This window comes from Epinephelus fuscoguttatus, linkage group LG20, assembly GCF_011397635.1.
Source record: "Epinephelus fuscoguttatus linkage group LG20, E.fuscoguttatus.final_Chr_v1".
Classification (NCBI taxonomy): domain Eukaryota; kingdom Metazoa; phylum Chordata; class Actinopteri; order Perciformes; family Serranidae; genus Epinephelus; species Epinephelus fuscoguttatus.
The window spans coordinates 28,219,916-28,280,863 of record NC_064771.1 but is presented as its reverse complement, the minus strand read 5'-3'; the positions used below and the strand labels follow the sequence as shown (position 1 = coordinate 28,280,863).

Below are 60,948 nucleotides of genomic sequence, written 5' to 3'. Positions count from 1 at the left end.
CTGTTACAATCAGGGTTTCCTTATTGGTAAATGTAATGCCCGGTAATTAAATAATTAGCAACAAATATCGACCGATTCCATTTGATCGGAGCATCCTTTCATTCACAACAGGAAATGAGCACATACAGGCATCCTGTGTGGTTCAGATGCACACCAGGCGACTGACTGGCCTGTATTTGCATGATCCGCACCTCTATCTACTGGATATATTTGTGTGTACATGTGTATTTTTGCCTGTGGATTTACTGTGTGTGTGTATCATTTATGTGTTTGTGCTCAAAAAAGCCCTGCAACATTTGCAGTTTTAGCTGCTGCATCATGAAGTGAAAGCTTCTTCATGCATCTGTGTGTGTGTGTGTGTGTGTGTGTGTGTGTGTGTGTGTGTGTGTAACTCGGAATAAAGCAGCTCGGACATGGCATGACAAATAAAGTGAATAGTTAAAAATAAGAAAACAAGAATAAATAAATTTGAAAAAAAAACAACAGTGGGCATTACATCCATCGCTAACTTTCATCACCTTCTACAAGCACACAAAGGCAGCAACAAACAAGCAAATAGGCTAGATAGACAAACAGCAGCGTTGAATCGACACCGTAACCTACGTCATAGCCTAATGTGCACCTAATCTGAAATGTAACCCAACGTCACAGCGACGCAGACCTCCTGTAAGCTGAAACCATTTCCCTCAGTGGAAACAAAGCTTTTATCTACTTAAATTTCACAGATAAGAAACAATAAATTGTGAAGACAATAAAGCCTCCACAAAAATAGCATTTTAAGTCTTGTGTGTGATTTATCCTGGCTTCATATGAGCAGAGGTAATCTCTGCTCCTTGCTAAGCTAATTTATACAATGTAAAATGCCATAGGCTTGTGCTAATATCGTTAGCATGTTATATATGCTTGGATAACGTGTTTAGTATAAGACAGTTGTTTTGTCAGTGAACCTTGTGAGTTGTAATGGAGCCAAATTTTGTAACATTACCTTTGTTAAATGTTGCTGTTGTCCCTGGCTTCATATGAGTAGAGGAAAAGTCCGCTAGCCGCTAGGCTAATTTATACAATGTAAAATGCCATAGGCTTGTGCTAAAAACATTAGCATGTTGCCACATCGGGTGGCACAGTCAGCACACCAGCCTCTGCCCCTCAGCCCTCCACCTCCTCCTCTGGAGGAGACGGAGAAGCCGAGAGGGTCTCCTCGAGCTTCTCAAGGAGCAGACGAACAAGGAGGAGGAGAGGGAGAGGGCAGGTGCCCAGCAGGCCGACAGACTGTTGAACATTTTCGAAAAACTTGTCAGTAAGTTTTAATAAAGATGTGAATTTCGTTATAACGGCATCAGTATATTTACAATAAAACAAAAACAGTCATATACAATTATTAACAGTCAACAAGTCATGTAAATCAGCCAGAAGAAAATAACAACAAATGAACATCTATCTATCCATCCATCCATCCATCCATCTATAATCCATCTATCCACATATCTATCATGAACATGTCAGATGTAGTCATGTTCATTCAGGCATGCAGGCAGTTGCTGGGGAGCAGACAGCTGTGCAGCGAGCCTTCCTCGGACACCATTCCCTGACAGCTCCCTGGCATCTATCTATGTGCTTGTGTGAGTGCGTTCTTACTTGCTACAGGCATGGCGGTATGGCGTCATGATGGCCACAGGATGCTGCCGGCACGGGTATCCTCCATCTCCCAGCAGAAAGTGCCCAGCTGGTGGATACAGGGCCTGCTTATACATGGGCGATCTCCGGTGGACCAGCGCATCATGCACAGACCCTAGATTGCCAATGTAAACATCTAGGAAGGCACCTTTGGCATCACAGATGCCCTGCAGCACAGTGGGGGAAAAGCTTTCCGTTTATGTCGCGTGATCATTTCCTCCACAACATTGTGGACAATTCTGCAGACGGTGGAGAATGGCATCCCAAAGATGTCTGCTGTTTCCCTGTAACAGGCACCACAGGCAAGCCAGTAAACTGTCACCAGCACCTCCACCTCATGGCTCCATCCATGGGCCTTCTCCCTGGGCAGCATCTGGATGAGCATGTTGATGCTCTCCCTGGACAGCCTGAAGGATGGTTTCAGGTCAGCCCCAGAGAAGAATGCGGCAATGACAGGCACATCTTCATGCAATTATGCATATTGCCGCATGGGACTTTGGCCCTGTTCCTGTTTTTGAAAATAAAAAAATGAAAAACATGAATCTCTTTTTAGAATTGTTGTAACATTGTTAATTTAATTGTAATTGGTGTATGTATTCTCTTGCTCATTTGTGTTATTTTTACCATTCAATAATGATTTTAATTTAAGAATTTATTGTAAATTATTTACTGTATTTAAACATTAATTGTATTTATTGTAGTTTTTATTCAACAGCATTTTAAATATTGATTATCTGACATGAACTGTATACCTGAAGTGTGGCTGAATAAAGTTTTCCTCTGAACATCTGACCTGTTTGATCCCATTTATATCGGTGAGGACAGACTAAATGACAAACTGCTGTCAGTGTAATCCAGTACAGTTCAACAGCACCACAATCTACAGCTCAACACTTCAATATAATGTTAGACTGAATATTAAACTGCTTTTGTTTTTGTGTATCAAGTAAACTGTCAAGTCTCCATAAAAATGCAGACAGCATAATGATGAGACAAATGCAGTGATGGACAATAACTAAGTATATTTACTCAAGTAGCTACTGTACTTAAGTACAAATTTGATGTACTTGTACTTTGGGTATTTCCATTTTGTGCTACTTTATACTTAGAGGGAAATACTGTACATTCTACTCAAGCTACATTTATTTGATAGCTATAGTTACTTTTCAGATAGTTTGTTTTATATGTTGTAAGTTTCATATTTACAAGTTGCTGTGTGTTGTTATACATTAGACTAGTACAACAGTGAAAGGTGTTAAAATTAGTTCTACCATGACAACATTTAAATGCTGCTTACATGTAGCCTACGTGTAAATTGATCAAACAATACTCAACACATATTCATGTTTGATGGTTACAACACTTAAAATTGGGTCACTATGCACAATGAGTACTTTTAGCTTTTCATTTTAAGCAGGCCTACATTTTGCTGACAATACCCAGATACTTTTACTCAAGTCAGATTTGCGGCACTTTTACTTGTGACTGAGTTTTTGTTCTTTGTTGTGATATTACTACTTTTTCAGGGTACTTTGTTCACAACTGGACAAACATCAAACAATAGAGACTTGCAAGCATCGCACGTCTCATCCTCCGCCTCATTCTCTGCTGTCTTTCTGGGACCTGCCTCCTCAGCTGGGCAGCCTCCTCCTCAGCCTGCAGGTACAGAAATCCTGCTGCAATAACTGCACCACGATGCCTTCTCCGATCCATGTCAGTTATTGATTTTTGATTTCCAACTCGCCAATGCTCACGATCACAATAACCACCAACTCTCCACAAACTTTTCCCCCCACACCTGAGTTTGATTACACATGATCAAAAGCCAGCTGGGGGGAAAAGGTTTTATAAGACATTTTATGAAATATATTTTGGCTATTTATGTGTTTTTGTATGTCAGTTATATATGTCGAAACGTTAAAAACATATACATATTAATTTCTTACAATGACAATGAAAAGACGCAGGGCTGGGCTGTGTTTTATTCTAAATGCATGGATACAACACAGCACAACAGCCAAGGCGAGCCGAGGTGGTGGCATCATAAAGTTTGCTGCTGTTCCAAAAGCAGAAATGACTACTCCCTTCCTCCCGTTATTGGGAAGTCCAGACTCTCGCGTGAACTTGACAAGTTCACAAGTCCGAACTGCTGAACATGAGTATTGAGAAACGCGTACTGTCTGTGAATGCTGTGATTTTTTCTTGTGTTTGAAGAAAGACAGAAACCTCCGCCGCCAACTAGTGTTTTGGAGGTGTAACTGCAGAGTGACACAGACACACCACCACACAAGGCTACAGTGTAGGGTCTGCTGCACAAGTATAAACCAAGCTTAAGACGATTAAAGAAAATCCCCGCAATATTGAAGATGACAGTGTAGGTCCAATGTACTTAAGGTAAGGGTCCCAGACTTTATAAAAAGCCTCTACTGGGGAGAGAAGCACATATAGCATCCTTGCTCCAAAAGAGCAAAATATTTTTCCTGGCAGCAAAAGTCAAGAGATTTAAGAGACTCTTATGTTTGATATTTGTAATATGACAATCTGAGAGACCAAATAAGAGGCACATAGAGTCTAATTCTATTTTACCACCAAAAATAACACACCGTCCATCCACAATACCAGACCAGTAGCTTTGCGGTCAGACAATACAACCCGACCACACATACCAACAGTATGGACAAGCAATTATCACTCATGTGTAATGTCTGTAGCTGTAGCCCTGAACTGAAAACTTTAGGAGCACAAGCAGAAAATTTAAGGGCACACCTTAAATCCTCCTGCAACACAATTATTCACATTTTTGGCCATTTTAACTGTATCAAAAACTATATGTAGTCTACTATATATTAACATTGGACTGTTTTAATTATTGAAGTATTAAACATCAGAGAGACTCGTGTTCAGTGGGATGTGAGGATTGTTAAAATAACATCTGTACAGATGTGAAGCCCTGACTGTATCGGACTGATCTTTAATTAAAGCTGTTGTCTTGTTTTTGTTTCCTCTGAAAATATTCACCTTATAGTCAGACACTATTTATTTAGCTGTGTAGTTGAGGGGTCAGGTCTGCTCTGCAGCAGCAAACTGATATGATGCTGATTTAATGGAAGTTCATGTAAAATGGAGGTTGAACAATGAACATAAATTACAGTTAAGTTACTGTTTATTTTTTTGTGCATTTAAAACTCAAGTTTTCTCAAAACTATAGAAAACTCTTCACAACCCTGAAAATAATATATAGTCTAATATGTAAATATAAGCACACTGGAAGTCAATATTTTTTACACTAACATATCTGAAACTTTTTTCTGCTTTATTTCAATTGACCTGAAAAGCTGCAGCCACCTAAAATGGGTTGTTATTATTATATCTAATAAATAAATGATTTGACAAATGCTCACGATAGCCTGTTTATTGCAACTGTATAGAATAATTAAATTAAATAAAACTATTTCAGAACTTTAACTAAGCCACTGCATTTGCAGAAAGTCTGTAACATACTTATAAAGGCTAAGTGATTCAGGTGTGTGCCTCCCTGGGGTGCAGACAGCCGCAGTGTGACAGCAGTGATTAAGTTGCATTTAAAAAAGGCTGAATGCCATCACATATGGAGTGAAGCACAATATTTCGTTAGATAAAAACATGTTGTGGATTTTGGAAATGATTACATGTATTTTTCCCCCTCAAATTAATTTTAAATTTCTGACTTAAAAATGCTCTTGGGTGAGAGGAAATGTCTGGCGTCCTCCATCAGCTGTGCCGGTGACACAGCGCTGCTAGCTTAAAAATAACGTTACATGTTAAATTTATAGATGCAGCAGCTAAATCTGTTGATGGAAAAATTATTTTTTTCAGCGGGTATCTTAGTCGCAAGAAGACTGCGTTAGCAAAGTAGTTTTGTGTTTATGTATAGGGTATTTATTTAGTTTGGGAAACCCGACGATCTCTGTAAAGTATTAAGTTAATGTTGGCTAGCGGACTAGAAAACGGGTCCGTTGCTAGGTCGTTACTAAGGTTCCACCTACTTGCTGGACTAGTCAACTAGCGTTCATTACAGACAGGAGTCTACTGACGTGACTGATTATTGTCCAGTTATTAGTCAGACCCTATGTATTTCCATGGAAATGGAAACAACAGTCGCAAAAAGTCCCTCAACATGAATATGTTTTGATTGTATTTTTATTTTGTTGGTAATGTGATGTGTAGCGCCACAAAAGACATTAAAGCACACCCCCAAGTCATAGACATATATACATAGACGCCGCATTGACTGCCGCTGCCTATTGGAGCCGACGTCCTCGCCGGCCGCCATCTTGGATGGGTCTCGCTTCGCCTCCACAGTGCATTCACTTCTATTGAGGAAGGAGCTGTATGCACAAGTAAAATAGAATAACTCACTGAATTTTCAACTGATTTTCACGCAGTTTGGTTTGTTACAAATGGCACACATGTAGTTATGATACAGGATGCTTTCGTACATTAAAAATGCGGGATTTCATGCTTTAATACTTTCTGCAGATAGCAACAGCATGTTATTTAGGTCACAACACAGTGCTTTTATTCACCTCAACCCCAGACTGGGATATGTATATATATATATATATATATATATATATATATATATATATATATACATATCAGAATCAGAATCAGAAATACTTTATTGATCCCCGAGGGGAAATTGTTTATGTTACAGGTGCTCCTTGCAAGAGAGGAAAGATACATGAAAATATAAGAAATTGAAACAATAGTATTAACAAATATAGAGTTAAATAAACAGGAATTATTAACAAACATAAACTTAAATAAATATATATATATACATATATATATATTGTAAACTGAACAAGATTATTTACACAAACAAAATATATACAGTCAGGGTGAATGGGGTTATTGCACAAGTTAGATTAAATTATTGCAGTGGGTGAAATAGTCTCAGGGCCACTCAGAGGGAGGAGTTGTACAGTTTGATGGCCACAGGCAGGAATGATTTCCTGTGGCGCTCAGTGGTACATCTTGGTGGTATGAGTCTCCCACTGAAAGTACTCCTGTGCCTGACCAGCACATGGTGGAGTGGGTGTGAGACATTGTCCAAGATAGTTCGTAGCTTAGACAGCATCCTCCTCTCTGACACCACCATCAGAGAGTCACATTCCATTCCCACGACGTCACTGGCCTTGCGGATCAGTTTGTTGAGTCTGTTGGCGTCCGCCACCCTCAGCCTGCTGCCCCAGCACACAACAGCATAGAGGATAGCACTGGCCACCACAGACTCATAGAAAATCCTGAGCATAGTCCAGCAGATGTTGAAGGACCTCAGTCGCCTCAGAAAATAGAGACGGCTCTGGCCCTTCCTGTAGAGAGCGTTAGTGTTCTTAACCCAGTCCAGTTTATTGTCAATGTGTACCCCCAGGTACTTATAGTCCTCTACAATGTCCACACTGACCCCCTCGATGGAAACAGGGGTCACCGGTGTCTTGGTCCTCCTCAGATCCACCGCCAGTTCCTTTGTCTTTGCCATGTTGAGCTGCAGATGGTTCTGCTCACACCATGTGACAAAGTTATCCACAACAGCCCTGTACTCATCCTCATCACCCTTGGTGATACATCCAACTATAGCAGAGTCATCAGAAAACTTCTGAAGATGGCAGGTCTCAGTGCGATAGCTGAAGTCCGTGGTGTAGAGGGTGAAGAGGGAGGGAGAGAGGACAGTCCCCTGTGGGGTATTGCTGACCACTCTGTCTGACACACAGCGTTGCAAGTGCACATACTGTGGTCTGCCAGTCAAGTAGTCTACAATCCAGGACACCAGGGGGGCATCCACCTGCATTGCTGTCAGCTTGTCACCCAGTAGAGCTGGACGTATGGTGTTGATGATGGTACGAACTGGAGGGGGTCCAAAAGTGGCTTGACCATGGGCCTGAGCTGCTCCAAGACGAGTCTCTCCAGGGTCTTCATGATGTGGGAGGTCAATGCCATGGGTCTGTAGTCCTTGGAGCCACTGGGACGCTGTGATTGGACCCTACAACATAGCGACGTCGTTGATTCAACCCAGGACCATAAATCAGGCTGTAGGGTACGGGGCTACGCAGAAGGCTCCCCGTAGCCCCCGGTGTAGCCTGACGTGCACCTCCCCAAAAATGTAACTACACGTCGAGGTGACGCAGACCCAGCGCAGACCGGCAGGGCTGTGATTGGTTTGCTTGGTAGCAATGCATTTCCGGTTCCGTATTTCCAGATTGCGCCATCCCCGCCATGTTTAAAGATCTTCTGTTGTGATGTAGATGTTGCAGTATTAAGGCTCATTATAAATATGCCATTATGCTCAACGTTCAATACGGATACGGATACGGCCGGAGCCGTCTGTCCATGCTCCGCGTTCATTTCTCTGTGACCAGAAAAGCCGGAAGCTAAACAAAGAATCAACTAGAGACGACGACACCCACTCAGGAAAGGAACGCAGCCTCCTACCGCTCTGGTGGTGAATTGCACCGCGATGAAACGGAGTGACGGAGAAGTTCGAAGGGTTCACGATGGCGTCACGGCAACAACGTAGCGACGTCGTTGAGTCAACGCAGGACCATAAATCAGGCTTTACATTATTGGGGAGGTGCACGTCAGGCTACGCTGGGGGCTACGGCAAGCCTTCTGCGTAGCCCCGTACCCTACGATGTAGCAATGTCGATGATTCAACCCAGGACCATAAATCAGGCTTCACCTGCCTCTGCCCCCCTCTTATCCATTAGCCTACATTCAAACTGCTAAAACGAAACCTCTCAACACTGAGTAAATTGTTTAAATTAAAACAAAAAAAAATGACTGAGAGGTTTCAAATTTACACCAAGATATTTTTTTATTCATGGATTTTTACAGCGCTCAGTGGTCTCAGCAGTGACCCGGATATTTGTTCACAGGTGTTACGCCGTCTTCTGTTACCCGTTAGATTCTGTGAATGAATAGGAATTATGACCTTTCCGGGCCTCTGTTATATCACATACTTGGCACGAATGATGTTCAAAGCATATTTAGACTTTTTTGATAACTGTACACAACCTCCTGAAACCTGAGCCTTTGTTAATTCGCATTTTTAATTTGAGATCAGTAGAACCTGATGAGTATAAAATTCCCCATGTCTTCAAACTCTGTCACTGCTCTGAGACAGCAAGGGAGGCGGAACTTCCCCTAAAATTTCATAGAAGAAATGGTCAAATATGCACTATTGAATTTACATTAACATAAGAATTTACATTGCATTAAACGTGCGCTAGGTTACATTTAACATCATGACTATGATGTTCAAACTTCAGCTGTTTATCACCAGTTTTCAAACGCGACCTTCCTGTCCTACATTCTCGTGTCAGCACGGTGGACGCAGAGCCTCCAAGCATTCCTATGAGACAGTGCTGAGCAGGTTTTTTTCATGCAGCAAAGCGAGACGGTCATTGGATGAATGCGACAAAATCATCACTTCCAGGCTCAGCTTCCCTGGGACCTAATGGAGCGGTAGACAGGAGAGGACACTCGGTGCTTCACATTTCGAGCTCAGTCCTATGTGGATATTTGCGAGTGGAGTCTTCTGACAGAGTGCCGTCCGGAGTTCTTATTTCCATAAGTGATATAGCTCATTTTCACCATTTATACAACCCATCTGAAAATCTTTGAGGTGTGTTTTGCTGTGGCTCTGTGGCATGAGTGTGGTTGAAAAACGGCTTCAATTAAATGCTCCTTTTATAAGTTACTGCCTCGCTACAATACAACAAATTTTATGATGTAAACTTAAAGTGAGCTCCCCCTGTTTGAAAGACCAGCACCCGCCATTGCTTTAAACGAGTACTTTCTTTTAACAGGATCTTAGTTTGTTACCATTGCTAAAATTGGTTAAAGAAAAAAAAATTCTGGGTTATATCAAGTTACAAAGGTTATTAATCATAAATAAACAAGTTTCAACCATAAAATGTGATCCGGTTTTGAGCCTTGTCCACGTTTGTGTCGGGATCAGCTGCAGACTGACTTGGCAGAGATGGCTGCCATCTTGTTTTTACAGTGATTAGAGTATCGTGCTCTTACTGCCACTAGATGGCACAAGAAAGTGTCCACGAACATGGACAAGGTCTAAGTTAAGCAGAATGGAGTACAAGGGCCAGTAAACCCAAAATGTGATGTCCTCGTATGAGGGTAGCCTACAGGATCTTCAGAGATTTGATCCAGAAAGAGTTAAACACAAACATTAACGTATAGATCTGTCTGTAGAGCACTAATTTAGCACGTAAATTGCTTACCATAAAGACTGGAAACAGAGGGAAACAGCTAGCCTGGCTCTGTCCCATGGTAACAAAATCCTCCAAACCTTACCAGCATGTCTGAAACACACTACTTCACAAATTATGTCTCAGAAAACTGGATGCAAAAACAGCAATTCACCATTTTTCAGGGTTACTAATGAGGTGGGGGTTTTGTTTTGTTTTGTTTGTTTGTTTTTGGACAGAGCCAGGCTAGCTGTTGCCTGTTTTTTTATCTTTGTGCTAAGCTAAAGCTAAGTGTTGTGTGCCTCCTGTAAACTGAATTTAAAGGTCCAGTGTGTTGGATTTAGGAGGAAATAATGGCTCATTTATAAATGCTGCATGTGCACAAAACAACGCCGGAAAAAGGCACTGGCCACTTCCCACGTAAAAGTTGCGACATAGTATTTGACCCATGCTTACGAACATTTTGTAGACAGGAAATTAGGAATGCAGGTGGTGAGGTGGAAGCCTGATTGTAGAAACTGTCAAATTTGTCCACACGTACATTTTTAGGGTGGATCCACACATTGTTTTATAAATGTTTGTCTTGGAGAGGAAGAGACCTCCGCAGATAATATGGCTCCTGGTAAAATTCTCCTGAACAATGAACACCGAAGGAATTCTAACCAGGAGAATTTCAGCCGGTTGCAATCTGCAAACCTCACCACTGGATGCCACTTAATTCCCCTAAAATCCTACAAACTTATAAGTTATCAAACACAATTTCTGTTAAGATATTTGATTTGCATGTTTATAATTTTGTTCTCTATTTTAGAGCTTAAACCACAAACACACCTACATTTACAACAAATGTATATAAAATGAAATTCTCCTGCAATGCAAGAGTCCAGCCTCATCTGTTAATTGGTCTCTCAAAGTCACTCAAAGCCAGCTCACTAGGTTTAGAGATGTATCCATTTATTGCCATTAATGTCACATTTTCATTAGCTAATATGTCTTGATGAAATAAATAAGTGAGTAAGATAAGGAAAAAAGAACAGGTGTTTTACTGTTCTCTTACTTTGCAGTTGTAACTCTAATAGGTCAGCAGGTGGTGCTGTTTCATTCAATAACTTTCAGGGAAATCTACCGCGCTCAGTTAGGGTGTGTTCACATTTAGTCCTTTTTAAATGAACCTAACATAGTCCTCTTAAAGTTTACCAAAAAGTGGACCAACAGAGAAGGGACTCAGTTATTTTTGTCTTCACATTGTCAGTTCATTTCAATTTGTTTATGGATTATTATTGAATATTTATGGTATACTATGTTTGATGAGTTTAACAAAGCATTCTATTTATCTGAACACAGGTTAAGAGATAGCTAAATTTATTTCAGTTGATCCTGAGGGGGAAATAATGTCTGTGCTAAAGTTCATGGCAATCTGTTCAGTATTTGTTGAGACATTTAAATCAAAACCATAGATGTTAAACTGCTGATCAAAGTCATGAGGTTTCATCATCTGGGAACCATGAATGTCTGAGTTTATGGTATTCACACTATCTAAAACCAGTTTCACTTTTGAATTAAAAGGCAGGACTGACAAATTTATTTCACAAACATTAAACGCAGTACAAGTGTTGTTTACAGGGTCTTCGTCAGATTACCCAGTGTCATACAAGGTTATTGTGATAACCACGGGATGTGCTGTCTCTTGAGCTTGAAACAGACCATAAACCAACAGATCAACACCAACTGCATTCTATTAAAATGAAAAACACGACAACATGAAACCATCCTATGAAGGACATATTTTTGCTTCTTTCTGTTTGTGTATGATGATATCAGTGATGGTGCCTGGAGGCAGGAGATCAATAAAAGTTAAATTGATTCAAAGACGATCTGTGACCAGTGATCAAATGCTGTTGAAGCGAACTGCCTTGAAGTAAAAGTCATTGTTAACCCTAACCTTAACCCTAACCCAAAACTAGAAATACCACCACCCTTGAATGCCTCAACCAACAAGTTGCAGAAAAAAAAACAATAGTCTCAGACCTCAGATGTTATACGTGGAATCAGCTGGAGCCACTCTTCTCCGATTAACAACGGCACCATTGTTGCCTTCACTCCCCAAATCTTTTCTCGCTCCTCTTTCAGCTCTTGGTATTTTTCCAGCTTCTTGTGTTCCTTCTTCCTGATGTTGCTGTCGCTCTGGATAGGTACATCTAACACCACTGTAGAGCCGCTGCTCCTTCACGTCAAAAGGGGTCAGTTGAGGTGGTTTAGGCATATAACCAGGATGCCTCCTAGGTGCCATCCACTGGAGGTGTTTCAGGCATGTCCCACTGGTAGGAGGCCCCGGGGTAGACCCAGAACACGCTGGAGGGATTATATCTCATCTGGCCTGGGAACACCTTGGGGTCCCCCAGGAGGAGCTGGAAAGCGTTGCTGGGGAGAGGGACGTCTGGGGTGCTTTGCTTGACCTGCTGCCCCCGCAACCCAGCCCCAGATAAGCGGAAGAAAATGGATGGATGGATGGATGATTGCCTTATGGCCTCCTCAAGGTTCCCATTTGCCAGTGGGACCCCAAGACCCCCTCAGTTCTGAACATATAGATATACATATCTTTTTTTTTTTCTTCTTATTTTATCAGTCGGCCTGCACCATATTTTATTACAGTGCAACATACCATGGCCAAATGAAACCTAATTGTCCAGCTCCTTAATTTCATAGATAATAACATTGGATATTTTAATAATACACTGATACATTTAACTGTTATACTGTTTTCCAGCTCTAGTCAATCAATTTTAAGTGATAACAGTTGTAAAGTTTTCTGTTTCTACTTAATATTAAAACTAATTACAAACAACTACTAATATTAATATTAACATCACGGTTCAGTTTCCAGTGCTGTTACACTTTGTCTACAGAGAGGTGTTAGATGTATTTTGTCCACCACATTTATATCAGTGAGAGTCAAATGAATATTAGAATATATAGGAAAGTCTTCCTAAGGTGTAGAATCGTCAGTCACATACTGTCTCACATGGTTTGGGTAAACTGATCTAGATTCTTGATGCCATCCTCAGTGTATCAGTATCAGTGTTACAGTACAGTATCAGTTGTTATCGGCTTTTCTGTCCCTTTTTCTGAGTCCGGTCCTTGATAGAGCCTCAATATTTTGCTGTCATGTAGTTTTTTCCACGTCTTCATCTCCAGGATATAGTCGTGATTGGCGTAGAAAACGACACGAGTTTTAATATTTTTCTGAAAGTAGTAGTTATTGTATTTCTTGTAGTCCTCAGTCATGAATCCATATGCACTCACCTGAAAACAACAAAACAGAGAACAGGGACAACTGAGAATAACTCACACCAAGACACGATTTGTTGAAAGAAAAGTTTGGCATCTTATAGAAATGTGCTTGTTCAATTTTATGCTGAGAGTTAGACGAGAACATCAGTCTCATCTTACAAAATATCACGTGGTGGACACGAAATGTTTTAAAATTAAATTTTAGCAACATGAAAACTATGCCGATGCTAAGTCGACAATCACAGTTTCAAAAACCCTGTGGTTAACGGTAGATAACAATCACAGTTAGGTTAGGGGTAGGAAAGATTGCGTTTTTGATCAAAATAACTAAGACGTAATTGAGGTAAACTTACCTACTTTGTGTCACTAGGTAAAGTACCTGTGTAAAGCTCTTTGTGTAGTTAGGTAAAGTAGATCACGTCACTATGTCTACTTTTGCTTTTACATGGGACACAAACAGTGATCTCCTGGTTGAAAGTCCGTGTTTGTGTGACCAATCCACCACACCGTCTGCCCCATGATCAGGGACTTTTTCACTCTTCATACCAATTTATGTGTCCACCGAGACAAAAGATCTTCACTGACTTTACATTGGATTTGTTTTTGTGTTGCCAGCATGTAATTTCAACACATTCTGTGCCCACCGCCACGTAATACGCTGCAGATTTCATGTCTGAGACCACGCTGATACTGAATGCATCATGTTTATGGAGGCATGAACTACAGCATAGAAGACATGTGGAGAAGTTTAAGTAATATTAACTCACAGTGTCACAGGTTTGCAGAGCCAGGAAGACAGTGAATGCCCCATTGGTTGGTCTGACTATTGCCCAGTGTGAACTATTCAGATGACGAGACTTTAAGAACCTGTGGGTAATAAACAGTGTCATATGAACTTATATATCAACAGTAAGTCTTTCACATATAAGATGAGACAAACAACAACTTCCAAAGTGACCATTAAGTTAAAACAGCTTTATTTAAGGAAGTGCTTTTAGTTTGAGATTCCCTGTCGACTCTTGATTATGTTTATTTTATATTATTATCTGTTGCTTTTATTATAATTATTTGTAATGTTAGCAAATGCTTTATTTATTGTTCATTGTTATTTTTGTTTTCTTGACGTTCTTAACCTGGAAGTCAGAGTTGCTCTGGTTCCCTCAACAAAATGCCAACTGGATTTTTTCATTTGGTTTTGGATTATTACAGAAAATAAGCTCTTTACCAAACAAAAGTTGATGATACTTTTGCTCAGCGGGATAATCTCCACAATTTAACACCACTCATGATTTTCGAAGCATGAACGCAATTACCAGAAGTAAAAAACTAACTTTGGGCTACAAATGAACTACACTACTGTTGCATGACTTCAGCATCACTACCACTAAGTGTTCATGTTCAGTATGATGGTATTTAATGTCCTGGTCCCCCGGCAACCTCTGTAGTTTCATAGGAGACACTTATAGCAACCTTCCCTTTTTTAAGACACGTTAAATCTTCAAAATTCACATGTGGGGTATTCACTGTCATATTTTTTGTCGTAGAACAAATGGTGAAAATGTCGTAAACTGTGTTAACTACAGACCTTATATCAGGCATCTAACCAAGAACCATTCAAAAAAACTTGTTGACTTTAACTCGAGACAAGGGAATCAGAAGTGCAAAACTGCTAATTCCCATGTTTAAGGGACTCAATCCTGGGTTTTGTCAGAATGGTAATCCCAGATTTGGGAAAACTCACGAGAAATTTCATGCTTCATTTTAACTCAAACCGTCATCTTTCCCTAGCCAAGCATGTTTTGGTGCTAACCCTATCCAAACCTTAACCACAGCGTGGCCATGTCATAAAACATTGAGACAAGAACATTTTGCAGCGGCTTGTGAAATCTAGTATTTCCATCAAGCCACGACCTCATTCCTGCAGCACTTTATTATTTTTAATGCTGTTTTGTGAAGCACTTTGGGCTGCACCTCCACATGAAAATGTGACATACATAAAGTTATTTCAGAGGTACTCAGATCTTGTAACTAAGTAAAAGTATCAATAAAACAGTGTGGAAACACTTACTTCAAAATTGTACTCAAGTGCAGCACATGACTAAATGTACGTAGTTACATTCCACCACTGGTTATTATCATTGTTATTATGAATCATAAAGAGTGAAAGAGCTGGGTAGGATTGTGAGAGGACCTGTTTTTGATGTATCTGAGGAAATCCTGGTGCAGAACATAGAAGCGGGACTCGTTGTACTGCCCAGAGTAGTATGTCCTTGGCCTGTGGGGTTAAAATAAGACAGTCAATGGGGATAATGAAAGAATGTTGCAAAGCTGTTTTTTTTTTTTATTTCCTGTCTGTACGGTGCAGATAATACGTTCAGCTGGAGCTTCAACCAAAATCATACATTATAAGAGTTTCCCTTCTAATAGGATTAAACTGCCTGAAGTTTTGTGACGTCCTGTCTGAGCCACAAAGGGGCATATAGTGAATGTTTAATATGACTTGTAACCTCCACAAAATGTATGTGATGCCCTTTTTCATTATTTTAGTAACTCATGAGTCAGATTTGATTAAAGTCTAACTGTCTCCATAAACATGGTGACCTGACGACACATTTCCAGGCCCAATCTGATATGTTCCAGCACTGGATATACTGTGTATGTGTTTTAGTGTTTGGGTGTACATGTTACCTTCTACTAATAATATGTAGAGATGTTGATACTCACCTCTTGTTTTTATATGAGCTATTAGCATTAATTTCTCTTCTCAGAAGACCACCGAGCCAATTGTAATCCCTCATCGCCTCAGGTATCATCACGTATTTTATACCCTGCCAAAAGGAAGAGGATGACAGGTGAGTGTGTATGTGTGGGGTATAAATTACAAATTACAATATTACACATTACATTCGAGCTTTAATACCTCATCATGAGGGGCAGCTTTGTATCCGAACTTCCTGAATATTATTGGCGAAGATCTGATGGAGTGTGCTGTGTGAACATACACAGAAGTTCTGTTTCCTACGTCCTCCTCGTAACCTTCGGTGACTGCACCGTTCACCCTGCGGCACACACAGATCCAAATGTGAGAATGAGCTTTATAGATTTTCATTAGCAGAAACTAATTTATATGGAACTCACAAAGAATCTGAATTATTTTATAAACAAACTTGATTGCGGTTGTCAGTAGCTCTCAGTTTACTTGCATGCACAAGGCAAATAGGTAAATTCAACGTGACATATAAATCTGTGTAATACAAAGATGTAAATGTACAATCACTGTGGTATCAAGGGCTGTTAAACAAAACAGAAGGCCTACAGGAAGAGACTGTTACCTACTTGTTTTAGCTGACAGTGATCTGCCTGCCAGACGAGAAAGGTCACATTTTTTTGGGAGGACTGAGCAGAAGGATTCGTGATGATTTTTTTTTGTAATTTAAAGGTAGGATCTGGAGGATTTTCAAACAAAACAAAATATAGACATATAACAAATGAAATCCTACTTAATCATCCCCTATGGGCTTCTACTCATGTGTGGTGGTGACTCTGTTTGCAGAGCTCCTGCCCTTTAACTGTATTTTAATGTTTTTGTGAGCTCAGACTTTTGGGCGGAGATTTGCCCAGCCAATGAGAGAGCACAGGTGCCGTGCCCGAGCGTGTCCGAGCATGCACCAGCGCGAGCCTTGTCTGAACCTTCTGTGAAGCCTTCTTCCATACCTCGGGGCTCCGTACACCTGGGAGAGTTGAGCCTGATAGGAGGGGCCAAATTTGAATGTGTGTTTACAAAAAGCAACTGGAAATTCCTCCAGACCCTACCTTTAAATGGAATGAACAGGCTGGGCACAGACTACCTATGCAGATATCCTACATTTGAATACTGAGTTATGATGAGGCTGAAAGAGGTGAGCAGGCAACAGAATAGTCACTGTGCGAGTTAAACAACATCAAATGCCAAAACACATACCCGTGTCATGAGAGGTTGTATCTGTGTTTGTGTTAAACATGACCTTTACCTCTCATTTTATGACAGTATGCAGTGCCAGATACCACAGTTAGAGAGGATTAAGCAGAGGTCAGACAAGGCATTGCATTGTAAGCCACAAGAAAGTCTTAAGTATTTGCAGTCAAGTCCCAAGTTGGGTCCCAAGTCAAGACTGATCTTTGAGTTTGATTCTGAAACAAGTCACCAAATGTAATGCCTTTTTAACATTCATTCATTCATTCAGTCAGTCATTTCTGTAACTGCTTATCCTGTTAGGGGTCGCGGGGGGGCTGGAGCCTATCCCAGCTGACATTGGGCAAGAGGCAGGGTTCACCCTGGACAGGTCACCAGACTATCACAGGGCTGACATATAGAGACAGACAACCATTCACACTCACATTCACACCTACGGACAATTTAGAGTCACCAGTTAACCTGCATGTCTTTGGACTGTGGGAGGAAGCTGGAGCACCTGGAGAAAACCCACACTGACACAGGGAGAACATGCAAACTCTGCACAGAAGGGCTCCCCCACCCTGGGTTTGATCCCCCCACCCTGGGTTCGAACCAGGAACACTCTGGCTGTGAGGTGACAATGCTAACCTCTGAACCACCGTGCCGCCTCAATATTAAATTATTTCATCTAATTTATATTATTCTATTCTTTGTAAATAATGTGGCATCCCCCTTGCAACATATCATCATGCATGTTTCATTTTACCGTCTTGCCATTCTATTGGATTGTTTTGCTGTGTCTCAAATCGTGTACTTCTGTACTTACACTTAATATTATTATTATTACACAATATTTTGAGTGCATAAGTGCATTCACACTGAGAAGTATGGAAAAATGCAGTGCACTATGAGTACCCGGATGGTGCACTCAAAACAGTCAAGAAGTTGAGTGTGGAACTATGGACACTTCTCGCCCTCAATGGTCGCCATCTTGGCTACGTAGTGGAAGGGGAGGGACCACTTTTCAAACTGGAAATGGCGGTTGAGAACTGTGCGACTGTGAATGTCACTGCATTGTACAAATGTAAGTTATAGGCTATATGTGTTTTTTGCACTAAGCACTATACTGTTGTCGGATATAAGCCGGCAATATGTTTATTGGACTAATTTAGCAGTCTGTAATGATTTGGTATCGAGAATGATAACATGAATGCTAATGCTAGTTTGCTAACTAGCTAATTTGCGGTTGTCACTTCTGGTAAGTGCACAACGGCCATGTTTGGTTTGAGACAACACCACCCTGTCGAAATCCGCGCACTACACCATTAAGTACATAGTGCACATAGTATACTACCTATATTGGAAGTGTACTAACGGAAGTATGTGATTTGAGATAGCATTTTTGTCTTTGCTGTGCCATCCTGAAATTGTCGTCCCACTGCCTGATTGCATGTGAACGCAGCATTGTAGGTGCTGGTGGGTGGACTCTGTTACCTTTGGACAAAGCCAGACTAGCTGTTTACTCTATTTCCAGGTTTCATGCTAAGCTAAGCTGACTAGCTGCTGGCGTTAGCTTTATATATTAAGCATACAGAAATGAGAGTGGCATCAATTTTCTTAACAAACTCCCGGCAACAAAGTGTTTAAATGTAAAATGTATAAATTCTTTAGCTCCACTTAACTGGCAGGGGCAATATGGGCACAAATAATATCCAATATCCAACAACTAATTGTTCTTATAAGTTTAATTCAAAAAAGCTTGGAGGACTTGTCAAAGTGGAGGTTGATATAAATAAAAAGGAAAATCCTTGTGCAGACTGGAAGAAAGTTTTCAGCAAGAAACCACAACTACTGCCAAATAAGGCTCTAGAGTACAGAGTGTTGACTTGTGTGGGTAAATCATTTTGTATATTGGCATTAAATCATTATTGAATTTTTATCATTGTTAAGTTTTTCCTCTGAGAACAGCAGGGCAGGAAAGCAAAGTTTTTTTTACCTACTGTCACAGCAGAAAAATAAGTTAAACATCCTGGAGTCGCCTCCTTGTTGACCCATGCTGAACAAACTCATTGCTGCCACCCATGATCTTATCATCCGAACACCTCGACATTCATGTTTGATACTCTTGGCGGCTTGAGTATTTTTTTTTTTAGTCAGTTGAAATAAAGTTTTTAAATGGACTCTATAGCAAAATGTGTCATTCCAGTGCACTCACAGGATAATAGAGTAAACTGACTAATTTAAAATAACTGATAAATATTTAAGCAAACAGTAGAAGAAGATGTGAGGCCTTGTGACCGACTGTTGGCGGGTTGTATATCCAGGATGGTTTTGATGTACACCCTAACGTATAGTTGATGTACCCACAGATCATGTCCTTAAACATTATTAAATATTACCTTAGGAATTATAGGCAATGCTAGCGCTCCTTATATCCGCCACCTCTGACAGGTGTTAAGTAAAGACATTTTAACTGACACACAGATTTATGATCTTCTCCATGAATTACTTGTCAAGTTGTTTTGAAACCTTATTGCCCGTAAGATTGGGCCCCACCACGTCTCTTTCTTACCGGAAAACATAGTCGTGAGCATCGATCTCTTTCCCCATCTTGGAGCCGTTGAGGATCCCCCCAGTGCCCACCACAGCACAGCGCACACACCCGCCGCTGCCTGGCTTTGGAAGGAGCAGTGGCTCTTTTGGCTTTGGGATCAACTTCACAACACTCATCACCTCTGCAGAAACAAAAAACATACATCCATAATGTGTTCCAAAATGCAGAACAGTTCATACAAGAACATTTTCTGCAAGCAGAACTCACTAGCATATTGCTAATGGCGTAGGCGGTTGCTATTGTGTGATTATTGAAGCAGCTAGAATTAATATTTTCATAGTAACAGTGGATTAAATTGGAAATGTGAAAGTGGTCGATCAAAGTGACAAACCTCCAGAGAATTATCACCTCAGTCTGCAGCTCCCCTCGACTTTACAGAGTTTTAGAGTTTCTGTTTATTGTTCAGCTGCCCGACCACAGCTCTACTGTTTGGGTTCACTTTCATGGTGTATTCGGCCGCAGCAGGCAACTGTTTTTGTAAGAAAACTATAAAAAAAAAAAATCTACTGTACACTTCCTGCTCAGCAGCTAATGGCAGTTAGCAACTAGCTGGTGGACATAGTGGAGCATTTATCAGCTAAAGGTATTTTTCTCAGGAGCTGGTGGAGACCAAAACCAGAGCTAAAAGAGAGTCAATATCAGACTGAATTTCATCAGGCAGCTCCAAACAGGACTCCAAATACATGCTAATGTTGCTCCATGGCTGCTGGATGTGCACATAAGCAAATTTTGCTAATATGTAGCTATAACGACTTTATGAGGGGGTGATGTCATAATGTTGTATTTTCAGTTTGTTCAGAAATGGAAGCAAAAAATATTATATCAAAGTGCCTCAGTGCAAAATTCAGAGATCATGAGTTTTCTGCACCTGGTTCTCAACATGGCGGTAGCTGAGTTGGCAGCTAACAGTGATAACTCCATAAACAGCACTAAACACGGCAACAAAACTGACAGAGCTAACAGTGTTAACCAGAGGAGAACCAGAGGGTGGGCGCGACACTTCAGCACCACCACCGTCCCAATATCGGTGGTAACCACCAAAGTGCAAAGAAGCAGCCATAAGCTGGCCAGTGGGATACACACATGCACTCATGCTCACATAGCTGGACAGGTTTACAACAACAATGAGGAAATTCAGATACAGCGGTGGAAAGAAGTTTTTGGACACCCCATGCACTTGTGAAATATTGCATTAAGAATCACTCTTAGGTCTTCAAGTGCAATTTCTTTTAGTACAGTCACAGCCAAAATACTAAATAAATCCCAAAAAAGCCATTAAAAACTTAAAATTGATTGGTTCCATAAAAATACATAAGAAATTTTGAGTATTGGGTCATTTTGGTACCAGTGATGAAGGTCGTTCTTTTTATTAAAAGACACAATTTTTGTTGCCAAGCTTCGTGTCTACATAAAGCCAGCACATTTGAAAGTTCTTCAGACACAAAAATGGCTAAAACAAGGAACCTAACGCAGGAAACACGCCTGAAGATAAAGATTCTCAGCCAGGAAGGGTACAGCTGCCGCCAGATAGCCAGGAAGTGCAGATGCAGTCCTTCAGCAGTTGGATACACTCTGCAGAAATACAGACAAACCAACAGCTTGGAAGACAAACCAAGATCTGGGCGTCCAAGGGTTTCTTCAGCAAGAAATGACCGCATCCTGATCCGAATGTGCAGGCAAAACCGCCGAATGACATCACAGGAGCTTCAGCAGCAGTGGTCAAACCAAACTGGTGTCCAGTGTTCCACCCGCACAGTACGTGGCCGAGCTTTTAGATCATGGCTTAAGGTCCTACAAGGCTATCAAGAAGCCCCTGATCAATGAGAGACAGAGGTTAGCCCGGCGTCGTTGGGCCCAGGCACACAAGAACTGGACAGCCAGGAATTGGAAGAAGATTTTGTGGTCAGATGAGTCCAGTTTCCAGCTTTATCTTCCTCCTCCTACTAATGTGAGTGCAGAAGGCCAGGCGAGCATTATCTCCAGCATGGACAGTACCTACGGTCAAGCATGGTGGAGGCAGGATCATGGTTTGGGGATGCATGAGTGCTGCTAGTGTTGGTCATCTCACTGTCTGTGATGGCACATTGAACTCTACCAAGTATTGTACCATTCTCGAAACCCACATGCTCCCTTCTGCGTGTGCACTGTTCCGTCGAGGTAAAAACTGGATGTTTCAACAAGATAATGCCCCTTGCCACATCCAAGGCCAGTAGAACTTGGCTGCAGGAGCACAGTATCCAGGTCTTAGAGTGGCCAGCTCAATCCCGGACATGAGCCCCATTGAAAATCTGTGGTGGATTATCGAAAGGTCTGTTTCAAAGCATAAACCAAAGAATTTAGAAGAATTAAAAGCAGTAATTCAAGAAGAATGGGACAAGATTACCCCTCAACAGTGTGAAAGGCTCGTGGGGAACATGCCAGCCAGGATTAGAGCGCTACTACGTGCCAATGGCAGGACTACTAAATATTAATTTGATGATGTGATGGTTTATTTATTTTTTGTTCAGTTTTGAACACATTCTCTGTTATTTGTTGACTTTGATACCGACAATGTTGAGAACTGACATATTGAAACTGTCAAGAATTTAGTTTTGTTAGTTTTTCTTGTAAACAATAAACAAAAAAATATAATTTGTATTTGTTTGTATCTGTCTAATGCAGCCACACCTTTTGAAACACAAAAAAGATTTTTCCACAAATATTTCATGATAATATTTGAGATTGTGTAAAATTTTAAGGGTGTCCGAAAACTTTTTTCCACCACTGTACACAGATGTTGTGACTTCATTCTCTGCTCAGGATGGCATTACCCCACTTCAGCTTTGCAAAGCAAATAGTTTGCTGCTACATCAGTCCACACAGACCATTCATCAATGCAGTCAGTTAGAAAATCAGTGAGTGACACATCAGATTACAATCAAACAGTATGTAGAACAGCAATAATTGTGCATATGGGCTGGATCTGTCATTGTCATGGAACTCGTCCAGGAAAGAAAATGCTCTTGGCAACACCTTCGCAATAGCTTGAAAAGAAATAACTTTGCATCATAAGACCATGCCAATTTCCTAACCACACAGTAATTATAAAAAACAGGTTTTACATACTTGGTGCCTGTGTCACACAGACACACAGAAACACCTACCGTCATAGGGAAACTGCATAAACCCAAAGGGATTGTTAAAATGTGAAAGCCGGTTCCACTCGCTCATGTTGATGTTGTCCTTGTGCAGAAACACACGTATGTTGGGAAGGAAAGCCTTTTTGAAGCTCTCGTCCTCAGAGTTTCGCAGAGACTCAGCACATGTCTGAAAATGTAGGATAATAGATTGAATTAAGACAGAGGGCTCTAGTTTCCCGGTGCAGCGCAGGGTGGCGCAGGGTGGCGAACCCCGCGCAGAGCTATTTTCGAGCAGTGCAACCCAAGGCGCGCTCAGTTTGGTAGTTTGGCAGACCGAGGTGCGCTGAGATGGGTTTGACAGCGCAGCAAGTTCACTGATTGGCACGTTTGGCTTGCGTAATGGAAACCCAACTTGATTTGATTAACACAGCTGCAAACTAATGAGTTCACATTCCTCTCAGCCAATCATAAACAGCCACAGCATCAGATAGAGAGTATATATTCAGCATCTGCCATCTTAGAAAAGTCAAAAGAAAAGAAACAGAGTGAGACTGCGAGAGAGAAAGAGATAGCGCACACGCGCACAAGAGAAACGCAACATTGATTTACAATTGTGGTGACCTCCTCCCAGGCTACCTTTGCATCATCGGCCCGTGGAGGTCTGCTCACAGTGTCCGAATATACGGAACTGCGAGCAGACCTCCACGGGCTGATGATGCAACTGACCTCCTGGACCAAAACATCAGGTTCCTCCTGGGAGAAGTTTGGCCGTCTGACGCTGCTGCTCTCTTCTGCCATGGCGAATTGAGTAAACTCTCATTACGCCTTCACGCGGCGCATTTAAGGGCGAGGAGAGGGGCTCATTTGATTGGTGTGATGTGTGTAAAACCCACTCCACGCCTTCTCTCCTCCCTCTTTCCGACTTGCGCAGGTAGGAGGGACGGAGGTGGGAAAGAGGAGTAGCTGCGCCAGCGCGCACAGTGTGCCAAACTTGCAAAATCCGCCTGGCCACCCCCAGTTGGTGAAGCGCAGGTGCGCTGCGCCCCGCCTTGCCCAGTCTGTGAAACTAGAGCCCATAAAGTTAAAAATAACATAGACACTTTAATTTGCACTGTGTTCATGGCGATTTAATGAAGCCCCCGCTCACAGCTGAAGAAACAGCAGACATGAAGCCAAACAGGAAGCTCCAACAAAAAAAAGTCTGATTAACAGCAGTAATAGCTTTAACGGAAAAATCAAACTGAAAATCCATGCAGGCCAAACCAGAGACACACAGCTGAACATGTGGCTGTGCAGATTACCCACTCCCACAAAGGTAATGCATCTAGAATTATTATACTGTCTTGTCTTGTCATAGCATACTTACCCAGGGTCTGGGTGGCGCATCCTGGTTATAAACATCATCAAAATCCCACTGAGGAGCCTTCTTGAAGGAACTTCTGTAGAGGATAGGCATGGGAGTCTCAGCCACAGCAGCATGTGTAAACACAACAGGTGGTGGAGTCAGGTCTCCCATTTCATCCTGGAGGTCATACGTTTCCTCATTTCCTTGTCCCTCTATGAAGAAAGTCCTCAAGCTGATGTGGAAATTTGACAAACACAAAAAGAAAGATGCAACAATAGAATAGAAGATATGTTTTTATGCAACTTAAATGCAAAAGCTATTTCTGGAAATATTCTGAACCACATTTCCTGAAGACAGTTTCACAGGATTAGCAACTAGAAAATATTAGAAAAGTTCCTTTCTTTCCTCTCAAGTCTTTCTACAACCCCAATTCCAAAAACACTGGGACACTGTGTAAAATACGGTAAAATGTCATTAAAAACACAATGCAATGATATGCAAAACCTTCTTAACCTACTTTCAATTGAAATCAGTACAAAGACAAAATATTCAGTGTTCAAACTGATAAACTTTATTGTTTCTTGTAAATGTACACTCATTCTGAATTTGATTCCTGCAACATGTTCAAAAAAGCATGGTTAACCACTTTGTGAAAAACTACGTAGGCAAATAGGCCGACAGTTTAAGAACGATGTTTCTGAGAGCCTGGTCTTCCACCGAAGTCGTCAAAATCTGGTGCTTGGGCAGTGACTTGGGGCGTCAGACACCAACAAAAGAAGCCATCTGAATATGGCAGGTGGGAGGAGGGGTGGATGGGTCCAACAAACATGGACTTTGACCTGAGAGCAGTGTTCACGTCCTGTCAGACCTTGTTGTTTTTTCTGAAACCTAACCACATGTTTTTGTTGCATAAACCCAACCATGTGTTTTTGTTGCCCAAACCTAACCATGTGTTTTTGTTGCATAAACTTAACCACGTGTTTTTGTTCCCCAAACCCAACCACATATTTTTGTTGCCCAAACCTAACCGCGTTTTTGTTGCCCAAACCTAACCACGTGTTTTTGTTGCCCAAACCTAACCATGTGTTTTTGTTGCCTAAACCCAACCACGTGTTTTTGTTGCCCAAACCTAACCATGTGTTTTTGTTGCCTAAACCCAACCATGTGTTTTTGTTGCCCAAACCTAACCATGTCTTTTTGTTGCCCAAACCTAACCACGTTTTTGTTGCCCAAACCCAACCATGTGTTTTTGTTGCCCAAACCTAACCACATATTTTTGTTGCCTAAACCTAACCATGTGTTTCTGTTGCCTGAACCCAACCACGTGTTTTTGTTGCCAAAACCTAACCATGTCTTTTTGTTGCCTAAACCCAATTACTTGTTTTTGTTGCCTAAACCCAACCACGTGTTTTTGTTGCCCAAACCCAACCACGTGTTTTGTTGCCTAAAAGCAACCACGTGTTTTTGTTGCCCAAACCTAACCACGTGTTTTTGTTGCCCAAACCCAACCACGTGTTTTGTTGCCTAAAAGCAACCACGTGTTTTTGTTGCCCAAACCCAACCCAACCACGTGTTTTGTTGCCTAAAAGCAACTACGTTTTTGTTGCCGAAACCTAACCACGTGTTTTTGTTGCCCAAACCCAACCACGTGTTTTTGTTGCCCAAACCTAACCACGTTTTTGTTGCATAAACCTAACCACGTGTTTTTGTTGCCCAAACCTAACCATGTGTTTTTGTTGCATAAACTTAACCACGTGTTTTTGTTCCCCAAACCCAACCACATAGTTTTGTTGCCCAAACCTAACCACGTTTTTGTTGCCTAAACCTAACCACGTGTTTTTGTTGCCCAAACCTAACCATGTCTTTTTGTTGCCTAAACCCAACCACTTGTTTTTGTTGCCTAAACCCAACCACGTGTTTTTGTTGCCCAAACCCAACCACTTGTTTTGTTGCCTAAGAGCAACCACGTATTTTTGTTGCCCAAACCCAACCACGTGTTTTGTTGCCCACACCCAACCACGTGTTTTGTTGCCTAAAAGCAACCACGTGTTTTTGTTGCTGAAACCCAACCATGTGTTTTTGTTGCCCAAACCCAACCACGTTTTTTGTTGCCTAAAAGCAACCACGTGTTTTTGTTGCCCAAACCCAACCACGTGTTTTGTTGCCTAAACCCAACCACGTGTTTTTGTTGCATAAACTTAACCACGTGTTTTTGTTCCCCAAACCCAACCACATATTTTTGTTGCCCAAACCTAACCACGTTTTTGTTGCCTAAACCCAACCACATGTTTTTGTTGCCTAAAAGCAACTACGTTTTTGTTGCCCAAACCTAACCACGTGTTTTTGTTGCCTAAACCCAACCACTTGTTTTTGTTGCCTAAACCCAACCACGTGTTTTGTTGCCTAAAAACAACCATGTGTTTTTGTTGCCCAAACCTAACCACGTTTTTGTTGCCCAAACCCAACCACGTGTTTTGTTGCCTAAAAGCAACCACGTGTTTTTGTTGCTGAAACCCAACCACGTGTTTTTGTTGCCCAAACCCAACCATGTGTTTTTGTTGCCCAAACCCAACCACGTGTTTTGTTGCCTAAAAGCAACCACGTGTTTTTGTTGCCCAAACCCAACCACGTGTTTTTGTTGCCCAAACCCAACCACGTGTTTTGTTGCCTAAAAGCAACCACGTTTTTGTTGCCCAAACCTAACCACGTGTTTTTGTTGCCCAAACCCAACCACGTGTTTTGTTGCCTAAAAGCAACCACGTGTTTTTGTTGCCCAAACCCAACCACGTGTTTTGTTGCCTAAAAGCAACCACGTGTTTTGTTGCCTAAAAGCAACCACGTTTTTGTTGCCCAAACCTAACCACGTGTTTTTGTTGCCCAAACCCAACCACGTGTTTTGTTGCCTAAAAGCAACCACGTGTTTTTGTTGCCCAAACCCAACCACGTGTTTTGTTGCCTAAAAGCAACCACGTGTTTTTGTTGCTGAAACCCAACCACGTGCTTTTGTTGTTGAAGTAAAAAAAACATCAGTTCACGGTGTTGTACTGACCTAGTACGTTTATTTTTGAAAGAGACTGTATGTAAAGTTAAATTTCCTGCGAAAACAGAAGTGTATGTTGAAAGAAGACAATGCATGTAACAGACAGAACTTGACACGGTGTCTCAGAACATCAATAACCAACACACCCAGGGTACCTTGGACATTGTATGTGGTCGTGGAAATTCCATGAGCAAACATCAATATGTGACGAGGTCAGAGTGAGAATGTGTTGTGTCTCAAGGCATTTTGCAAGGAATTTAGGGATTTTACCATCTATGATCCATCATCAGAAGACTTAGGGAATCTAGAGAAATCTCTGCATGCGAAGGGAAAGGCACTGCATTAAAACCAACATGACCATATCAGGGATATTACTACATGGGCTCAGGAACCCTTCAGAAAACCACTAACAGTAAACACTTCGCTGCATCTACAAACGCGAGTTACAACTCTACCATGCAAAGTGAAAGCCATATGTCAACAACATACAGAAACACCATCGACTTCTCTGGAGCTTACACAGTGTGGTAACGTGCTGTGGACTGACGAGTCCGTCATGGACGTTGTGTCCTCAGGGTTAAAGAAGAAAAGCACCTTACAGATTGTTACCAGCTCAAAGTTCAAAGTCAGCATCTGTGATGGTAATGGGGGAGTGTTACTCTGAAATCTATGAAGGCACCATGAATGCTGAAAGGTACATACAGGTTTTGGAGCAGCATATGCTGCCATCCAGATGATGTCGTTTTTAAGGGACATCCCAGCTTATTCCAGTACGACAAAGCCAATCCACATTCTGCACGTTTCAACAGCATAGCTTTTTAGTGAAAGAGCACCAGTACTAGACTGGCCTACCTGCAGTCCAGACCGGTCTCACATTAAAAATGTGTGGCGCATTATGAAGCACAAAATCCGGCAACTGAGACCCCGCACTGTTGAGACACTGAAGTTGTATTTCAAGCAAGAATGGAAAATAATTTCTCTCTCAAAACTTTAACAATTACTGTCCTCAGGTCCCAAACGCTTGCTGAGTGTTGTCAAAAGGAAAAGTGATGCCACACAGGCAAACATGCCCCTGTCCAAACTTTTTTAATGTGTTGCAGACATCAAATTCAGAATGAGTGTATATGCACACAAAAAACAATTAAGTTTATCAGTTTGAATATTAAACATCTTGTCTTTGTACTGTGTTCAATTGACTGTAGGTCAAAAAGGATTTGAAAATCATTGCGTTCTGTTTTCATTGATGATTTTTACACAGCGTTCAAGCATTTATTAGAATTACTGTTGTAGACTAAGTACAACTTACCTGATACTTCTTGCGTAATCTCCCCATGATAAAAGAAAAAGTAAAATTAAAACTGAGATCACCAGCAGCAAAAAAAAATATCTTGACTTGAGGAGTGCCATCCCTGAGACTGAGTGTTTGTTCTCCCTCCTGGTTTTTGCACTGAAGTGGAAAAGGCACCTGCAGCATCTACATCTTGTCACAAGACGATACTGGGCAGGGCCAAAGCATAGTTTACTGACAGAGATACATTACAAAACCAGAACTACTGTCACACAACCCGTCACACACCTTCACATTGGTACAATATCTGGTCTATTACACAACAGAGGGGAAGTTTTGCACAAGAGATTTTACAGTATCTCCTTGTCACTTCATCCTTTCAGACATCTGCGTCAAAATTTTTCACAATATGGCCCAAAATGTGTTTCATGCAACTCCACTGGACTGAATAGGCACTATCTTGGTGTACGGTAGTTATTAATTAAATCTATGGCTGAGCTGAGCGGCCTTTCTGGGGGCCTAAAACAAAGGAGAAAGGAAGTTTCCCTTTAAAATGTCTGATTAAAGTCTTTATTCTTAATTCAGTTTTTAAATCCAGTTATTTAGTTCCGCATTTTCAAATACATTTAAAATTAAATTTGATGAAATAATTGACTGTTTTATGCTGTTTTTGAAAATCTTAGTTTTTAATTGAACTATTAATTGACGGATTAATATTCCTCTTTTTTAATAATTCCTATTTAAATTGGCCATTAAAATATCAAATGATGGATTACTTTGTAATTTAGTCTATTTATTTATAGATAATTATTTATGTATTTATTTTTTATAATTTCTGTGACACTTGTGGGCCTCCATTATGTTTTATTCTGCTCTCTCTTTGCAGCTGTAACTTTAATAAGTCAGCAGGTGATGCTGTTTGATTCAATAACTTTCAGAGGAATCTACTTTGCTCAGTCAAACTGTTGCTCATCTTGAAGTGCAGGGTCCAACTGAGTTAATGACTTTGGGTTTTCATTTGGTGGTGGTGAATGCACTGAAAGGTATCAATCCAGATACAGCAACAATCAAATTATAAATATCCTAGTTTTAGAAATGTATATGCTTTTTTAATCATGAAATGGAAGACTTAACATCTCCAGTGTTAAGTTTAGTGTCTTAGGTGTAGGCTAAATATATCATATCCCCTGCAGACATCAGTCGCATTTCGTGCTAAAGACAATAATGTCTGTGTTAAAGTTCATGGCAATCCGTTCAATACTTGTTGAGACATTTCAATCAAAACCACAAATGTTAAACTGCTGATCAAAGTCATCAGGTTTCATCATCTGGGAACCATGAACATCTGATTTATGAGTAATAGTTGTTGAGACATTTCAGTCTGTACCAAAGTGGTGGATCAACCATCAGACCATCACATGTCAGATTATTCTTTAAATCCATGTCATGAAAAGGTCATCAGATATATTGGAGCTGATTGTGTTTACTGTAATTGTTGACTGTGGCTGGCTGTGCATAAAGTAGCTTTATAAATAGGGACTTCTTCAGATTATCCAGTGCCATACAAGATTATTGTCGTAACCACAGGACGTGCTGTCTCGTGAGCTTGAAACAGATCAGAAACAAACAGATCAACACCAACTACATTCCATCAAAGTGAAAACACGTCTGAACGAGACAACATGAAACCATCCTACAACAGACAAATCTGCTGCTTTCTTCAAACTCATTGTTGATTGTTTGTTTAACACACACGGTTGCACATTTGTTACTCATACAATAAAAGAAAACCAGAATTACCACCTATTGGTTGTTTGCCTCCACCAACCAGTCAAGTTCCAGTTATCACCCATGTTTGTCCAGACTCATTTGTGGTGAAGGCTTTGAGGTCTTAAGTATATGTGTAAAAGGTGTATGCTTCACACACATCTTCAACTGGGCAGCACAGATCTGTACAGTTTCAAAGTGAACACCCAAGTTTAGAATATATGCAGTTCACATAATCCAACTAAAATTAATATACATTATATATAACTACAACACTTGAAGATCCAATTATTACTGATAGTGTTTGTTATCCAAGCGAGACAATGAAAACTAAAACAATGGCCAAAGCTGTCATATTGATATTTAAGGTGTGTCGATAGATTCACGTCACCAACACTATTACAAGGAAATGTTCCACCTTAAAAGCTAGCAGCAGTTGGCCCAGTTAATGGAATAATTTTTTTTCAGTGTACAGCTGCTTATTTTATACTGTTAAACAGATGCACAAAATGTCCAGCAATGTTAACTTATAGAGTTAAGAAGGCATTTTTTATTTCATCTTGACTTGAAAATACAAAGAAAGTATATGATTTAATGAAGCAAACACACACTAGTACATTATATATATTGTATATGAATGCTTGCATTATTCCCAGAATGTGTATGATAACAACTAATATAAAAGCTAACAGAGACCAAGTGCAATAAATGTGTCATAATAAATGTAAATGTATCAGACACTTTCAAATATATTATCATATTCTTACTTAAGAACTCACTATACAGATGGGTTTCTGGGCAATGCCATTGTGAAATGAGCACACATGTGGGGGGCAACAAAAAAATCATTCAAGTAACACGTGAAAATGTTCAATACCGAGAAACCTCTGTTTCAATGCAGAGTACAGAATTATCTATATCAATAGCTAGCATAAATCCTGAAAATCCCATTTCTTTGCAATTAAATATCTGGCATATATAAAGATCTGCTTTATTTTGATAGTAAGCAGTGGCATACAACAGTACACAGTTAGCTTACTTGCTAACTATTATCAAAAATGACGAGGCCTTGTCCTCGTCCATGCTAACAGCGAGAATTTCATAAATGCTAACTTTTCTTGTTTGCAGGTGTTTCAGTGGTCTGAATCCAAGAGATAAACATATTTTTTCTCCCTAATTGCAGGAGATATCTTTGTGTAGTCTCAATTAGCATTAGCTGGAATACATGTTAGCTAGCTAGAGCGAATAGAATGAATGGTGTGTAAATGTTATTCTGAAAAGTTATGCAGGATTTATACTTATGCGTTGAATCGCTGTAGCCTGATGTGCACCTCCCCAGAAATGTAACGACACATCTAGGCGACGCAGACCTCCTGTCTATTTGTGTAAGATGAAACCATTTCCCTCAGTGGAAACAAAGCTTTTATTTACTTTAATTTCTCAGATAAGAAACAATAAATTGTGAAGACAATAAAGCCTTCACAAAAATAACATTTTAAGTCATTTTAAGGGGGGGAGAGAGAGGGAGTGACATGCAGCAAAGGGCCACAGGCTGGAGTCGAGCCCGGGTCGCTGCGGCAACAGCCTTGTGCATGGGGCAGGTGCTCTAACCACTAAGGGGGCGATCACACCGAGATGAAACACTAGAAGCGCAACGCCAGTAAAACAATTGTTTTCCTATGATACGGCGTGTCTGACTGGCGTTCAAGCGTCTTTTTAGACGGGCGTTTTTCCAGCGTCTTTTTAGACGCGTGTTTTTGTAGACACTTCTTTTTAGACACGCGTTTTTAGACACGCGTTTTTGTAGACATGTCTTTTTAGACGCGCGTTTTTGTAGACACTTCTTTTTAGATGTGCGTAGATGCTGAAAAGTTAAAATATTTTCAACTTTTTGAGCGTCAGACGCCAGTAGCACCAATCAAATCATATCCTCCTTCTTGTTTTGTTGTGGCAGTTACGGCAGTTTGGTCAGTTACAGCAGTTTTACGGCACTTACGAGCGACAGACAACACAATGCAATCCGAAGACAAGAAATTTATACTGACAATATTTGATTTTGAAGAATTATACAACACACACACAACTCTAGTTTCATGTAAGCTACTGTCTCTACTGTCTTTGGGGGAAACACACACAGCTCAGCTACTCCACAGGCGCTCCTTGCTGGGGGGGTTTTTTTGTCTAGCGCACACTGAATAAGTGCTTCCAGCGTTTCAAGCGTCTTTGAAGCGTCCGCATTTCTGCGTCTCATTTCTGTGTGATCGCCCCCTAAGCCACTGATGCCCCAGCATTTTAAGTCTTGTGTGTGATTTATCCTGGCTTCATATGAGCAGAGGAAAAGCCCACTAACCGCTAGGCTAATTTATACAATGTAAAATGCCATAGGCTTGTGCTAATAACGTTAGCATGTTGTATTTGTGGGGAAAATGTGTCCAGATAAAGACAAGTGTTTGTCTGTGAATGCTGCGAGTTATAGTGAAGCTGATTTGTGTACTTGTGTTTGAAATTGTCTCTATTAAGCCATGTTTAATGTGTGTTTAATGTGTGTTTTGAATCAACTAAACTTTACAGCACTTCACAGAAACCTCGCCGCCAACTAGAGTGTTGGAGGTGTCACTGCAGAGTGACACAGACACACCACCGCACAAGTATAAATGCTCACAATGGTGTAGGCCAAGTGTGTAGGCTACAGCATAGGGACAGCATAGAACAGACGCACAAGTATAAATCCTGCTTCAGTGGTTCAGGCAAGTTGTTTGTTTTCTGAATACTGCAAAGGTCCATAATCATGACACTGTAGCAGTGAGGTTTGTACTGTGCTGATGATTTTTTGTAAACAGGAAACTCGTGTATAATCTACTTACGTCACAGTATATTGAATGTTATGCAGTCAAAGATGCTCTATAACAAAAAACGACACCCAAGCATTATCAGTGCTACGAAACGGTACTTGTAGTCTCTCCCCTGCATCCCCTACCTCATTTTGAAATGTTGTGAAAGTCATGTGGATGGATGAAAGCAGACTCAAAACAATACAACAGTAGATACGGCCTTGAGTGATTTCTGCCAAAAAGGAATTTTTTGTCATATTTAGGGGCAAAAAATTATGGTTTATGTTAAAATGAATAATATTTCTGCCAGGCAAACTTCTCCCATGTGCCCATGTGACAGAAATACAAGCATCGCCTAACTTTTAAAGTGTGCCATCTACTTCCTGAAACGTCTCTGATTTAGTGTTAATACCCTATGGGTATTTCTATGGGGTGCCGTTTGTAAAGTGTCTCACGCTTTTACCACATTTACAGCAATATTTGTTAACTTAGAAATATATTAAATAGTTAAATCTAAATATTAAATGTGGCACCTAAATGTTAAATGTTAAATCTAAATATTAAATCTAAATCTAAATCTAAATATTAAATTTAAATATTAAATCTAAATCTAAATGCTAAATATAAATATAAATATAAATGTTAAATCTAAATATAAATCTAAATGTTAAATCTAAATGCTAAATATAAATATAAATCTAAATGTTAAATCTAAATGCTAAATATAAATATAAATATAAATGTTAAATCTAAATATTAAATATAAATATAAATATAAATGTTAAATCTAAATGCTAAATATAAATCTAAATGTTAAATCTAAATGTTCTGGGTGAAACTAAATATTTAGCTAATATGCAAATTTACACTGCCGGTCACCGGAAGTACCAAAATAAAAGCTCGAGATGGTCAGACTGTGTTTATAGAATCAAATAACGAATTAAAACCAACTTATCGGGGGAAATGGACACTTGAACATACATTAGCATGATAATAATGACCTAAAATAACAAGAAACGTGTTTGGAGAAATTTTATTTGATGTTTACTTTGAGTTGTTAGTGTCCCTTCGGAGGGAATCACCTTGTTGTTTACAAATACTTCCAGGTAGAAAACCAGCGTTTAGCTACACATATATATATGCATATCTCACATTTTTCACGTCACTGTATCACCGTTTAGACTAATCTGGTGTTTGTGAAGTCTATAAACACTATGACTGAACAAACATTACTATCACGTTCTGAAATTAATAACATGGTTATCGTAGATTAGCGGGGCTAACTGTTAGCTGTTAGCCCCGTTAGCGGTGTCTGTAATGACTCATTAACTCTAAACGGTCCGTGAAAAAAAAAAAAAATTTTCCAGCGGATGTCTTAGTTACAACATGATTGAGTTAACTGGAGTAGTTTCATGTCGTATCCGACAACGGGAGACATTTAACAGATGACATCCTGATAGCTTTGCTGCTGCTGCAGCCGCTGATGCTTTCTAGACATCGTGATTTCCCAAAACTGAATAAATACCACACATCGCAACACAAAACTGCTTTGCTAGCTCAATCATGTTGTAACTAAGACATCCGCTGGAAGAAAATATTTTTTTCACAGACCGTTTAAGAGTTAATGAGTCATTACAGACACTGCTAACGGGACTAAGAGCTAACGGTTGTTAGCTTAGCTTAGGTTGTTAATCCCTCCGAAGGGACACTAACAACTCGAAGTACACGTCAAATAAAATTTCTCCAAACACGTTTCTTGTTATTTTAGGTCATTATTATCACGCTAATGTATGTTCAAGTGTTCATTTCCCCCGATAAGTTGGTTTTAATTCGTTATTTGATTCTATAAACACAGTCTGACCATCTCGAGCTTTTATTTTGGTACTTCCGGTGACCGGCAGTGTGAATTTGCATATTAGCTAAATATTTAGTTTCACCCAGAACATTTAGATTTAACATTTAACATTTAGATTTATATTTAGCATTTAGATTTAACATTTATATTTATATTTATATTTAATATTTAGATTTAACATTTATATTTATATTTAGCATTTAGATTTAACATTTAACATTTAGATTTAACATTTATATTTATATTTATATTTAGCATTTAGATTTAGATTTAATATTTAGATTTAGATTTAGATTTAATATTTAACATTTAGGTGCCACATTTAATATTTAGATTTAACTATTTAATATATTTCTAAGTTAACAAATATTGCTGTAAATGTGGTAAAAGGTGACATTAAAAAAATTCACAATACTTTTTTAAACATTGTTTGAAGCTAAATGTGGCAAAATGTTGATGTTATTTTCAGCGTGAGACACTTTACAAACGGCACCCCATATATGTCCTTTCTCTTATTCATTGGCTTTTATTTCTATTATTTGTTACTGTTATTTGGTACTTTGATATTAATATTTTGATATCTCAGAATGACTCAGCACCTAAGATGAAACTTCAATTTAAACTATTTGCTACAATTCGCTGAAACTGATGCAGGCTGACACAAAAGCCCTTCTATAAATCCGACCTGCAGTAAGATTATAATTTCCATTTTTTTTTAGAAAATGTTAAACCAGATGTGTTAATTAAAGTCTGTTCCTGGAGGCAGTAGTTTGTCGTGCTGTTAAACCGTGTGTGCAGAGAAGTGTTACTTGAATTTTATCCACCACAGTTAGGGTCAAATAAGAGTATCTACAAAAGACTTACTAAGGTGTAGAAACACCAAAGGAAGGCAAAACTGTCAGTCACATATTGTCTCACATGGTTTGGGTAAACAAGAATAACATTTTTAAATATGCAGTTTATAAAATGACCTAGATTCTTGATGCCATCCTCAGTGTATCAGTATCAGTGTTACTTCGGCTTTTCTGTCCCTTTTCCTGAGTCCGGTCCTTGATAAAGCCACAGTATTTTGCTGTCGTGTAGTTTTTTCCACATCTTCATCTCCAGCATATAGTCGTGATTGGAGTAGAAAATAATATGGGTTTTAACATTTCTCTGAAAGTAGTAGTTATTGTATTTCTTGTAGTCCTCAGTTATGAATCCATATGCACTCACCTGAGAACAACAAAAACAGAGATCAGGGATGACTGAGAAAAACACACTCCAAGACACAATTTGTGAAAAGAAAAGTTCTGCAGTTTTATAAATACTCTTTTTAAGTTTCATATTGAGAATATCAATGTCATTGTCAACAAGAAAGCAAATTTGTGCATTTCCCTGAGTGCGGAACTTATAACCATAAATATTTAGAGTTAATGTGCAAATTATCTCCTACTGCCAACACAGTCTCATAGAAACGCATGAGATGGACATGACTGACTTCTGGTAATGGCGGTGCGATGCGTAGTCGTGGTTACACCTACTCTGTTGCTAAATCTGATATTAAAACTACTTAAACAATCTCATTCAGCATAAAAAGTGCCACAAAAGGTGTGTGTCAACTTGCTACAGGTGAATATGCCGAAGAAAGGAAGCAAAGACCAAAATAAGACAACCGAAGGAGGTTTTAAGGAAGACAACGTGTTGGGCTCGGATTTGGAAGATAGAAGCAGCGCAAGCCCTTTACAGACAGGTAACACTGAAGACGCAAAGAGCATGGAAAGTCCCTCATTTTCGGACATTACCAAGGCCATACAATCCTTCACACAAGATTTTCATACTGAAAGCGATGGTGTATTATCAGCAAATAAAAATGTTCAAACTGACAGTAAAGAATGCAGTGGGCATTGCAGGGGCTGAACAACGCATATACACCGCCAAAGATGACATCAACATACTGCAAGGTGTTGTAAAAAGACTGAGATGGACATGACCTCTTCACAGCATTGCCAGGTGTACGATAATTATCGTATTTGTACGATAATTTGGCCCTCTGTACAATGTACGATCAATAATCCCAAAAAAGGCCAAATGTACGATAATTGGACCATTTCGTGAATGTGTCGTAGTAAACAGTATGCCAGAGGTTTTTTGTGAACCCTGAAGGCATCTGTTCCCATGTGACATGTTTCCAGCCAATCGCGCTTTGCTTAGCATGAGATATGGGTGACGTTTGTCTCAAAACAATGAGCACGATTGACTGAATGACGCTAGACTAGACAAGACTAAGTGAAGCCAGATTACTCTTTATTTTCTTGTCAGTTATCATGAATACGGTTTCTCTATGACAAAAAAGTATACCAAAAAAGTAAACACTAGAGTGACTATATTTGCCTATAGCATATCAGTAGGCTTGTTATTTTGGTTATGACGGGTGTACAATAATTTCCCTCAAAATATGAATTTTGAGTCTCTGGTATGATAATCCTACATTTCCCACCTGCCAACGCTGCCTCTTCACAACATATCACATGGTGGACACAAAATGTTTTAAAAATATGATTTGGCAACACAAAAAAAAAAAAAAAAATTTAAATGCAAAGGTAACATCTGGTGCAAACAATCGCTGTTTCAAAATTGACATTAATGTGTTTAACATGGGGAAATGGTCGCCATGAGGTTACGGGTAAAAAAAAGATGTGGTTTTGATTGTTTTTTTTTTTTTTTAAACAAGTGCGGAACATAAGTGGTGTAAACTTACATACTTTGTGTCATTAGGTAAAGAACCTATGTAAAGTACTTTGCATAATTACATAAAGTAGATAAGCGTCACATCACTACATTGACTTCTGGTTTCACATTTCTCTTGGTCAAAGTCCATGTTTGTGTGACCAATCCACCACATCGTCGGCCCATGATCACAGACCTTTTTGCTCTTTATCCTACTTCATGTGTCCACCAAGACAAAAGATCTTCACTGATGTTGCATTGACAATGTTTTTGTGCCCACCATCACGTAATATGTTGCGGATTTTGTGTCTATTTCACGTATATTTATTAGACCGGACTGATACTGAATGTTTCATGTTGTTTCATGTTTCATCAGAGGCATGAACTACAGTATAGATGATGTGGAGAAGTTTAAATAATATTAACTTACAGTGTCACAGGTTTGCAGAGCCAGGAAGAGAGCAAATGCCCCATTGGTTGGTCTGACTATTGCCCAGTGTGAACTATTCAGAGAACGAGACTTTAAGAACCTGTGGGTAATAAACAGTGTCATATGAACTTATATATCAACAGTAAGTCTTTCACATATAAGATGAGACAAACAAGTGGAATCTGGTGTGCAGGAGTCGAGCAGCAGCTGCTGACCATCTACAGTCTACTCTGATTAAATAGCAGGCTCCAACTTCAGCATGTCTGCATTTGGGTTCACCAGACTAGTTCTTTAACATTTAGTTTTGGTTTATTACAGAAAATAAGCTCTGTGCCAAAGAAAAGTTTATGATACTTACACATTTGGTCCAGCAAGATAATCTACACAAATAAACACCACTCATGATTTCTGAAGCATAAATTCAAGAGACCCGAGCCTCGGGGGTATGTGCGGGGCCGGGAGGTCGGATGCTCCCAGAGAGGGGAGAGGGAGAAATATAGCTAAATAAGATGAAAATAGAAAATAATGTCTCTGTATTTTATTTTTGTTTTCAGTGTTTAATTAAGGTGGGAGAGGCGGAGGGCTGAGGGAGATCAGACGCCTCCAGAGAGGGGAGAGGGAGAAATATAACAAAATAAGATTAAATAGGAAAAACCTGTCTCCCTCTTTTATTTTATTTTCAGTTTTTAATCAAGTGTGGGGGATTGAGGTGGTGGAAGTTACTTTCTTTTGATGAGTAATTGATGGCTATTTTGTGACTTGTATTTATTTCAGTTTGAAGTTATTTTTATTTAATATTAATTTATTTATTTCAGGTTGAATTTTTTATTTTATTTGACTCATACAGCCAAACTAGTGTATCTACAGTACATTTGTTATTAACTGATATTAAGGAGATACAAGATGAAAAGATAAATATAACACGACTATATTATGACGACAACAACTTTCCTTGTCTTAGTTAGTAGCACGGTAAAGCAGAATGACTGTTGTAAACATTAACAATAATGCGGTATTAATACTTCTACGTCGAATCGATGCCGTAACTATGGCGTAGGCTTTGCATCGACATAGAGCCTACGCCATATCCTGACATGCACTTCCTCTGAAATGTAACTACACATCGCACCTCCTGTCTATTTCTGTAAGCTGAAACCATTTCCCTCAGTGGAAACAAAGCTTTTATTTACTTTAATTTCACAGATAAGAAACAATAAATTGTGAAGACAATAGAGCCTCAACAAAAATAGCATTTTGAGTCTTGTGTGTGATTTATCCTGGCTTCATATGAGCAGAGGAAATCTCCGCTCGTTGCTAGGCTAATTTATACAATGTAAAATGCCATAGGCTTGTGCTAATAACGTTAGCATGTTATATTTGTTTGGAAAACGTGTTTAGTATAAGACAGTTGTTTTGTCAGTGAACCTTGTGAGTTGTAATGGAGCCAAATTATGTAACGTTACCTTTATTAAATGTTGCTGTTGTTCCTGGTTTTATATGAGAAGAGGAAAAAGTCCAATAGCCGGTTAATTTATACAATGTAAAATGCCATAGACTTGTGCTAATGATGTTAGCATGTTGTATTTGTGGGGAAAATGTGTTCAGATAAAGACAAGTGTTTGTCTGTGAATGCTGCGAGTTATAGTGAAGCTGATTTGTGTACTTGTGTTTGAAATTGTCTCTATTAAGCCATGTTTAATGTGTGTTTAATGTGTGTTTTGAATCAACTAAACTTTACAGCACTTCACAGAAATCTCCGCCACTGACTAGTGTTTTGGAGGTGTAACTGCAGAGCGACACAGACACACCACTGCACAAGTTAAAAAAAAAAACTCATACAGAGTAAAAATCCACCTTAAGTGTTCCTGTTCGGTGTGATGACATTTAATGTCCCAGTACCTCGACAACCTCTGTAGTCTCATGTAGCCACTTGTTAGCAACTGCCTTTTTGAAGACACATAAAAGCTTCCAAGCGTATTACATTCCACCACTGGTTATTATCATTGTTATTATGAATCATAAAGAGTGAAAGAGCTGGGTAGGATTGTGAGAGGACCTGTTTTTGACGTATCTGAGGAAATCCTGGTGCAGGACATAAAAGCGGGACTCGTTGTACTGCCCAGAGTAGTATGTCCTTGGCCTGCGGAGTTAAAATAAGACAGTCAATGGCGATAATGAAAGAATGTTGCAAAGCTGGTTTTTTTATTTCCTGTCTGTACGGTGCAGATAATACGTTCGGCTGGAGCTTCAACCAAAATCATACATTATAAGAGTTTCCCTTCTAATAGGATTAAACTCCCTGATTTTTTAAGTAAGCTTTGTGACTTCCTGTCTGAGCTACAAAGGAGCATATAGTGAATGTTTAATATGACTTGTAACCTCCACAAAATGTACCAACTGATGCCCTTTTTCATTATTTTAGTAACTCATGAGTCAGATTTGATTAAAGTCTAACTGTCTCCATAATGTGTTTTAGTGTTTGGGTGTACATGTTACCTTCTACTAATAATAATATTTAGACAGTTGATACTCACCTCCTGTTTTTATATGAGCCATTAGTAATCCTTTCTCCTCTCAGAAGACCACCGAGCCAATTGTAATCCCTCATCCCCTCAGGTATCATCACGTATTTTATACCCTGCCAAAAGGAAGAGGATGACAGGTGAGTGTGTATGTGTGGGGTATAAATTACAAATTTTGATATTACACATTACATTCGAGCTTTAATACCTCATCATGAGGGGCGGCTTTGTATCCGAACTTGCTGAAAAAATATGGCGAGGCATTGATGGAGTGTGCTGTGTGAACATACACAGAAGTTCTGTTTCCCACGTCTTCCTCGTAACCTTCGGTGACTGCACCGTTCATCCTGCCGCACAAACAGATCCAAATGTGACAGTGACCATCACAAATTAATTTTAATTAGCAGAAACTAATTTGTGATACCCACAAAGAATCTGAATCAAGTTTAATGTAAGCTCAAGTATGACAGCGGCTGTCAGTAGCTCTCAGTTTACTTACTTACTCAGTTTACTACATGCAAAAGGCAAATAGGTAAAAATAAATGAATTGAAAGTGACATAAATCTGTGTAATGCAAAAGCACAGTCACTGTGATAACTGCACAGAAACCTAAAGGCTGTTTAACAAAACAAACAAAGTAAAAGTTCATGAGTGTGAAGACCTGTGAAAACTCTTGTTTTAGCTCACAGTCATCTGTCTGAAATGCCTGCTGAAGGAGAGGTCACATTATTTGGTGGCTGGGCAGAAGGGTCTTTGATGATCTGCTTTGTAGTTCAAAAGGTGGGAACACCCTGGACAGGCAGGGTGGCACGGACTCTCTATTCAGTTGAGTTATGATTGTGTTATGTCTATGTTGCATTTGGGGGCTGGTCCAGATGAGGTCGTAAGAGCTGAGCACACGACAGAATAACTGTTGTGTAGAACTGGATGAACCGCTCTAGGTTGATTGAACAACACTGAATGTGTGTAGGAAAGCAAGTCATCACTTTGAGTGGTTGTGAGGATGGTTGGATGTACTGCCAAATTCAGGGAAACAACATTAGAGGCAGCTTTTGGTAGTAAAATGAACATTACATATACAGGCAACAGCCCTGGTGGACATTCCTGCAGTCAGCCTGCCAATGGCACACCTCCTCCGCAAAATTTGGGGCATCTGTTGCATTGTGCTGTGTGATCAAACTGCACATAATAGAGTGGCCTTTTATTGTGACCATCCCAAGGTGCACCTGTGTGGTAATGATGCTATTTAATCAGCATCTTGATACGACACACCTGTCAGGTGGCCAGATTATTTTGAAAAAGAAGAAGTGATCACCAGGGCTGCCCCCTAGTGGTCCAGCAGAAAGGTCATAAGTTAGCAAGATTTCATCAGTCGCTTCGGTGCAGAATCCTATATGACTGGACCATGTTGGAATTTAATTTGAAAGGAAAGACACAGGAAGAGGCCACGCTCAGCAGGCAGACAAGAGTCAGGTTACAAACCAATCACAGCCCACAGATATCTTTCCCTCCTTCTGTAAATATTCAGTCTGATCAATACGGAAAAGTTGATCATGTTAGTGCAGGGCTACCCAGAGCTTTGCATCTGTCCCACAGACAATAGGTCTACACACTTATAAGCAGCACCTGGAAGAAGATCAGCTCTACACTCAGGGTTTCAGGTAAATAGGCTATATAACGCTTGTTAAGGTTGCTGAGCAACCCTAGACGAAACCAGTCACCATGCTCTTGATGGCTGGCACAAAAAAAGCACAAGAGTAGTACTTAGTGCCATAACATAAACATGTGGGTGACTAGTCGACTAATGGCCCTAAATGACGACTAGGCTGACGAAGAATATTCTTAGTCGAGGGCAGCCCCAGTAATCACTAACCTGGATTTTAACAAATTTGCTACCAAAATTTAAGATAAATTCATCTTTGAGTGCATAAAAAGTCTGAGATCTTTAACTTAAACCTGTAGTTAAAAACAAAAGTGTTGCATTTTATATTAAATTGCAGAGCTTTCAGTCTATTCAACCTTTGAAGGTCGAATAGACTTAAAGTGAGACACTGCATAGATGTAAGTGTGCGGAAATCTTCTTCTACCGTTAAAGTCCAAGTTGAATTGCAAGTCATTTTTTATTTTGTCAAAGTTGTATCAAAGTTGTGACTCGAGTCTGACTTGAGTCTATAGCCTCATTTCCACCGAGCAGTACGGTACGGTTCAGTTTGGGACACTTAAGTTTCCACTGTGAACCGTTTTGTACTGTCCCCATGTTTGGTCCCCCCTCTGTTGGGGTACCTAGCACACAGATCTGGTGCTAAAAGGTGGAGCTGTGAACACTGCAGTCTGTTGATTGGTCAGTAGAGGACGGTCACTCTGCTCAGGGCTGAGTTGTGGCTGGTTTTGAGGCTCATGTAACCACTGTTCATACTGTGGAGAGTTTTATTAGTAAACTGTAACAACAAAGGTGCAGACTTCCATCTGTGTCACCGGTAATGAGGAAATACAGTGAGTACTGGACGGAGCAGTGAGTGACAACAACCCCGCCCACATTTAAGAGTACTGTTTGCAGTGGAAACACTAGGGTCTAGGTACCATGTCTGAAGGGTTACTGTTGAAACAGGGCTTAAGTGAACAAATTTGTGACTGGAGTCTGACTTGAGTCCACACACTGTGACTCAAGTCCACACCTCTGTGATTAAGTGTTTGTTTAAGACCTGTCAGCAGTTCCCAGAAGTCATTTCTCAATGTCTTCAGCCTCTAGCTCTGACAGAACAGGGGACTTTTGTCCTGAGAACAGACAAGTAACACCAGGGATACTTTGTCACTCTTTCTCAGAGCAGATGTTTTGACATGTCATGGGGGGAAAAAAAACATGTTTAAACAATGACATCAACTATCTATTGACACTGTCCATTTAAACATGACCGTTTGGGGCCTGCTGACTAACTGACATCCTGGAGTCAGTATTTTTGTTCCTTGTATACTTTTCATGGTATGAAGAGTCAATATGTTGAAACTATTTTTCCAGCAGAACTTCCTGATGATAATGTCAGTGTGCCTTGGCTGAGTGCTCAACATGAGCTAAACAGAGCTGCTGAGCCTAAAACTGTGTCAACAAATAGCCAGATTATTTGATGATGCAATAAGTGATAAGAACTATAGCTAAAAGCCTCAGGCTCACAGCAAAAATTCATACTGATATAATAAGTTAAACAAATACAGCATGGACCAGGACAGAGGCAGAAAATGGATAGATGGATCAACCAAGTAAAAATAATTAATCATTAAAGTTCACTGAGGTTTTCACTGAAGTCAACACTTGCCCATGATGAGCCAATGAGCTTCCTGCTACTATAGTTAGCAGCAGAGACAGTGTTTGCTGCAGGTCTCAGGGTGCTGACTGAAACTCCACTAAAAAGGATCTGACAGCTTCCAACATGCACAATCCAGTGACGCAACAATCCAACTTAATTACAGATAATAACGTCTCCCTACAGCCTGTAATGACACACAGGAATATTTTAATACCTCAAAAGGTCTCTTTTTAAGTGGAAGTTATGCTTCTTTCCAGGTCATGTGTTTTGCAGGTTGACTTGACTTTGTTTTTCTTAATGTTCTGTGGCTGTTTTTATGTGCAGCAACGTCACTATGGTACAAGCAGTCCTCTTTAAGGGTCCATTATGGCGCTGATGTTAGTTTTAGATTCATAGCTTCTGATGAGAAGGTTAAAGGGAACTTAACTTCAATAATATTAACAATTTCACTGCTTTTGCTGCCATCCATTCTGTGATCACATTAGATCAAGTCTTGATCAACAGCCACTATACTTACTGTTTACAACGATCCCTGTGAAGTCATACAGGAGACGACCCATGTAGCAGCTGGTTAAAGAAGAATTGAGGATGAAAATATGCGAGCCTATTGGTGAGTGGAGGAGAAGGTGTCGAGTTCATCCGACTTTTTTCTGCACACTAATGCAGGCTACAAAGTGAGTGTTTGAGCTTCAAACTGTGGACTGTAAACCGTAGACGCAGCTTCAAGGCAGGATTTGGAAAGAGTGGATAAATCTGTCATGGTGCAGTATGCTTCTGTCAGCTGTCTATTTTTAGTCAGCAGGCACCTGTTGGTTCTAACTATTATAATCATCATTAGTGTAATTATACTTACCGCACATCAAAATTATGTCTCATCAATATTAGAGAACACACCTAGCTATGAAGCCAGCAATTATGTCTGTTTATTTTGTGAATGTTAACTTATCTGAGCATTCAACAACCTGGAACTGATTGATTATTTATAATTATAGCATCTCTTCCTTTAACATTTTATTTACCTACTACTCCCACTTGTACGCTGCCTCAGTGACAACAAGACTCAGTGTGTTGATTTTACACTTCAGTTTTTGTGCAGATTAAATAAGATAAAGCATTTTAGCAGTGTTGTCACGACAACCGCATTTTTAACTTTGATACCTTGAAAAATATTGATATGCGATGCCATTTATGATACCATGGGGAAAAATGACATTAAGGAAATACAAGTTAAAAAAATAATAATAAAAAGATAAATATAACGAGACTATAATATGACATCGACAACTTTCCTTTTCTTGGCTAGTCATGGAAAAGCAGAATGACAATGACCTCAGTGGAAACAAAGCTTTTATTTACTTTAATTTCACAGATAAGAAACAATAAATTGTGAAGACAATAAAGCCTCCACAAAAATAACATCTTAAGTCTTGTGTGTGATTTATCCTGGCTTCATATGAGCAGAGGAAATCTCCGCTCATCGCTAGGCTAATTTATACAATGTAAAATGCCATAGGCTTGTGCTAATAACGTTAGCATGTTGTACTTGTTTGGAAAACGTGTTTAGTATAAGACAGTTGTTTTGTCGGTGAACCTTGTGAGTTGTAATGTAGCTGAATTATGTAACATTACCTTTGTTAAATGTTGCTGTTGTCCCTGGCTTCATATGAGTAGAGGAAAAGTCCTCTAACCGCTAGGCTAATTTATACAATGCAAAATCCATAGGTTTGTGCTAATAACGTTAGCATGTTGTATTTGTGGGGAAAATGTGTCCAGATAAAGACAAGTGTTTGTCTGTGAATGCTGCGAATTATAGTGAAGCTGATTACAACTGTTTACAGTAAACGTTACTGCACTTAAGTGGTTACAATTATTTACATTATTTATATGTTGTTTTCATCTTTTATGGCCAAGAGCAAAAAAAAAGGTGTGGCAGCTTCTTCTGTAAAAGATTGTGTTAAAGGGGCATATAATATCATCTCATATCGATCACAGGCCCCTAAATCACATCGAATCAAGATCGTATCATGACAGACTTTGTAGTATCGGCAAATATTATATTGTTGTCCAAAGAATCAAATTGATATTGTATAATGATGAAAGTGGTGATTAACATCTCTACAAATAATATCCAATTTTCAATTACTGATTGTTATTATAAGTTTGATTTTAAAAAAGCCTAATGGACTTGTAGAAGTAGAGGGTGATATAAAATATGTTATTCCTATCGTCTTAGACGGTCAAAAAATATTAGTAAACATGAACAACTCTCTCCTAAAACCAAAGCCAGAGTGCTGAGAACACTACAACAGCTCATTTGGGTTTAAAAAAGAAAACAAACAATCGTTGGGTCCAAAAAATCAGGCGCATGGTCTGCGAAGCAGCTACAGACTTTATACTCTATGACATCATGAGCTTGAGACTTCTCTGGGTTTTGGTGTTCACAGAGAGCAGCTCATGTCAACAAATATTGGTTGAACTTTCCTAGGCCATGGAAACAAAAATACTGGAATTCTTAATTTGGGGGAGTGTTCCCCTTTAAATTATTAAAGTTTTTCCATTGACGTTAAGTATTTTTCTGTTGATTTGTCTGAGCAACACCTTCACTGATACTCTTTTAAAAAAGATAAGGGTGACACGTTTGACCCAAAGGGAACCCATCTCTTCTCATCATATTTTGATGCTTGGAAAGCACCAGGGGGCGGCCTTTTGCATCGCATCTTGTTGCAGGGAGGTTGGTGATTAGGTTCAGGCGACAAAACTACTTGGTAAGGGTTAGGAAAAGATCTTGGTTGGCACAGGTCGACTCTCGTGACAAACGAATGATGATGAAATAACTCACCATTGACATTTAGTTACACACAGGACCAAGGAAGTCATCATAGGTGGAAAAGAGGGCCCAAACGGATGGGGAGCCCTCAAATAGCCTGCAAGGAATAGTTTGGTTTTCTTTGCAGTTTTTTAATTTATAAATAAGTAGTGCCTTATCTAAATTAAAACTGACTGAATAAAACAGTTTAAAGACTGAAGTTTGTATAAATAAACAAGTGGAAGCTCTCTGAGGCCGCTCTCATCTGTTGGACCTGTCGACCTTGTCACAAAGCATCATGTGCACTAACTGGTAGAACTGTGTTGTTTTTTTCTTAATTAATTATGTCTTGGTTAGTTGTTCCTGAGAACAGCAGGGCAGGGAATCAAAGCAACATTTTTGTTTACCAACTGTCACAAAGGAAAAATAATTTAAACATCCTGGAGTTGCTCCCTTGTTGACTCATGCTGAACAAACTCATCTCTGCCACCCATGATCTTATTATTCACAGACCTTGACATGCATGCGTTGAAGAGTTTGTTTTTCATAGCTGGAATAAAGTTAACAAGTCCTCCCCATACACTTCCAGGTAAGTAGAGTTCGCTGACAAATAAAGCAAATAGTTTAAAAGAATCTTTGTTCATTGTTTAAAATAACTGAGAAATATTTAAGCAAATAGTAGAAGAAGATGTGAGGCCTTTGAAACCTAATTGCCCGTAAGATTGGGCCCCACCACGTCTCTTTCTTACCGGAAAACATAGTCGTGAGCATCGATCTCTTTCCCCATCTTGGAGCCGTTGAGGATCCCCCCAGTGCCCACCACAGCACAGCGCACACACCCGCCGCTGCCTGGCTTTGGAAGGAGCAGTGGCTCTTTTGGCTTTGGGATCAACTTCACAGCACTCATCACCTCTGCAGAAACCAAAAACATACATCCATAATGTGTTTCAAAATGCAGAACAGTTCACAACAAGAACATTTTCTGCAAGCAGAACTCACTAGCATATTGCTAATGGCGTAGGCGGTTGCTATTGTGTGATTATTGAAGCAGCTAGAATTAATATTTTCATAGTAACAGTGGATTAAATTGGAAATGTGAAAGTGGTCGATCAAAGTGACAAACCTCCAGAGAATTATCACCTCAGTCTGCAGCTCCCCTCGACTTTACAGAGTTTTAGAGTTTCTGTTATTGTTCAGCTGCCCGACCACAGCTCTACTGTTTGGGTTCACTTTCATGGTGTATTCGGCCGCAGCAGGCAACTGTTTTTGTAAGAAAACTATAAAAAAAAAATCTACTGTACACTTCCTGCTCAGCAGCAAATGGCAGTTAGCAACTAGCTGGTGAACATAGTGGAGCATTTATCAGCTAAAGGTATTTTTCTCAGGAGCTGGTGGAGACCAAAACCAGAGCTAAAAAAGAGTCAATATCAGACTGAATTTCATACTTGGAGCTTACTTGAATAAGTAAACTCTGACCAACGGGACCAGACTGGCCAGCCTGTATGCTCTCACTCAGTGGATTGATGATTTGACAGGAGGCCTTGTGGTTGACAACACTTGAATGGTTTCCTCCAGTTTGTTTTGCTGTCAAAGCTAACATTAGCTAATGTGCTACAAAGTTAGAGTTACAGAGAAATCCAATATTCCTCTTAATACCTCCCCAGTTTCTGATGAGGTGGACATGATCACCCTTAATACACATAACGTTATTCATCCCTACAACAGGAAATACTTTTTCCCTAACCTGATATGAAGTGTGCGCTGCACATGTGAGCATTTTTGATGATCGTCTCCATCCAGTCCTTCGGTCTTATCACATTTAACCATAGTTGTCTTTGTTTTTGTTGACGGGCAGTGACGGCTGGTATGTGATAAAATTTAAGTTTTGAGCCATGACTCCTTCTATTCTGGCTCCCAATAACACAACAAGACTACATTTTGAGACTCCTATGTAGCCTACAGCCCTGTGGTGGAGAGTCGTGTTTTACCCCCAGCTAACAAACGGACATCATTGTGAGGTTGGCTCTAAAAGGGCCTATGCCACAAGCGGCTGGACCAGTTTGCCACAACAAAAGACAGAAAAGCTTGTGTACACAGAGATAGCCTGACTTCATTCTCTGCTCAGGATGCCAATATTCCACTTTATATTTGCATAGTGAACAGTGTTGGTGTACTGTGAATATCACATACAGAACATCTGATTCAGCTTTAAACAATCAGAAGACAAATGGCCCATACGATAACACTTCAGAGATCTAGTTTTGCAACAATAGGAGCAGGTGTGGTCTGAACCAATGACATTATCAAAGAAGTCATACCAGGAAAGAAAATATTTTTTCCTCGCAAACTGTTTTGTTACAGCTGGAAGTGTTGGAGTCTGCTCAGCAACATTATAGAAATCTTTTACTCCAGCCATCATATATATATTAACTGTATGTAGATCATTTAATTCTCATGTTTGTGACTTCCTTAAGTAACTGAAACAGCTGAATTTTTGGTAATCTAGGGGAGGCAGAACAAGCTGTGGCACAACCTTATCACCTTATCACCTATGATCACCTCATGAAGTTGTAATGGGGATGTGGTAGCAAACAAAAAAGAGTGAAACTATGGAACTGTTTGAATGTATGAAGTATTGTGTTGTAGTGATGGGCAAAGCAGCTCTTTAAATGTTACTGAATCTCTAGAATCAGTTCATTAAAAAAGATTTGCTCACCGAATCGTCCAGTGCTTGGCGGGAGGAGCCCTGACTGTGTACTGCGTAGTCCGACTCACTGAGCTGATAGACGGCTGAGCTGCTGCTGCGTCTGCCCTGCACTGGTGAGTCTCATTACTGGCCAGCCTAACGTTTTAAGTTTGTTTATCTGGAAACTAAGTCTGTTAAACAATGGGGAGGTGTGTGATTATGTTCATGTGGCTTGACATTAGCCGTTAGCTTGGAGAAAACGGTCCCTATGGAAGTGTATCGCTGAGAAGAAATTATTTGAATCACTCAGGGATCGGGGTTACATCGTTCACCGAGTGATTCGTCACGCAGTAGGCAGTCCCTCCCTGCACCCTGGCTGCCTCACGAGTGATTCATCTTTCGCACGGACCGAATCGGCAGTTCCACTCCTGGCCTGCACGTTCGCTGCTGAGCTCAACTGATCTGAGAAATAAACGAATCAGTTCCGGAAGTGATTCAGTTCAGAACGTCCACTCAACATTCGTTCGTGAACGACACAACACTATTGTGTTGATGTTGAGGTATAAAGATATGATTTTCACAAGGTACAAGAATGAAGAAGGTGTTTGACTGTCAGCAGGTGTTTACTCTTTATTTATTTATTTATTTATTGCCATCAGTTTTTTGCATGTGTGAGTATGTATATATACATAGTTTGTGTATATATTCATAATTTGACAAAGCAAAACACATCTGTCATGATTGAATAAGGATATAAAGATGAGATCATTTTTTTGAGTAAGATATATATATATGAATTTATTTTCTAAATATCAAATCAATAAATTTTGTTTTCAGTTTTCATGCTTTGTTTCATGACCTGTTATGTCTGTCTACAACTGTATGATTTTTTTTTAATTTGCTTCTTAAATGTTCTAAATGAACTGCTACTAACTGACTAATTAACAAACTAACAATATTTATTGGTGCCGCTTTAAATAGTGTCTCTTCACGTCGACTTTGTATGTTTTTTCTTTGTTGTTTTTTCAAAGATTATTTTTATGGGCTTTTTGCCTTTATTGACAGGACAGAGAGTGAAATGGGGAGACAGAGAGAGAGTGGGGACTGACATGCAGCAACGGGCCGCGAGCCAGATTCGAGCCCGTGGCTGCTGCAGCAATGTGATGCCTCTGTACATGGGGCGCCGGCACTATCCACTACACTACCAACGCCCCTTGACTTTGTATGTTGACTGAGTTTACAAATCCATCATTCTTTCTTAAGAAAAGGGCCGTTCTTGAGATGAGTGATGCTTTCAACTGCTTCAAGGTTTACTGAACAGGTTTGTCAAAAGGGGCCTCAATGTGTCATAGATCAGTGGTTCCCAACTGGTGGGTCGCTGGTCCATTCTGAATGGACCGCAAGTGACTCTGATACATGTCAAGTTTGAAAAAACACACTTTATTTTTAAGTAGAGTGAATTTCTGGCACAGAGGTTTTATTTTGAAGGGCTGTTTCCTGCTGTAGAGTGAGTGACTAACAGACAACTACTTAACAGAGACAGCAAACTAGCTCAATGACATGTCCAAACTCAAGTATGACTCTAAATAAAATAAACTGTGTGGACCTTAATTAATGACTAAGGAGAAATCTGGACCCTGAGGCTGGACCAGCTGGGAACCACTGTCATAGGGGACTGTAATGAGGCTTATGATGCCAAACAAAAGTAAGATTAGTGGTCGGGCAACACCCGGGACGAGGAAGTAGGCTTGAATAGAAACAAGTCCATGTCCATTTTTATAACCAGACCAAACACAGTGATGATGAAATACAGGCTTTACACACTTGGTACCTGTCTAACACAGACACACAGAAACACCTACCGTCATAGGGAAACTGCATAAAACCAAAGGGATTGTTAAAATGTGAAAGCCGGTTCCACTCGCTCATGTTGATGTTGTCCTTGTGCAGAAACACACGTATGTTGGGAAGGAAAGCCTTTTTGAAGCTCTCATCCTCATTGTTTCGCAAAGACTCAGCACATGTCTGAGAACATAGGACAAAATATGAAATTAAGAAATAATCTAAAAATCAAACATAGGGACTTTAATTTGCACCATGTTAATGTTTCTAAATCCACTGATTTAATGAAGCCCCCGCTCACAGCTGAAGAAACAGCAGACATGAAGCCAAACAGGAAGCTCCAACAAAAAAAAGTCTGATTAACAGCAGTAATAACTTTAAAGGAAAAATCAAACTGAAAATCCATGCAGGTCAAACCAGAGACACACAGCTGAACATGTGGCTGTGCAGATTACCCACTCCCACAAAGGTAATGCATCTAGAATTATTATACTGTCTTGTCCTGTCATAGCATAGTTACCCAGGGTCTGGGTGGAGCATCCTGGTTATAAACATCATCAAAATCCCACTGAGGAGCCTTCTTGAAGGAACTTCTGTAGAGGATGGGCATGGGAGTCTCAGCCACAGCAGCATGTGTAGAGCTTCTCATCTGATCCACTTTAAGTTTCGTTACTGGGTTTGTTTTTTCAGAATCAGCCGTTTTTGCCGCACGTGTCAAGTTAAACACAATAGATAGGGGAGTCGAGTTTCTTATTAAATCCCAGAAGTGAGATGTTTCCGCACTTCTGTTTGTCACTGAGAAAGCAGCCAAGCTGATGTGGCAGTTTGACAAAAAAAACAAAAAAAACAATTGGATGCAACGGTAGAATTAGCAAGACACACCTTTATGTGACTTAAATTAAAATACTGAACATGGAAATGTGCTGAAACATTTCTATGAAGACAATTTAACAGAATTAGCAACTAGAAAACATTACAGATAAGTTCCCGTCTTTCCTCTAAGTCTTACACTTAAAAACAACTTACCTGATATTTCTTGAGTAATCTCCCCATGATAAAATAAAAACCACAATGAAAACTGAGCTGACGAGCAGCCAGAAAAAAAGCCTGGACTTTGGGAGTGCCATTCCCAAGACTGAGACCTGGAGGCTTTGCTGTTCAGTCAACAGCTGGCAACTGTTTGCTTTCCCTCATGGAAAAGTTTAATGAAATATCTACACTATGTCACAACACTTTACTGGGCAGGGCCAAAGAGATATACAATAAAAGCAGAACTATGCTCCCACACCTTCACAGTGGTACAATATCTGGTTTATTACACAACAGAGGGGAGGTTTTGCACAACAGACTTCACAGGATTTGTACAGATTTAATGGTAAAATTGGATTTAAAAAAAAGTTATGTCATAAATAACCATAATATAAAACTAACAGAAACAACATTCATTTATGAATTATATTTACAGAGGGGTAACTAGAAAATCCTGTTCTGTGCTGGACAAGATCCAGCTGCTTTGGTTACTTCCTCATGTGTGGAAGAACAGCAAACAAAAGCATATCATATTAAAACAAGGATGAGAGTGGCTGTTATGTGGACTGTATAGCTTGCATTGAATACTGTGAACACGTTTATTGGTGTATTTGGTAGAAGTCCTTCAATAGCGCTCATGGGTTAAAAGCAGTGCAATCAGGGGGTGGATCCCAAAAACACAAAGAGGAGCCTCAGATGGAGTAGAGTCTGAGCTGCTCCTCCATGTCTCCTTCTGACACATCACCAAAAGTCTCCTGGTTGTCTTTCAGCAGCTGGAAGATGGCGGCCAGCTGCTCACGTTGCACCCTGGGAAAACAAATATATCAAAGAAATACTGAGAAGGGAAAGAACCAGAAAAATCCTCCACACTGATGATCATTTGTGCAAACTTCATTAATTCGCCTAAAACAGCTCTTGAAATGTGAAAGCAAAACTGCTCCATTTTTAGTACATATGCACGGCCTCTTTCAAGGTAACACTGTTAAGCTTTTTCCTCATCAGTCAGAGTCACTGTAAGTACTTGTGTAATTGAGCAGTGATTCCCAAGTGGTGGGTCACAGTCCAAAAGTGGGTCGCAGGTCGATTCTTTTTTTTTTTTTTATAATCTTTATTTAATCAGGCAGTCTCATTGAGATCAAGATCTCTTTTTCAAGAGAGACCTGAGAACAAAGCAACATCCATAACAACAAAAACACACAGACACAAGCAGGAACAACACAACAAGGAATTAAAAAAAACAATTACATGAATCTTTAAAAACTCCATGAGGAACAAGAGATTCAAGTTTGAGGGTCGATTGTAACTCGTTTCATTTAAAAGGTGCATAGTACCTGAAACCAGATCTACCAACATTTGTGCGCATGCGGGGGATATCTAAGGTTAGGTAGTTACTGGAACGTGTACTGTAGTTGCTAGATTTGAAAGAGTGAAGAGATGTGATGTAGTTTGGTAGCTTTAACAGTAGAGCTTTAAAAATAAATAACATGAGATGGATATTTCTTTTGTCTGTAAGGAAGTCCATCCAACTGTTTTATACAGAGAGCAATGATGAGTACAAAATGCGTCATTTGTGATAAACCATAATGCACTGTGATACACAGGGTTTAACTGCTGAAGTGTTGATGGATCAGCATGACAATACAGAATGTCACCATAGTCCAGAACAGACATGAAAGTTGACTGCACAATAGTTTTACGGCTGGAAGAAGACAGTCTTTAATTCTATACAGGAAGCCTAGTTTGATTTTTAATTTTTGAGTCAACTGTTTGATTGATTTGCTCGATTGTCAAGTGTAATTCCGAGATATTTGTAGGACTCAACCTGAGTAATAATGGCTGCCATTTAAAGTTCTGATGGCAGGATATTCCGAGTCACTGGTGGAGGTAGAGAATACCATGAACTTGGTCTTTTCTGCATTTAAAACTAGTCTGTGATTAATGAGTGTTTGTTGAAAATCATCAAAGGCAGACTGTAGATGGCTCGGAGCCTGGGCTGGAGTGGAGCCCAAAGCATATAAAATAGTATCATCAGCAAAAAAAATGGACGTTGAAGTATTGATTAGGAATAACCATATTATTTATGTATAATGTGAACAACAGTGGACCGAGGATAGACCCCTGTGGCAACCCGTTTCTGATGACTAGTTGGCTTGACTGCGTACCATCAGCGACCACAGTCTGAGTTCTCTCTGTGAGGTAAGAATGGAACCAATCAATTGTGGCTTCATCAAGATTTATGGACTGTAATTCATGGAGAAGGATTTTATGATGTACAGTATCGAAAGCTTTTGAGAGGTCAATGAAGAGGGCGGCACAAAATTGTTTATTATCCAGGGAGGAGATAATATTATCGATAACTGAAGCTGCAGCTGTTATGGTGCTGTGACCTGGGGGAAAACCAGACTCTTGTGGCTGTAGTAGGTTGAGAGTGTCAATAAAGGTGTGTAGTTGAAAATGAACTAATGATTCAAGAAGTTTCACTAAGAGAGGTAATTCAGATATTGGACTGTAGTTGTTAAGATCGCAGACATCTCCACTTTTGTGTAGTGGTAATACTGTGGCACTTTTCCATGAAGCTGGAATTCTGCCTGTTAAAAAGGTTTGATTAAAAATATGAGCTAGATTAGAGCAGATGAAGGGGACACTTAGACGGAGGAGATAAGAGTCAAGATTGTCTGCACCAGTGTTTTTGTATGATTTTAACCTAAGGTGAGTTTTGTGTACATCTACACTACTGACCAGGTTAAAGGAAAATGTGCCCTCAGCAGAGGCTGAGGCATTGGGGACTTCCTCTGCTGGACGGACATGGTAACTGTTTGTAGTGGGATGTGCAGATATATTAAATAACCAGAGGAGAGGAAAGGTGATTAAAAGCTTCAACTATGGATGGTCTATCAGTAATATGACCAGATACTAGTTTGAGTTGAGGTGGGAGGTGTGACTATGAAGAATTCTTAAGTGAAGCTATGGTGTTCCAAAATTTGGTGGAGCTGTCGCAGGCAGAGAGAGCTGATTGATAATAAGTTGATTTGGCTTTCCCAATCATGCTGGTGCAGATGTTTCTTTGTTGTCTGAAGTGTAACCAGTCATCAGGAGTGCCACCAGATCGAGCCTTGGACCAGGCTTTGTCTCTGCTATGTATTACATCTGAGAGTTGTGGGGAAAACCAAGGACTGTATCTGTTTTTGATGTTGTATGTTGTATGTTAAAGGATTGTGAAAAGATTTCCAGTGCCATAGAGGGATCAGTAATGGAGAAAATATTATTTATATCAGAGACCAGTAAATCGTTCTGAATGGACATTAAGTGACTCAAAAATCTGTCAGTCAAGTTTCTCTCACAGTTTACATTGATGTCTGTGGGGAAAAAAGGACGCTTCACACACATTTTCCCCCCGACAACACAGAAGACCTAATCAGCACAGTTTCAAGGTCACCCACAGTCAGTGTCAACAATTCAGTAAAATTTCCCCTTCTGTTTCTGAATTATGATGCTGAATAATGGCCATAAGTGTTTTATGCAGAACATTATGATGTCACAGTAAAGTAGACCTTTGACCTTTTGGATATGAAATGTCATCACTTCATCCGATTAGACATTTGTGTAAAGTTTTGTTATAAATAGCATATGAATTCTTGAGTTATGGCCAAAAAACATGATTTGTAAGGTCACACTGACCCTGCCCTTCAACCACAAAATTCTAATTACTTTACTTTTTGGTCCATTCTTAAGATATCGTGTTCACGAGAATGAGACGAATGCAAGGTCACAGTGACCTTGACCTTTGAGCACCAAAATCTAATCAGTTCATCGTTGAGTATAAGTGAACATTTGTGCAAAATTTGAAGAAATGTCCTCAAGCCATTCTTGAGATATTATGTTCACGAGAATGAGCTAGACGCAAGGTCACAGTGACCTTGACCTTTGACCACCAAAATCTTATCCGTTCATCGTTGAGTACAAGTGAACATTTGTGCCAAATATGAAAAAATGTCCTCAAGCCGTTCTTCCCAAAAGCTAGGAGAAATAAAAAATGCAAACCAAACAAAGTCCTGGGGCCTCATGTACAAAGACTTGCGTGGATTTCCTACTGAAATATGGCGTACGCTTGAATCCAGAAAACGTCGTACGCACAAAAATATCCATATGTATGAATCTGTGCGTACACATGAATCCAAGCACATTTCTTTTGTACATCCCAATCAACGTGGAATTGAGCGCACATGTTGGAGAACCCGGCCCCTCCCTGTCCATGCCCCTGTTTAAATATGCAAATCATATTTAAATGGACCATGCACCTGAGATTCCCCTCTCTGCACGATCAGAAAACTAAAACAAAAGAATGAATAAGACGGGAAAAAAAGAAAATCTTCACAGAATGCGAATTGCAAATGCTACTCATTTAAGTGGAGGCGCGCAAAGATGTACTTTTTGGCACACAGTCCTCCGGCATCAATACAAAACGCAAGAGGAGTGAGTGGGAGAGTGTGTGTGAGGCTGTCAATGCTCTGGGGTCAGAAAAGCGTACACACGCAGAATTAAAAATGAAGTGGTCCGACATTAAGGTGGGCGTGAAGCAGAGGAGGGCTGCCCACCGCCAAAGTGTGGCCAAAACAGGCTGGGGGACAGGAGAGGAGGCGCTCACCCGTTTCAACAGAGAGTTGCCTGGGGTCAGTTGAAAGCAATTAATTATGTGAACTGGATTTACAGTTTATATTTGTTAATTTTATACACCACTTACACGGATCACACACTATTGTTGTAAATGAATGCAGAAGTGCGCCAGGGAAAAGGTGAGGCTCATTAGGAAATGTCGCACTTTACGCACGGGTTTACTGACATGAGTACTTCACACACAGAGACAATCAGGGGCTTGTTCGAAAGCTCTGAAGCTGTAGCTAGTTTAAAAAACAACAAGTCACTAACTTTAACCACTGACTAGTACTGATGCGATGAAGGCAGGATAATATTTAGGGGCGCACATGTTCAGTGCGCATCATGGGGATTGATATTAGGACAATTAAACGAATAATTTATTTACTCACCAAGAAGCCACCCATCGCGCACAGTGCCAGCTTGTAGTCTGTTCCCAACCATGCTGTTACTCAGAATGTATGAATCGTGCGTTGAACCAGGCCACCTCGCCACAATGTTGGTTAATTGCATTTGCGCATTACATATGATCTGTACATTGATCGAATGAAAATGCTTCCTGTTGACAAAAACAAATTCATCCTGCGATGGCGCTTTTATAATGTGTGTGCAGTCGATAGCTCCGATAACATTAGGAAAACCGGCTCTCGCTGCAAATTGCGCTTTAATGTTGGCCTGTTCAGCTGCATTGTATGGGAATTTGATATACCTGGCTGACATGCGGATAATTCCGTCCCACACAGCTGGAATGACTCGGCTCAGGGTCGACTGGCACAGTCCCGACCGGTCGGCCAGCTCCCTCCGGAATGCCTGTGTTGCTAGGAGTCCCGGTGTGGTCAGCACCTGTATGGATACAGGCAGCGCATGGCTCCTCGCTGTATCACGCTCCAAGGTCGGCCGCAGCTCTGCGCACAGTTCCAGGAGGATTGCCTTCGGGAACCAATGCGGCAAATACTGCTAAAACGTTGTTAACGGTATTTTTGGCACCACTTTGCGCATGCTTTTATATCCACTCATCTAATTGCAAACACGTGGGTGTGTAAATTGTTCATCAGTGTTAATTGTTCATGTGTCTCTGATGTGCACATCACTCTTGAGGACTAATTGTTTTCACATTTATTTATTATAACAGTTTCCCAGCATCACCTCTAAGTGTCGCCAAAGGATCAACAGCTGTAGAAACGTGCGTACGCCAGCCATGAAGTTGGCGTGAGGCACCGCACATTTCCACGGTCATTTCACTCTTGATACATCTGAACTTTGCCGTGGAAAAGGACGTACGCCACGTTTTTGTGCGTACGCACCCTTTGTACATGAGGCCCCAGGTCTCAGGAGGATATACCATGTTATGCTTCTAGTAGATTTCCATATTAATACGGGCAAACACTGAGGACTTAATAATATTACAACTACAGCATATAATCAATCATGATATATATATATATATATATATATACACACACTGTTTTCATACGGCACACTGCTGCTATTAATCACACCACAGTAACTTTTGCCTTGTAATTTTGTCTTGAATTGTTCTTCTATAGTTTATACTTTTACTTTTTTCATGACTCTTATTATTTAGTACTTACTTGTCCTATTTATTTCTGTCTTGTGCTGCTGCAACAACCAAAGCCCCACCCTGAGGATGAATCTAGGCTTATCTTACCTCAAAGTTAATCATTCACACCTGTACAGAAAAACAACGATACACCGTGACAGATGCCACATGAAATGCTGACCAACACAATTTTTATGACCAGCAATAATCTGATATGAGTGAATGATATGGCTCCTTTATTAGTGCTGTAATTGTCAATGGTCTGACATGAATATAATCCTTGCTGTTTGCCCTCCTGAAATCAAATTTTACAAGATATATATCTCTCATTGAAGCATAAACACTCTGTACTGCAGTGTGACTGAACAGTTTTAGAAGCGCCTGTGGTGTCAGCAGTGTTGTGTTACACTGAGTCCTCCTTGTGGCGGAGCAGAGGAGAGTCCTGAGAGGATTAACTAACACTCTTCTGTCAGAGCTGACGACAGGAGACACAATCAACACCTGCTGTGACACCTGAGAATCGCACGTCTAATGTGGAATAATAGGGGCAGCAGGGGGTGGGTGGGTACGTGGGATGTGTATCAGTCGCTTCGTGGCCACTTGAGGATAAAGCCCGATGAGGCCAAAATCACTGAGAATGCAAAACGGCTTTGGAGTAGTTTTCACACAATGGCCAGAAAGTGACCTCCCTGAGATGAACGGGTGAGAGTAACTCATACTTTACCTCCGCGTTCAGGCTCACAGACAGTTAAAGTCTGCGTTGGAGTGTATCCTGCAATGATAAGAGCAGGGCATGCAGATACGTTACAGGGAAAAAACTCGTCTGTGAGCGCTCCCCTGTTTCCTGTTTCATCCCCCAGCTGCAGTCAACAAACACTTTGAGTGGTTTCTCTAAGTCTCGTGTCATTCATCCTCCAGCTAATGCCTGGCACAGACTCAATCTGGCCTTACTCAGTCTAGCCTAAAGAGGAGGGCTGATACAGCGGCTAAACGTGGAGTGAAACGCCAACGACACACAAACACACGTGAAGACAGCGTAGAGGGATTAGGGGGAGGAAGACGAAGGGACGACAGTGGACTGAGGGCAGAGCAGCTATGTGGAAACAAGGGGACGTCATGTAAATGTGGTTGGAAGGAATGAAAACAGTTGATTTTATGTAAAACGTTAGCAAGGGATCTTGTTTTGGGAGAACAGGAGGAGACATCAAACCCAGAAACCACAAGTAAAGGTGTATTTTCTGTATTGTGACATAGTCAGGCACTTTTTCCATATGGCACCCTTTATAAAGCCTTTATTAATGGTTCATACATTGTTTACTGATGCTTCTTTGATCAGTTAAGAACAAGCTTTGTTTAATTTTTTTCTGAAGCTTACTCTTAGTCCTCCTGTTTCATTTCTTTAAAATACACCCTTATTTTAAATATATTTTTTATCAAAATTTATAGAGCTATTTCTTTTCTGTTCTTTCTATTTGTCGTTTCTGGAGCCAGACACAAAAGAATTTCACTACACATCGTACTGTGATTGTTTTACTGCTGCCTACAGATGGAACTCGTGAGCTCGTGGTTACAACACAGGAAGTCGTGTACACAATAGCTGTGTCTCAATTCAGGGGCTGCAGCCGTTGAAGGACGTGGCATTCGCGGTCTATGTCAGCTACGTCCTTTAAAGGCTGCATCAGCCAAACTGGACGGTCTCCGAAATTGGACGGTCTGGTCTGCGGAGGATTTCGTGGTTTCATCACCATCGCTTGATGAAAGAAGGAGTAAGCTAGCAAGTTAGCTAGCCCTAAATCATGGACCCAGAGGTTGTTATTATTATTATTTTTAAATCTAATCCTTGAGATGATTCACTGCCGTTTGATATATTTCACGCTGATGGACCGTTTTCAGGTAAACTTATTAAATTCAGTTTGTTTAAGCTGTGTGCTTTTAGCTAACAGTAATGTCACCAACTATTAACCATTAGCTAGTCTACAACTGTTAGTGGTTAGCTGTTTAAGTTGTGAGAACGGCGTCGCTAGGCAGCAGCAACATGGACACCATTGTCAGCATCTAGAAGCCACCGAGGATAACAATTTATCAGGCTATACAGTAAATGCAAAGTCATAACGACAAAGAAAAAAGATGAGGCAGCAAAAACGTCACAACTTTTGAACTTGGAGGTTCCAGTAACAAGGTCATGAATATCACGACTAGTTTGTATGGACAAGTTGTGAACGCCGTAAAAACGAGCCCATTTGAAGGCAGCATTTGCTACAAATAAACAATTTCACTTTACCTTTGGGTTGCCAGGTTGTGAAAAATCCTTCACTTGCATCAGTATGATTTGTTTTTTAATCCTGACTTTTTGACCATTAGAGGGGTCTCCCTGGTGAATTGTTCTGTTTCACTTATTATG

At 40.1% G+C, this 60,948-nt stretch overlaps 2 protein-coding genes across 2 annotated transcripts; both read right to left on the bottom strand.

Moving 5' to 3' along the window:
* Positions 1-11,469: 11,469 nt before the first annotated feature.
* LOC125881129 (alpha-N-acetylgalactosaminide alpha-2,6-sialyltransferase 1-like) lies at positions 11,470-28,699 on the bottom strand. The gene is made up of 9 exons (XM_049564149.1): positions 28,573-28,699; positions 24,248-24,458; positions 22,906-23,068; positions 19,721-19,883; positions 16,135-16,273; positions 15,939-16,042; positions 15,406-15,489; positions 13,982-14,081; positions 11,470-13,226 (listed from the first exon to the last, which is right to left on the bottom strand). Exons 1-9 carry the CDS (start codon positions 28,671-28,673, stop codon positions 13,005-13,007), a joined length of 1,287 nt encoding a protein of 428 aa, XP_049420106.1. The 5' UTR covers positions 28,674-28,699; the 3' UTR covers positions 11,470-13,004.
* A 2,155-nt stretch (positions 28,700-30,854) lies between these two features.
* On the bottom strand, positions 30,855-53,010 carry LOC125881118 (alpha-N-acetylgalactosaminide alpha-2,6-sialyltransferase 2-like). The gene is made up of 10 exons (XM_049564134.1): positions 52,331-53,010; positions 51,825-52,116; positions 51,325-51,487; positions 47,526-47,688; positions 40,877-41,015; positions 40,681-40,784; positions 40,203-40,286; positions 38,147-38,246; positions 35,501-36,222; positions 30,855-33,602 (listed from the first exon to the last, which is right to left on the bottom strand). Exons 1-9 carry the CDS (start codon positions 52,429-52,431, stop codon positions 36,019-36,021), a joined length of 1,350 nt encoding a protein of 449 aa, XP_049420091.1. The 5' UTR covers positions 52,432-53,010; the 3' UTR covers positions 30,855-33,602; positions 35,501-36,018.
* Positions 53,011-60,948: the final 7,938 nt, after the last annotated feature.

Coding starts and splice junctions, on each gene's coding strand:
- LOC125881129 (XM_049564149.1), bottom strand. CDS start 28,673: ATGGCACTCCTCAAGTCAAGATATTTTTTTTTGCTGCTGGTGATCTCA. Junction 16,274..19,720: donor GCTCACGACTATGTTTTCCG/GTAAGAAAGAGA, acceptor TGTGTGCCGCAG/GGTGAACGGTGCAGTCACCG. Junction 16,043..16,134: donor AAGCTGCCCCTCATGATGAG/GTATTAAAGCTC, acceptor TCCTTTTGGCAG/GGTATAAAATACGTGATGAT.
- LOC125881118 (XM_049564134.1), bottom strand. CDS start 52,431: ATGGCACTCCCAAAGTCCAGGCTTTTTTTCTGGCTGCTCGTCAGCTCA. Junction 40,287..40,680: donor GGCTCATATAAAAACAGGAG/GTGAGTATCAAC, acceptor TTAACTCCGCAG/GCCAAGGACATACTACTCTG. Junction 38,247..40,202: donor CTCAGATACGTCAAAAACAG/GTCCTCTCACAA, acceptor TATTACCCACAG/GTTCTTAAAGTCTCGTTCTC.